The sequence below is a fragment of the Dryobates pubescens genome, chromosome 14, assembly GCF_014839835.1.
Source record: "Dryobates pubescens isolate bDryPub1 chromosome 14, bDryPub1.pri, whole genome shotgun sequence".
NCBI classification, from domain to species: domain Eukaryota; kingdom Metazoa; phylum Chordata; class Aves; order Piciformes; family Picidae; genus Dryobates; species Dryobates pubescens.
In genome coordinates, this window is record NC_071625.1 from 25,887,753 (window position 1) to 25,949,436 (window position 61,684).

Sequence of the window (61,684 nt, forward strand, 5' to 3'; positions counted from 1 at the left end):
GAGGCTCAGGGGAGACCTTCTTGCTCTCTCCAACTCCCTGAAGGGAGGTTGTAGCCAGGTGGGGGTTGGTCTCTTCTCCCAGGCAACCAGCAGCAGAACAAGAGGACACAGTCTCAAGCTGTGCCAGGGGAGGCTTAGGCTGGAGGTGAGGAAGAAGTTCTTCCCAGCAAGCGAGATTGGCCATTGGAATGTGCTGCCCAGGGAGGTGGTGGAGTCACTGTCCCTGGAGGTGTTTAGGAAGAGCCTGGATGCAGCACTTGGTGCCATGGTTTAGTTGATCAGATGGTGCTGGCTGATAGGTTGGACTCAATGATCTCCAAGGTCTTTCCCAGCCTGGTTCATTCTGTTCTAATGATTCTATTCTAATGGAGTTTGGGTATGGTTTTGCTTGGAAAAGCAGCAGCAGACATGATTTGCACACAGTCTTGAGGAAAGAGGCTTTTATTGAAGAGAGGTTTGTATACACAGATGGGATGTATTTACAGCCAGCTTGTCTCAAACATGGTTGTTTAAAATCCTTCACAGATCTGTCAGGAATGAAAGAAAATGAGGCTCAGAAGCCCAGCCAGCCAGCCCAACCCCCAGACTCAGAGTAATGCCTGAAGATAACTGTAATGAGATAATCACATGGGGAGGTGTTCTTAGGAAGCAAGAGGACTGTGACAGCCATCCATGGATGGGCTTCAGGGCAAAAGCTTTGTTTAGTTTCACCTCAGAGCAGATGAGCTCTAAAGGAAAATTCCAACAGGCAGATGGGGACCTGCCTTTTCCCAGGGGACAGGCAGACAGATTCTGGCCCTTCCTCCCCTGGGCTCTGCAAGGACAGGTCACAGTGGCAACCTCCATGAAAAGAAGCTGCTGGTCCTCTGCTCCCCTGGAAAGCTCTTTCCCAGCAAAAGAAAAAAAGCAGGACAAGCTCCACTCCTCTTCAGTCTGCAGAGAGGGGTCAGTGTGCTGAGGGGAAGAACAGGCATCCCCCTTAGGGAATGTGGGGACTCAGATGCCTGCCCAGTCACAGGAGACACAGCACCTTGGCTTCCCCTGGTGCCCCTCCGAGCTGTGGCTCAGCTCTGCACTGCCCTTTACGTGGCACAGGGTGCAATGGCATCAGCCTAGCTTCAGCCTGTTCTATCCCCCCCCCCAAGTGCAGAGGAGACAACACAGGGGGAAACAATGAGAGGTAGAGACACAGATTCCCTTTTCCTGTTCCCTTTCAGTTAGAAGTAGAACCTTCATCAACCACAGAGCAGTCACACGTGCAGGAGGCACTTCTCTGGGGGGGAAATGTCCACCCCACACAAGCAGTCAGGGCTGGAGGAGGCCCTTGAGACAGACTCTCAGCACAACCAGTCCAGACCTACAGTAAATCTAAACTCCCCACACTAATGTGTGGGAGAAACACTCAGAACAGGGCTGCTGATGCTGCAGGAAGTTCCATGCAGGAGTTTCCCACAGGCTGGGAACTCACCTCTTAGAACCTGCAATGGTTGAGCTCACACTCAGCAGGAGGTTGCAATATTTACAGGCACATAGCAGTGGGAGAAGAACTGCAGGTAAAGTGTGAAAGAGGCAGTAGTGTCACCATGGGACTTGAAAAGCAGGGGTTTGGGGACCTCAAAATACTCTTTGGGGGAAGTAGATGGGGAGGAAGAAAGGTGTTGGAGGCAGGACAAGGAAATGACCAGAAGTTGGGAAGAAGTCTATTTTGTATTGAGGGCTGAGATGGTTGCAGGCTGGGACAAAGTGAGCCCATGCAGACCACAGGTTCTGGCTTGATACAACATCTCAAGGTGCTTTGTCTGCTCCCCTTTCCCATACTTATTCTTCCCCATTGAATCTGTTTCCCATCAGGCAGGTTGATGAGAATCCTGCATAAGACTTGTTCTACTCTGCCCTGCTGAGGCTGCATCTGGAACATTGTGTCCTATTCTGGGCCCCTCAGGTCAAGAAGGACCTCAGGGAACTGCTTGAGGGAGTCCAGCACAGAGCCACAAAGCTGCTGCAGGCAGTGGAACATCTCCCTGTGAGGACAGGCTGAGGGAGCTGGGGCTTGGAGCAGAGGAGCCTGAGGGTGACCTCATGGCTGGGGATAAAGATGTGCAGGGCAGTGTGGGGAGGATGGAGCCAGGCTCTGCTCAGGGATGTCCAAGGACAGCACAAGGGGCACTGGGGGCAAGCTGGAGCAGAGGAGGTGCCACAGGAACAGAAGGGGAAACTTTTTCCCTGTGAGGGTGGCAGAGCCCTGGAGCAGGCTGCCCAGAGAGGTTGTGGAGTCTCCTGCTCTGGAGACCTTCCAACCCCACCTGGATGTGTTCCTGGGTGACCTGCCCTGGGTGACCCTGCTCTGGCAGGGGGGGTTGGCCTGGGTGATCTCTGGAGGTCCCTTCCAACCCCTCACATTCTGTGATTCTTATTGCAGTCATCATCCTTTGCAGCATAATGACTTAATAAACTCTTGCAGAACAGGGATGAAGTGGAATATCATATTATTTGAGGGGATGGGGGGGGGGAGGGGAGGACTTGATCTGTATTCTGAAGGCGAAAGTGGGCATCTGAGAAACACATTTGCAATGCTTTGGGATGTTCCAAAGTTACACTCTGAACCTGACTGAGAATGCAAAGTTCTACCTTCCCTAACATTGCCTGTCAGACGTGGTGGCAAAATAAAAGCTCTCCAAGTGACTACTGTAACCTGAATGCTACCCAGGAATGCTCTGAAAGTAGGGCACTAGGCTCTGAAACACTACTGCAGGTGCAGCCAATTATTAAAACTATCTACAGGGTTCAAATTGTACAATTCAGGTTTCCTTGTGTCAGCAAAACAGCAAAGAATAAACCCCAGAGGTCATCTCCTGGAAGTGAACTTATCAAACTATAGCTCCAGTGTCTGCACAGAGTAAAGCTATCCTCCTCCCTAGGTACACAGCACTCTCTTCACTTAGGCTGACACATAAGGGGGGGGTGGATCTTTAGCAGCAGCTCCATTCACAGGATCATCATATGGTGGCAGCAGGACCTGCAGGAAAAGAGGAAAATAAGTAAGAAAGGGTTCTTTTTAAGGAGAAGCCAGCTGGAGTGATTTAGAGACAAGAAAAGCCTCTAGGCTTTGTCCTCAGGAAAAAAAGAACAAAAGGGTAAATTAGTAGAGCAGAAGCAGAGCAGTTAGAAAAGTAAACAGTGCTAGCTTGGAGTTCACAGCATCACTGAATGCTTTGGGCTGGAAGGGACCTCCAAAGCTCACCCAGTCCAACCCCCTCTGCAGTCAGCAGGGACATCCCCAACTGGATCAGGTTGCCCAGAGCCCTGCCCAGCCTCACCTTGAATACCTCCAGGGATGGAGTCTCAACCACCTCCCTGGGCAACCTGTTCCAGTGTTCCACCACCCTCATGGAGCAGAACTTGCTCCTCACCTCCAATCTAAATTTGCTCTTCTTTAATTTCAAGCCATTGTCCCTCATCCTGTCCCTGCAGGCCTTTGCAAACAGTCCCTCTGCAGCCTTCTTGTAGCCCCTTCGGGTACTGGGAGGCTGCTATTGGGTCTCCCCTGATGGCTTGTTCCAAGCCACCAGCTCTGCAAGACACTTTAAGAAACTTCATGGATTTCTGCAGTGAAGCAGCACAACGTTGTCAGCCCTCCAGGCAGAGGGATACAGGTGTGCATTGCAGAGGTGAATGCATCTGTTGTGGAGGGGTGAGTGTGTCATTGCTGAGGGATAGATGCATCTGTTGCAGAGGGATACATGGATCTGTTGTGGAGGGATAAATGGATCTATAGCAGAGGGATAAATGGATCCCTTGCAGAGGGATAAGTGGATGTACTGCAGAGGTATAAATGGATCTCCTGTAGAGGAATAAATGGATCTATAGCAGAGGGATGAATGGATCTATAGCAGAAGGATAAATTGATCAGTTGCAGAGAATAAATGGATCTATAGCAGAGGGATGAATGGATCTATTGCAGAGGGATAAATGGATCTATAGCAGAGGGATAAATGGATCCCTTGCAGAGGGATAAGTGGATGTACTGCAGAGGTATAAATGGATCTCCTGTAGAGGAATAAATGGATCTATAGCAGAGGGATGAATGGATCTATAGCAGAAGGATAAATTGATCAGTTGCAGAGAATAAATGGATCTATAGCAGAAGGATGAATGGATCTGGTGCAGAGGGATAAATGGATCTGTTGCAGAGGGATAAATGGATCTGTTGCAGAGGGATAAATGGATCTATAGCAGAGGGATGAATGGATCTGTTGCAGAGGGATAAATGGATCTGTTGCAGAGGGATAAATGGATCTGTTGCAGAGGGATGAATGGATCTATAGCAGAGGGATAAATGGATCTATAGCAGAGGGATAAATGGATCTATAGCAGAGGGATGAATGGATCTGTTGCAGAGGGATAAATGGATCTGTTGCAGAGGGATAAATGGATCTGTTGCAGAGGGATGAATGGATCTATAGCAGAGGGATAAATGGATCTATAGCAGAGGGATAAATGGATCTATAGCAGAGGGATGAATGGATCTGTTGCAGAGGGATAAATGGATCTATAGCAGAGGGATGAATGGATCTGGTGCAGAGGGATAAATGGATCCCTTGCAGAGGGATAAATAGATCTATAGCAGAGGGATAAATGGATCTGTTGCAGAGGGATAAATGGATCTAATGTAGAGGAATAAATGGATCTATATCAGAGGGATAAATGGATATACTGCAGAGGAATAAATGGATCTATATCAGAGGGATAAATGGATATACTGCAGAGGGATAAATGGATGTACTGCAGAGGGATAAATGGATCTACTGTAGAGGGATAAATGGATCTGTAGCAGAGGGATGAATGGATCTGTAGCAGAGGGATGAATGGATCTGTTGCAGAGGGATGAATGGATCTATAGCAGAGGGATGAATGGATCTGTTGCAGAGGGATAAATGGATCTATAGCAGAGGGATGAATGGATCTGTAGCAGAGGGATGAATGGATCTGTAGCAGAGGGATGAATGGATCTATAGCAGAGGGATGAATGGATCTATAGCAGAGGGATAAATGGATCTGTAGCAGAGGGATGAATGGATCTATAGCAGAGGGATGAATGGATCTGTTGCAGAGGGATAAATGGATCTGTAGCAGAGGGATAAATGGATCTGTTGCGGGGGGATAAATGGATCTGTTGCAGAGAGATCAATGTGTCTCTTGCAAGGACAGCAATATCTATGGCCAGACTGTGCCTACCCTTGGGTGGGAAGATAATGGCATTCAGGAAGCTGTTGTCTGTTTCCTTCGTGTGCAGCCTCACAGCAGTCCTCAAGAGCGCTGGTGCCATTAGCTTCTGCTTCCAAAGGCACGAAGGGGTAACCCACCTCAGGCCACAGACATCCTGGCCAGGCCTCTCCTGCTGCCTCTCTCATTGTGCATGGTGGGTTTGTGTGGACAGGACATGTCTATCTCTGCAAGTTTGCCTTCATGCTTTTCAAAGCCAGCCCTTGCTAGATGAGCTCAGGCTCTCTCGGGGGGGTCCTTGCCTGCACATCACCAGCACTGCAGACCTGCGTTGTGCTTGGGCTCTGTGTAACAAATGGTTGATGTGTTGAAGGGAGCCCAGAGACTGTGACAGAGTAAGAATATTTTGATGGCTTTGTTAATTGCTAAGTCACATCTCTTTGAGACATTGCCTCCTCTGATGATTACACCATGTATCCCACTCATCAAGGCAGCTGGGGTGGTTGATCAGTCTGAAAGGCAGGATGGGTGCCACCCAGAGGGAGCTGGAGAGGCTTGGCATTGAGCTGAGGAGAATCTCATGAGGGTCAATAAGGCAAAATGCAAGGTCCTGCACCTAGGTCAGGGCAACCCTCAATATCTGCCCAGGCTGGGGGATGATGAAATTGAGAGCAGGCCTGCAGAGAAGGACTTGGGGGTGCTGGTGGAGGAGAAGCTGGACAGGAGTCAGCAATGGGCACTGGCAGCCCAGAAGGCCAATGGCAGCCTGGGCTGCATCCAAAGCAGAGGGCCAGCAATAAAGAGAGTGGACTCTGCTCTGGGGAGACCTCACCTGCAGTGCTGTTCCAGCTCTGGGGCTCCCAGCACAACAGAGACATGGACCTGCTGGACCAGGTCCAGAGCTGGATGCTCAGAGGGCTGGAGCACCTCTGCTGTGGGGACAGGGTGACACTTTGGGTGTTCAGCCTGGAGAAGAGAAGGCTCTGGGCAGACCTTAGAGCTGCATTTCAGTATCTGAAGGGGACCTACAGGCAGGCTGGGGAGAGACTGCTCAGAAGGGCTGTGGGGATAGGACAAGGGGCAATAGTTTGAAACTGGAGCAGGGCAGATTTAGGTTGGGCATCAGGAGGGAGTTCTGCACAGTGAGAGTGGTGAAATACTGGAAGTGGCTGCCCAGGGATGTGGTTGAGGCCCTGACCCTGGAGACATTCAAAATGAGACTTGCAGTGGCCCTGGGCATCCTGCTGTAGCTGGAGGTGTCCCTGCTGAGTGCAGGGGGGTTGGACAAGCTGCCCTTTGAGGCTCCCTTCCAACCCAATGCACTCTGTGAAGTTGTGACCAAGATGGGAAGGTTATTTTATACATATATATATATACACACACAATCTGTTTGCTAAGATTAAAGGACAAGTGCCAAGGAACATGACTTCACTGCAGGTAGAATATGAGAAGCTGGAGCAGCTGAGCAGCTGTTTGTTGGCAGAAGCAGACTGTCATGACACTTTTCTGCAGCTGAGACTCAAACAGACTGAAGCTCACATGCTGGACATGCACATTAGCAAGAGGTGGATGCTGGTGTGCACGTGGAGCCCTCAGCCCTTGGAAGGTTCTCTGATTGAAGACATTGCTCTGGGAATGTTTATAACTGCAGTTCTGCAGCAAAGTCAATCCAGCCTTTAAGTCACCCTCTCAGGTCTCCTGTAGGCAAATGGTCACCAAACACCCCCTTTGCTTCAAGCACTGGCTGGTTTTGTTCACATGCTTTTTGCTCTTGCCCCTAATTCTTCTTCCTTGTCTCTGCCTCCTGTTTCCCTTACTTTCCCTCTTACGGGTTTTATCAGACACTTTCCACTAGGGAAGGTCAGAACTCCTCTGCCTGGACTCAGTTGGAGGCCCTGAGGAGGATTCAGAGTGAGTCATGCAAGGGTGCCCATTTGTGGTATTCACCCACTTTAACCTGTATTTATGGCTGCTACTCAGTGCCAAGTTCTGGGCCACTCACTTCAAGAAGGACCTCGGGGAACTGCTTGAGAGAGTCCAGCACAGAGCCACAAAGCTGCTGCAGGCAGTGGAACATCTCCCTGTGAGGCCAGGCTGAGGGAGCTGGGGCTTGGAGCAGAGGAGCCTGAGGGTGACCTCATGGCTGGGGATAAAGATGTGCAGGGCAGTGTGGGGAGGATGGAGCCAGGCTCTGCTCAGGGATGTCCAAGGACAGCACAAGGGGCACTGGGGGCAAGCTGGAGCAGAGGAGGTGCCACAGGAACAGAAGGGAAAACTATTTCCCTGTGAGGGTGGCAGAGCCCTGGAGCAGTTCCACTGCTTTCAGCAGCTTTGTGGCTCTGTGCTCAGGCAGTTCCCTGAGGTCCTTCCTGAACTGAGGGGTCCAGAACTGGACTCAATATTCCAGATGTGGCCTCAGCAGGGCAGAGTGGAGCAGGACATCCAGCAGGAATGAAAGACCTAACTCTGCACTTCTCAAGCAGTTTGCTTTGAGAAACAGAGAGCAAGCAAAAGTGTTGACAGATTAATTGGAGGCTACTCAGTCCCTGTCATGTCCACAGAAGGAATGTATCTGCATTGAAGGGACAAGGAACTTCTTAACCATTGTGGATAAATGTGTGCCAGACAGGCTCCACTGGAGCAATGTGCTAATGTACATTGGGATCTAAATCCCACTTTGAGAGGAGATTTATGGCTTTACATCTTATCCCCACTGGCAGCAGGACCAGAGATGAAACTTCCATTGATTGACTCCAGTGAGAGCTGAAAAATAAACAAACTGAAATCCTTTGGCTGTCCAAGAGCACAAAGGAGCTCCACAGAATGAAATGGCTAACTCTGGGTTATCCTTCTCCAATTGAGTGCTGCCAGTTTGATCCAGCCTGGACAAACATTTCCATGCTACCACTGTCAAGCTGAAATCAGTGTAGGAAATGAATCTTCACCCACAGTGTGCTTGAACAGTTGGCAGGGAAAAGCAATCCCAGACTGGGAAAGTAGGGAAAGTCATCTTCTGGTTACTGTGGTTCACTGTAGGGAAGTCACCCTCCTGCCATGACAAAATGTCCTGCAGATACCTCCAGAAAGTGAGAGGAGGAAAGTATTGGAAAAACACTCAAGGACTGACAGATTGCAGTGGGTTGGAAGCTGGGGGAGGGGAGATTTAAGCTGGACATCAGGAGGAAGTTCTGCACAGTGAGAGTGGTGAAATACAGGCTGCCCAGGGATGTGGTTGAGGCCCTGACCCTGGAGACATTCAAGATGAGACTTGCAGTGGCCCCGGGCAGCCTGCTGTAGTTGGAGGTGTCCCTGCTGAGTGCAGGGGCATTGGACAGGATGCCCTTCCAACCCAATGCACTCTGTGAAGCTGTCAATTTATAGCTATAGCTCACCAGTCTGCTGAATCTCAAGTTCTACCTCAACATGAGGAGAAATGTCTTTACAGTGAGGGTGGCAGAGCCCTGGAGCAGGCTGCCCAGAGAGGTTGTGGAGTCTCCTTCTCTGGAGACCTTCCAAACCCACCTGGATGCAATCCTGTGTGACCTGCCCTGGGTGATACTGCTTTGGCAGGAGTGTTGGATTGGCTGATCTCTGGAGATCCCTTCCAACCCCTAACATTCTGTGATTCTATGATTCTGTTAAGCCAATATGACCAACAGATTACAAGATCACAGGGTGATGGAAGGGACCTACAGAGACCTTCAAGTCCAACTCCCCTGCCAGAGCAGGAGCATAAAGTCTAGTGCAGGTCACACAGGAACACATCTAGACAGGGTTGGAAAGTCCCCAGAAAAGGAGACTCCATAACCTCTCTGGGCAGCATGCCCCAGGGCTCTAAATAGAATAGAATTAACCAGGTTGGAAAAGACCTTTGAGATCAAGTCCAACCCTATCACCCAACACCATCTAATCAACTAAACCATGGCACCAAGCACCCCATCCAGTCTCTTCCTAAACACCTCCAGGGATGGTGACTCCACTCCTGGGCAGCACATCCCAATGGCCAATCTCTCTTTCTGGGAAGAACTTCTTCCAAACATCCAGCCTAAACCTCCCCTGACCCTTACACTAAAGAAGTTCTTCCTCCTGTTGAGGTGGAACCTCCTGTGCTGCAGTTTCCATCCATTGCCCCTTGTCCCATCCCAGGGCGCAACTGAGCAGAGCCTGTCCCTGTCCCTTCCTTCCTGACCCCCAGCCCTCAGACATTTCTACAGATGAGGGCTGTCAAAGGAATGGCTCTGGCTGGCTGAGGAGTGCTACTGTGAAGTGGAGGGGCCGGTGGCCCGGCAGCCTTACCGCGGTGTCGTTGGTGGTGATGTAGACCAGGACGTCGGAGTTGTTCCTGCTGGTGATGTAGCGGTAACAGTTCCACACGCAGCTGATCAAGTACCCCTGCAAAGGAAAGGCACTCACTGCCCTCTGCACCAAACAAACCACGCACAAGGGCTTGGTGGTTGGGCTTTTTTTCACCCCTAGGCCACCATGGCCATCAGGAGGAAGTTCTGCACAGTGAGAGTGGTGAAAGACTGGAAGAGGCTGCCCAGGGATGTGGGTGAGGCTCTGTCCCTGGAGACATTCAAGGTGTGGCCCTGGGCAGCCTGATTTAGTTGGAGGTGCCCCTGCCAAGTGTAGCGACAAGATGCCCTCTGAGGGTCCCTTCCAACCCACTGCACTCTGTGAATCTTCTCCTTTATCAGCAGGAGAGATTCTAGTTTGGCCATCAGAGATGAGCAAAGTGACTGGAAGGAAAAGAGGACGCAGTAACAGGTGTGTAGGGGGGCAAGAATCAGATGCTCAGCATGCCAGGGACCAGGCTGGTGGGACTAAGCAGCTTCCCCTGGAGCTTTCTGCTTCCCATGCAGCCAGACCCAAGAGTGACCAGGAGAACAGTGTGTCTTGGTAGTGACCAGCTTCATCTTTTCACTTGGGAGGCTCTGCACAGCAATTCTTTGGCAAACCCAGCGCACAGGAACGGAGCTGCCAGCGCTGCCTGGATTTGCATCTGTGTCTCACTGGGTGACTCACAGCTTTGTGACTCACTTGCACTGGTGACCTTCCAAAAGCCTCTTATCCTTCTGAGCTGCCCTGTGCTTCCTCTCCAGCCAGAGCTGCCACACACTGTGTGCTTTCCAGGATGCCACATGACTCACTGATGGCTCTCTTGCAGATTAAGAGGAGGTTTTTTCCCCCCCACCAGGGCCAAGCTGGCTGAAATCCAGTCAGCCTGCTCCTTCTTCCTTATGGCATCATATAGCCCATGGATGAATTGAAGTTGCTACACACTTTGACAATGCTTTAGACTATCAAATGCAGAGAGCAAAAGGCTTCTGGAGCCAGCTGAAGCCCAAAGGAGGGTTGGGTTGGCTCTGCAGCCCGAGCTGTGCATTGTGCAGCTGTGCCAGAGGCTGCTGGAAGGAGGGGAGTAAAGGCACAGCCATGGGGAGCTGCATGCCTTCCAGAGGTCCAGAAGCTGCCACTAATAATTAGGAGCAAGAATAAGTGGTTCAGTAGCTTTCAACAGCCAGGTACTGTGCCCTGGGAAATGCATAGGAGCTAGGAAAGGACAGAGCCTGAGTACAGCACATTTCTGAGGGGCACAGCCCATCTCTTTAGGAAACCTTTTACATTAGCCTTATCTATTTGAAACTCCATTGCTATAGCCCTTCTGTGGAAACCCACTGGGAGGGAAGCCCTGTTTCAGAGAAGAATCTTATCTGGGGGAAGCCAGTGGGAGCCATGTGCTCCATTCACCCCGTTCCATGCGGTGACTACAACACATTTAACACTACAATGAGCTCCTACAGCCCTTGCAGCTCTAATCAGCCTTGTTCCTGCATGCACCAGCTTTTTCTCAGTGGGTGAGATCTGTTCCAGCCCTGCAATTAAAGAGGTCATCAGCCCAGCACACACCAAATAATTGGCCCCGAGATACTGACCCACATAAGGCCCAGAGTGGGAGCAGCTCCAAACGTGTCCTTGCCCAAGTGCTTTGGACATGTGCTGCTGGCCTGGGTGTTGTGAGTCATGGAAACTTCTCTTCCTCAACTTGGAACTTCTTTAAGCTTGCTTCTTTTGCTGCTGCTGCTGCACCATTACATGGGCTGGCTGATTCGGTTACCAATTCTCTTCCTGAAAGACCTGGCTGAGGTTTCAAGTCCTGCTTTAAAATGTGTGGCTGGACACACAGGGTATAAATGCATTGCTTTATGGTTTTTTCCCTCAGGAGACCCAAGTCCAGACTTGGAACAGGCCCTGCACAAGAGGCATTAAGTGACTTCATCCCTTATCCACCCTAAGAGGTATTCCTGCACACCAGGCTGCTGACAGACACCTCTGTAGGGGCAAGGGAAAGCCCCAGGTAGCCATCATGGAATCATAGAACTGTTAAGGTTGGAAGGGACCCCAAGGATCAGCCAGCTCCAACCCCCCTGCCATGGGCAGGGACACCTCACACTGCAGCAGGTTGCTCACAGCCACATCCAGCCTGGCTGCAAACACCTCCAGGCAGGAGGCTGCCACCACCTCCCTGGGCAACCTGTGCCAGGCTCTCACCACCCTCATGGGGAACAACTTCTTCCTAACATCCAAGCTCAATCTCCCCATTTCTAGTTTTGCTCCATCCCCCCCAGTCCTATCACTCCCTGGCACCCTCAAAAGTCCCTCCCCAGCTTCCTTGGAGCCCCCTTCAGATACTGCAAGGCCACAAGAAGGTCTCCTCAGAGCCTTCTCCTCTCCAGACTGCACAACCCTGCTCCAACCCTCTCAGTCTGTCTCCACAGCAGAGCAGCTCCAGCCCTCTGCTCATCTTCATGGCCCTTCTCTGGACACCTTCCAGCACCTCCAGACCCTTCCTGTCCTAGGGGCTCCAGAACTGGACACAGAGCTCCAGCTGTGGTCTCAGCAGAGTGGAGCAGAGGGGCAGAATCCCCTCCCTGTCCCTGCTGGCCACACTTCTCTTGCTGCAGCCCAGGCTCTGCTTGGCTCTCTGGGCTGCAAGTGCTCACTGCTGGCTCCTGTTGACCTTCTCATCCCCCAGCACCCCCAAGCCCTGTCCTCCAGGGCTGCTCTCAAGCCAATCCCTGCCCAGCCTATATCAGTGCTTGGGATTGCCCTTCCCCAGATGCAGGACCTTGCCCTTGGTCTTGTTGAACCTCCTGAGGTTGTCTTGGGCCCAGCTCTGCAGCCTGTCCAGCTCCCTCTGGATGGATCCCTGCCCTCCAGCCTGCCAGCTGCACCACACAGCTCGGTGCTGAGGGAGCCTCACAGCCACTGTCCCTGTCACTGATGAGGATGTTAAACAAGAGAGGCAGCTGACAGGGCAGGAATGGCAGCTGTGCAAGAAGGGCTGAATGCACTGTGCCTACTTCTACAAGCTTTCAGCCTTCCCCATTGAACAGTGGGAGATTGCTCAGGCCCCTGAGGAGCTGCAAGGCACAAAAGCTGAGCGCCCTGCCTGTTGCTGGTGGTGCTGCTGGTGGTGCATCTGTGGAGCAGCACAATGTGCTGCCTGACTCCTGCTCCTCACACACGTGCCTGGCCAGCTGACTGCCCAGCATCTCCGTGGCAGTCAGAGGCTGCTGGGCCCTGCTCTCTCTTCTAACAGCAAGGAAAAAAAGTCTCTGCCAATTTGGGTCACAAATTGCTGGAAGCAAGCAGAGGGTGAATGCCACAGAGCCCCCTCTGTCCCAGTTTATTCCCCAGCTGCCTGGAGTTTTCTATTTATGGAGCTGGGCTGGACTCCAGGAGCTGGTGAAAATGGGCTAAAGATTTCAACACAAACTGAAAAGTACAGGAAGGTTTCAGAGGGAGGGCAATGGCAGAGCAGTTGGCCACTTGTATTTCACAGAACCACAGAGTGTTAGGGGCTGGAAAGGACCTCCAGAGATCATCCAGCCCAACCCCCCCTGCCAGAGCAGGGTCACCTATACCATGCTGGTGCTGCAGAAGGAGAAACAATGGGTTGCTGTGCTGATGAAATCTGCAATCAAACCCATCTCCTCAGCACCCTACAGTGTGTGCCAGAGCCCACTCCTTACAACTGCAAAGAAATGCTGTGAGTGAAAAGAATTAACAATGTCAAACCCAGCCACTGGCCTGCAACACTTAGGTGGTGTCTTAGAATCATAGAATCAACCAGGTTGGAAAAGACCTCAGAGATCAGCAAGTCCAACCTAGCACCCAACACTATCTAATCAACTCAACCATGGCACCAAGTGCCTCATCCAGGCTCCTCTTAAACACCTCCAGGGATGATGACTCCACCACCTCCCTGGGCAGCACATCCCAATGGCCAATCTCTCTTGCTGGGAGGAATTTCTTCCCAACATCCAGCCTAAACCTCCCCTGGCTCAGTTTGAGACTGTGTCCTCTTGTTCTGGTGCTGGCTGGTTACCTAGGAGAAGAGACCAACCCCCACCTGGCTACAACCTCCCTTCAGGGAGCTGTAGACAGCAAGAAGGTCTCCCCTGAGCCTCCTCTTCTCCAGGCTAATCAACCCCAGCTCCCTCAGCCTCTCCTCACAGGGCTGTGCTCCAGACCCCTCCCCAGCTTTGTTGCCCTTCTCTGGACACCTTCCAGCAACTCAACATCTTTCCTAAACTGAGGGGCCCAGAACTGGACACAGGACTCAAGGTGTGGCCTAACCAGTGCTGAGCACAGGGCACAATGACTTCCCTGCTCCTGCTGGCCACACTCTTCTTGATGCAGGCCAGGATGCCATTGGCCCTCTTGGCTACCTGGGCACACTGATGGCTGCTGTTCAGCTGCTGTCAACCAGTCCCCCCAGGTCCCTCTCTGTTTGGCTGCTCTCAGCCACTCTGACCCCAGCCTGTAGCACTGCATGGGGTTGCTGTGGCCAATGTGTAGCACCTGGCACTTAGATGTGTTCAGTCTCCTGCCCTTGGACTCTGCCTACCTGTCCAGCCTCTCAAGGTCCCTCTGCAGAGCCTCTCTACCCTCTAACAGATCAACTCCTGCCCCCAGCTTGGTGTCATCTGCAAACTTACTGATGATGGACTCAATGCCCTCATCCAGATGGGCCAGGACACCATCTGTTGGATCACAGTCAGGCACACTGTGGGGTGCAAGCTAAATCAAAAAAACCCTACTTCTCCTATCCTAGAATCACAGAATGTTAGGGGTTGGAAGGGACCTCCAGAGCTCAGCCAGTCCAGCCCCCCTGCCACAGCAGCATCACCCAGGGCAGTCTGCACAGCAATGCATCCAGGTGGGGTTGGAAGGGCTCCAGAGAAAGAGACTCCACAACCTCTCTGGGCAGCCTCTCAGTAAACAAGTGTTGAGGTGGAAGCTCCTGTGTTCTAGCTTGGCTTGATTATTCCTTGTCCTATTACTGTGCACCACCCAAAAGAGCTTGGCCCCCTCCACTTGACCCCCACCCCTCATATATTGATAGACATTGATCAGATCCCTCTCAGCCTTCTCCTCTCCAGACTAAACAGCCCCAGGGCTCTCAGCTTCACTTCACAGCAGAGCTGTTCAAGACCCTTAATCATCCTCATAGCTCTTTGTTGGGCCCTCTCCAGTAGATGTCTGTCTCTCTGGAACTGAAGAGCCCAAGACTGGGTACAGTACCCAATAAATGCCCTGTCACCAGCAAGCCCAGTGCTGGGACCTGTCCCAGGCTTTTGTGGAACAGGTGGCACCCTCCTGGCTCTCTGTTGGCCGTTCCTGGAAGCAAGGATCAGAGCCTGGCTGTTTGGGCTATATTCATGGTCCCCAGCTGCTGGACCACTGCCCCTGTGGAAAGGAGGCAGACACCAGAGCCCTGTGCACCCAGGCCAGGAGGCATCCCCTTGGAAAGAGCCACAAAATCCCTCAGGGTGAACACAGAACTGCATTCTGCAGCACCCCTTCCCACCTGCTGAGGACACCAGGATAGGCAGAGAGCTCTCATCTTCAGGCTCCACACCTTGGCCATGCAGGCAACAGCCTCTTTATGGAGACGAGGGTTAATGTTCAGCTTGCCGAAGCCATGTCTGTCTCTTTCCTCTGCCCCACTGGCAGCTGTCTCTTCCTACCTCCTTTCCAGAAACTAAAACCAAAACCTAACCAACCACAAACAAAACAAACTCCCCAAAACACAACAACAACAAGCAGCAAACAAATCAATCAAAACCAAACCTAACAAACAAAAACCCCAAAGCAAAACAAACAAAGCAGAGCAAAGCAAAGCAAACAAAGCAGAGCAGAGCAGAGCAGAGCAAAGCAAAGCAAAGCAGAGCAAAGCAAAGCAGAGCAAAGCAGAGCAGAGCAAAGCAGAGCAGAGCAAAGCAAAGCAAAGCAGAGCAAAGCAAAGCAGAGCAAAGCAGAGCAGAGCAAAGCAGAGCAGAGCAAAGCAGAGCGAAGCAGAGCAAAGCAGAGCAGAGCAAAGCAGAGCAAAGCAGAGCAAAGCAGAGCAGAGCAAAGCAAAGCAGAGCAGAGCAGAGCAGAGCAGAGCAAACAAAGCAGAGCAGAGCAAAGCAAAGCAGAGCAGAGCAAAGCAGAGCAGAGCAGAGCAGAGCAGAGCAGAGCAGAGCAAACAAAGCAGAGCAGAGCAGAGCAGAGCAGAGCAGAGCAAAGCAGAGCAAAGCAAAGCAGAGCAAAGCAGAGCAGAGCAGAGCAAAGCAGAGCAGAGCAGAGCAAAGCAAAGCAGAGCAAAGCAGAGCAGGGCAAAGCAAAGCAGGGCAGAGCAGAGCAGAGCAGAGCAAAGCAGAGCAAAGCAGAGCAGAGCAGAGCAAAGCAGAGCAAAGCAGAGCAAAGCAGAGCAGAGCAGAGCAAAGCAAACAAAGCAGAGCAGAGCAGAGCAAAGCAAAGCAAAGCAGAGCAGAGCAGAGCAAAGCAAAGCAAACAAAGCAGAGCAAAGCAAAGCAAACAGAGCAGAGCAGAGCAGAGCAAAGCAAAGCAAAGCAGAGCAAAGCAGAGCAAAGCAAAGCAAAGCAAAGCAGAGCAAAGCAAAGCAGAGCAAAGCAAACAAAGCAGAGCAGAGCAGAGCAGAGCAAAGCAAAGCAGAGCAGAGCAGAGCAGAGCAGAGCGAAGCAAACAAAGCAGAGCAGAGCAAAAAGGCAAAACTCCGCAGCTGCAGAGTGCTCAGGGCAGTCTGGGGAATAGATTTATCCTGTTTGTGCTCACCTGAGCCTACTTTCTCTGGGCCTGAGGGCTACACGCATAGTGGAGAGCATAAAGTCCAAGCCTCAGCAAAACCAAGGCCCTGTCCCCCAGGGCAGCTGCAGAGGAGGGCATGATTCAAAAGCCACCACACTATGTATCTTCTGGAGCCTTGTGCACATGGACGTGTGCTGCTGGCTGTCCTTCCTCACAGACCACCCGTGTTTCAGGTTTGTAGTTCAATTTACAGACACCAGGGAGTAGTACAAAACGTTTTGGTACTGCTCTGACCAAGGCTCTGCAAGAAACTGCCTGAAATATCCATTAGCTGCTTCAAATCCAAGGAAATCCTAAGTGCTAAACAGCCAAATGCTTTTGTGTGGTTTGTTGGCTTCCTTCCTTACTACTCTGCTGTCTCTGCTCCCCTCCTCACAAACCCACTCTCCAGTACCACTGTATCTTGGTTGCTGCTCAGCAGCATTTTCCTTTGCTTGTAGCTTCACCCAAACCAGGAGTGTTGCAGTGCCAAAGGTTTCTGAGGAATTCTGTGATCCTCTTTCATATTTCCCACCAGCTGAATGCAGCTTTCCCTGCTGCAGCCATTCCTAGTTTACAGTGCTTGGGTTTCTCTTCCCATTTCACGTGGCAGAGGGAGCTCAGGCAGATTTTTATGCCTGGTACCTTTCCAGTGTCAGTAGAGAAACATGGCCCCAGCAAGGTCCTGCAGCTGGGACAGGCCAACCCCAGGCACAAACCCAGGCTGGGTGCAGAGTGGGTTGAGAGCAGCCCTAAAGAAAGAGACTTGGGGGTGTTGGTTGCTGAGCAGCTCCCCAGGAGCCAGCAGTGCCCTCATGCAGCCCAGCAGGCAGCTGTGTGCTGGGCTGCAGCCAGAGGAGTGTGGGCAGCAGGGCAAGAGAGGGGATTCTGCCCCTTGGCTCTGCTCTGCTGAGACCTCACCTCCAATCCTGCCTCCAGTTCTGGTGTCCCCAGCAGAAGAAGGACACAGAGCTGCTGGAGTGAGGCCAGAGGAGGCCACAAGGATGATCCAAGGGCTGGAGCAGCTCTGCTGTGAGGATAGGCTGAAGGAGCTGGGGGTGTTCAGCCTGGAGAAGAGAAGACTCTGGGGGGACCTTAGAGCTGCCTTCCAATAGCTGAAGGGATCCTCCAGGAAGGCTGCAGAGAGACTTTTCCTGAGGGTGTCTAGAGACAGGACAAGGGGGAAAGGTTTGAAGCTGAGGGAGAACAGGGTTAGGCTGGAGCTGAGGAAGAAGTTCTTCAGTGTGAGAGTGGTGAGACTCTGGAACAGGCTGCCCAGGGAGGCTGTGGCTGCCTCCTCCCTTCAGGTACTGGAAAGTTCCCCTGGAGTCTTCTCTCCTCTAGAATGAACAACTCCAGCTCCCTCAGCCTGTCTTCTTAGCTGAGGTGTTTCAGCCATACCTCTCCACTGTGGCCTCTATGTCTCTGCATTTAGCTGTGGCAGTTTATGCTTCCCCCCTCCCCACAGTGTGTCTATCACTTTGCTTTGTGCAGAGCTGTCATGCTGCCTGCTGTGGAGGTCCCTGGATCTTGAAAGCCAGGCCTCCCAGCAGAGGACATTCCAGCCACGACCTGAAATGGACTTTCCACACAGTAATGCACTTACCTTGAAAGCCAAAATGATGCTTATGAAGAGGAGGATAATCACAACCAGGCAGGTAGGGTTCACAGACATAATCTCTTCCTTGTAGGGAAAATTGCTGGGCTGCATAAACAAAAAGAAGCAAACCACTCTGAGTTAATCCCAGGAGTCACTGAAGAGCCACTCAATCAGTGCCCTGGGTAATGAACAGCTTACAGAACTTGCTGTGAGCTGCTAAAGGAGGAGCTCTCTGTGCCACTGCCCAGCTTCAGAACGTGTGGCTGGAACAGGCATTGTGAGAGCGAGCTGCCCAAGCTTCCCTGGAGGCCTGAGGGATCCCTGCTTTGAAGCACAGAATCAACCAGGTTGGAAAAGACCTTAAGGATCACCCAGTCCAACACCTCCTGACAACTAAACCATGGCTGCAAGTGCCACATCCAGTCCCCTCTTGAACACCTCCAGGGATGGGGACTCCACCACCTCCCTGGGCAGCACATTCCAATGGCTAACAACTCTCTCTGGGAAGAACTTTCTCCTCACCTCCAGCCTAAACTTCCCCTGGCTTTGCATATGGTGTGTGCTCTCCTTTCCTCTGTGCACACATCTGCCACAAACCAGCAAAGGACACCCCTCTGGGAGCTCTGCAGCAGGAAACCTGCTGTCTGCAGCAGCAGCAGCCAAGTCCTGTACTTATTAACTGAGCCTTACACTGGCACTGGCTGCCAAAGACCAGTGGCAGCTCCTTCCAGAGAGCCAAAGCAGGAAAACATCCCTGGAGAGGGACTTTCTAGGGTGTCAGGGAGTGATAGGACTGGGGGGAATGGAGCAAGACTAGAAGTGGGTAGATTGAGCTTGGATGTTAGGAAGAAGTTGTTCCCCATGAGGGTGGTGAGAGCCTGACACAGGTTGCCCAGGGAGGTGGTGGAAGCCTCCTGCCTGGATGTTTTTGCAGCCAGGCTGGATGTGGCTGTGAGCAACCTGCTGTAGTGTGAGGTGTCCCTGGCCATGGCAGGGGGGTTGGAACTGGCTGATGCTTGAGGTCCCTTCCAACCCTGACAGTTCTGTGACTCTGTGACACACAGGCTGAATTTATGGGCTGAGACCAATGGGCTGAGGTTCAACAACTCCAAGGGCATTCTCTCCCTGCACTTTGGCCACACTAACCCCATGCAGCACTACAGACAGGGGGGCAGTGGCTGGAGAGCACCTGGCAGAGAGGGACCTGGCAGTGCTGGGGGACAGCAGCTGGACATGAGCCAGCAGTGTGCCCAGGGGGCATGGCAGGCCAATGGCATCCTGGCCTGGATCAGGAGCAGTGTGGCCAGCAGGAGCAGGGACAGAATTCTGCCCTGTCCTGGGCACTGGTGAGGCCTCACCTCCAGCACTGTGTGCAGCTCTCACTGCAGGAAGGATCTGGAGGTGCTGGAGCAGGTCCAGAGGAGAGTGACCAGCTGATCCATGAGGTCCCTTCCAACCCTGACAATTCTATGATGGTATGAAAACTGGACAGCACGAGCCTTTGACCTAAACATCTGATCCAAAGGCACAGGATCCATTCTGCCCCAGCCCATTCTGGGTGAATTTGGACTGTTTCTCCAGGAGCACCTGGTAATGCTGCTGCTGGAGTGCACAGCCCATGGTGGCAAGGGTCCTACAGGGAGGCAATATCATCATTTCAAACAGAAATGTGCTTTAGGTCCTTCTGTTACCTCTTACATGAGATAACAGGTCACAATCTTTCTGCTCAGGGTAGGCTCTAGGGACTTACAATCACACAGAATCCCAGGGTGGAGGGGACCCCAAGGATCATCTGCTCCAACCTTTCCAGGTGAGGGTGCAGCTGGAATGAGCTGGCCCAGCACCCTGCCAAGCTGAGTCTTCAATCTGTCCAATGGAAAGGAATCCACTGCTTCCCTTGGGAGGTGATTCCAACAGTAACATGAAACACCTCCAAAAAAAGCAATTCCCCCACTTGCCTTTTCCCCTGCTGCTTTAATTATGCAGCACAAGTCTGCTCTCTCTGAGGGCAAAAAAGCAAACCCTACTTAAACTTCAGGTGGGAAGTAAGATTACACACACCCCCCCAGCTTTCCATTCCCTCCTGCAGATGCTGCTGAAACACTTTAGGATCACTGGCTGAAGAATCACAGAATCAGCCAGGTTGGGAAAGACCTCAGAGACCATCAAGCCCAACCTATCACCCAGCACCAGTAATCAACTAAGCCATGGCACCAAGTGCCTCATCCAGGCTCTTCTTAAACACTTCCAGGGGCAGTGACTCCACCACCTCCCCATCCAGCCCATTCCAATTTCTCTTTCAGTGAAGAATTTCTTCCTCACATCCAGCCCAGACCTCACCTGGTACAGCTTGAGGCTATGTCCTCTGCCTCTGTCACAGGCTGCCTGGGAGAAGAGCCCAACCCCCACCTGGCCACAACCTCCCTCCAGGCAGTTGTAGATGGCAGTAAGGTCTCCCCTGAGCCTCCTCCTGTCTTCCTTTGTCCTTGCAGCCAGCTCTGCTGGGGCAGGCAGGACCCGAGTGGGCTGCTCAGCTGGCACCAGTCCATCCATGCTGCTCTTTGGGACTGACAAAGCCTCTTGGTGAGGTCAAGCCCAACGAGGCAGTGCCCTCCCTTGGGCAGTAACTTCAGGATGATGTCTAAAGGCAGCTGTGTCCTGGCACCTAGCCCAAGATCCCTCCCCAGTGCAAGAGGAGAGGCCAGGATCAGGAATAGCGCGGCCAGCAGGAGCAGGGAAGTCATTGTGCCCTGTGCTCAGCACTGGTTATGCCATACCTTGAGTCCTGTGTCCAGTTCTGCACTCCTCAATTTAAGAAGGACATTGAGACACTTGAATGTGTCCAGAGAAGGGCAACAAAGCTGGGGAGGGGTCTGGAGCACAGCCCTGTGAGGAGAGGCTGAGGGAGCTGGGGTTGCTTAGCCTGGAGAAGAGGAGGCTCAGGGGAGACCTCCTTGCTGTCTGCAACTAACTGAAGGGAGGTTGCAGCCAGGTGGAGGTTGGTCTCTTCTCCCAGGCACCCAGCACCAGAACAAGAGGACACAGTCTCAAGCTGTGCCAGGGAAGGTTTTGGCTGGATGTTAGGGAGAAGTTCTTCCTAGCAAGAGATAGTGGCCACTGGAATGTGCTGCCCAGGGAGGTGGTGGAGTCCCTGTCCCTGGAGGTGTTCAAGAGGGGATTGGATGTGGCATTTGGTGCCATGGTCTAGTAGTCAGGAGGTGTTGGGTGACAGGTTGGACTTGATGATCTCTGAGGTCTTTTCCCACCTTATTGATTCTATGATTCTCTCTGTGAGCTTTGCCTCAGCTTGCAAGCTTCACTCTGCCCTCAGGCAGGGGAAAGGGATGAGAGCAGTGAGCAGGCTGCACCCCAAGCTGAGCAAGGGCTCTGGGGGGCCCACCACTGCCTCCTTGAGTACTCTCCAACCTGCCACAGGTAGGAGTGGGCCCTGCCATTACAGTCAGCAACTGGAAGCCACTGGTGGGTCTCACCAGGGGAATCCAGCTTGGATAAAGAACCACCTCTAAAAGATGTTTGGCTGAGCTTGTGCCTGCTGGAAGAAAACACAGCCCTTGAAAACGAATGTTGCAGATGATTGTTCTGCAAGACTGCAAGGCACAAGCTCCTGTTTCAGCTAGAAGAGAGCTTTGTTCACAGACAGAGCTGTGCTCTGCTGCAACAGTGCCTCATTAGAGCTGAATGCAGCAGCTTCTTCCACTCACCATCCCCTTTTCCCCTTACAGGTCTAATTACTTACCCAGGCCAGATCTGCATCATTGTCAGGGTGATTAAGCAGCCCCAGCTATCACTGTGCTCTTGGCCATGAGGGTGTAAATCCAGAGGAACCCTTTCAGTGCCCCTTGCACCAGCACTCAGCCCTCTGCATCAGGAAATGATCTCTTTTTTTTGGGGGGGGGGGGGCAGCTGCTAGTCAGAACAGCTCTTTAGTGCTTCCATGAACTGTTCAGAGTGGTTAACATCAACAGCAGCTGTAACCCTCTGCAGAGAAATGTTGCATAAGCACATTTTCCACTTCTTCTTTCTGTTCCTGAACTGAATTTAAGGGCTGGAGGTTTTATCACATTGTCCTTATTGAGGTACAGCTTTGGTAGGCATCTGCCTCATGCAGCCCAGGGGGGAAATCGTAGCCTGGGCTGCAGCCAGAGGAGTGTGGGCAGCAGGGCAGGAGAGGGGATTCTGCCCCTTGGCTCTGCTCTGCTGAGACCCCACCTCCAATCCTGCCTCCAGTTCTGGTGGCCCCAGCAGAAGAAGGACACAGAGCTGCTGGAGTGAGGCCAGAGGAGGCCACAAAGATGATCCAAGGGTTGGAGTAGCTCTGCTGTCAGGACAGGCTGAGGGAGCTGGGGGTGTTCAGCCTGGAGAGGAAAAGACTCCAGGGACACCTTAGAGCTGCCTTCCAATAGCTGAAGGGATCCTGCAGGAAGGCTGCAAAGAGACTTTTCCTGAGGGTGTCTAGAGACAGGCCAAGGGGGAATGGGTTGGAGCTAAGGGAGAGCAGGGTGAGACTGGAGCTGAGGAAGAAGTTCTTCAGTGTGAGGGTGGTGAGACTCTGGAATAGGCTGCCCAGGGGGGCTGTGGCTGCCTCCTGCCTGGGGTGTTCAAGGCCAGGCTGGATGAGGTCTTGAGCAGCTGAGTCCAGTTGAGAGGTGTCCCTGGGTGTGGTGGGGAGGTTGCAGTAGGTGATCTCTGAGGTCCCTTCCAACCTGAGCCATTCTGTATTTACTTGGTTGGGTTTGTATTTAGCAATGCAGCACACAGTAATGACTGAGCTTGGCTTCTCAATCAGACCATCCTCAGTGTTATTTACCTCTTCACTGGGCTTTATTAGAAGTGGTTTTCCTGGGAAATATCATAAGTACTGCCCCTGGCAGTGCAGATGTGATCATCTGGAGCAATGCAGAGGATGACATAGAAACACAGAATGGTTTGGGCTGAAAGGGACCTCCAAAGCTCATCCCTTCCAACCCCCTTGCACTCAGCAGGGACATTCTCCACTAGATCAGGTTGCTCAGAGCTCTGTTGAGCCTCACCTTGAACATCTCCAGGGATGGAGTGTCAACTACACTGCACAACCTGTTGCAGTGTTCCACCACCCTCATGGTACAGAACTTGTTCCTGACATTCAATGTCAGTCTGCTCTTCTCTCATTTCAAGCCATTGTCCCTCATCCTATCCCTGCAGGCCTTTGCACACAGTCTCTCTGCAGCCTTCCTGTAGCCCCCTTCAGGTACTGGCAGGCTGCTATTAGGTCTCCCTGGAGCCTTCTCTTCTCCAGGCTGAACACCCCCAGCTCCCTCAGCCTGTCCTCACAGCAGAGGTGCTCCAACCCCCCTGATCATTGTTGTGGCCTCCTCTGGACCCTCTCCATCAGGCCCATGTCCTTCCTTGGTTGAGGGCTCAGCAATCTTAGCCTCCTGTTTGCAACCTCCTGCTAGAAGGCTCAGTCCTCCTACTCAGTGAACCTGAGGAAGCTCTCCCAGGGCTGATGTTGGCCTTTGTGAATGGCCTCTTGGGTACCCAGGTTATTAATGGAAGTCAGGAAGAGAGTGAAATCTACTGCTGATGCCTGGAGACCTTTCTCTGCCCAAAATAGAAACTCCCTGGCAGATGGTCAGCTTAGCCAGGACCCTTTGCAGTCTGCTAGCTAACCTCTCCCAATCCATCTGATACATCCTTTATTGATCTGCTGCTTTATTGTTGCTCTGAGCATCTTGCTGTGGAGTCAGATGTCTCACACAAGTCCATTATGCCTCTGCCTATCTGCTGATGAAGCCAGGAATCCTGTCAGGGACAGCAGAGGAGTTTGCCTTGCTGCACAACTGACTTGCCATAACACTGGGCTGCCATTAATCACAGCCCTCTGCTCCAATCCTTTATCAACTGACCCTCCTCTCAGCCCTGCTGGTGTAATTCTGCTTGGTAGCAATGTCAGGCTAAGCAGCCTATAATTAGCCTGGAAATCCCCCTGGCTCCTCTGAGCTCTCCTGAAGGGCTGCAGCATTTCATCATCAGTCCAGAGGATGATTTACACCAGCAAGGCAGAGATGAGTGCCACCAAAGGGCTCTGCTGCACCATTCCCAACACCTTCCAAAGCTCCTTCTATTTCTGCTATGGCAGGGCCTATTATATTTATGTCTTTACCATGAGGGTAGTGGAACACAGCAACAGTTTTCCCAGGGAGGTGGTTGGGGCTCCATCCCTGGAGATATTCAAGGTGAAGCTCAACAGGGCTCTGGGCAACCTGATCTAGTTGGGGTTGTCCCTGCTGACTGCAGAGGGGGTTGGACTGGATGCCCTTTGGAGGTCCCTTCCAACCCATTCTATGATTCTCTGAGTCACAGTGATCTTCTAGCAGGCATTTTGAGAGAATGAGCTGCTCTTTACCCTTCCAGTGAGCTGGCTCCACATGTGGCACCAGGCTTCCAGCACAAGAGCAGAGGCTTTCAGAGGTGAAGCTTCAGGCCTGCTCCTATCCCACTCACACTCTGACACAGCAATCCTGGTTACAACGAATCCAGGGAGGTTCTCCTCCCCCTCTACTCTGCCCTGCTGAGACCTCACCTGGAGTATTGCACCCAGCTCTGGGCTCCCCAGTTCAGGAGGGACAGGGACCTGCTGGAGAGAGCCCGAGGGACGGCTGCAAGGATGCTGAAGGGACTGCAGCACTGCCTGGTGAGGAGAGGCTGAGAGCCCTGGGGCTGTTTAGTCTGGAGAGGAGAAGACTGAGAGGGGATCTGATCAATGTCTATCAATAGCTGAGGGCTGGGGGTCAGGAGGGAGGGGACAGGATCTGCTCACTTGCAGCCTGGGATAGGATAAGAAGCAATGGATATAATAACAGGAGGTTCCAGCTCAATGTGAGAAGGAACTTTTCACCCTCTGTGAGGGTCCCAGAGTCCTGGAGCAGGCTGCCCAGAGACGTTGTGGAGTCTCCTTCTCTGGAGCCTTTCCAGCCCTGTCTGGATGTGTTCCTGTGTGACCTGTGCTGGATTCTCTGCTCCTGCTCTGGCAGAGGTTTGAACTCAAAGATCTCTGGAGGTCCTTTCCAATCCCTAACATCCTGGAATCCTGTGAACTCCTGGCCTGGGAGCACTGAGAGTTGCTGCAGCCACATGGACACTTGTTCTGCTACCAGAGCTGGGCTGGCAGACATGCAGAAGGGAGGGACTGCAGGTGATGGATAGGGAGGGAGGGCAGGTGAAGGATAGGGAGGGATGGCAGGTGAAGGATAGGGAGGGATGGCAGATGAAGGATAGGGAGGGACGGCAGGTGAAGGATAGGAAGGGACTGCAGGTGATGGATAGGGAGGAGAGTTCCAGCCAGTGGCAGTGCCAGCTTCAAACCCTCACCAAGCTGTGGATATAATTTGCTCTTTCCCATTTGTATCCCTGAGGAGCTTGTGAATTCTTCCTCTGCCTCTCTCCCAGTGCACCACCAGCTGTGGATGCAGGAGGATCTTAAATAAAGCAAAGGATAACAGGCTCCTGATGCACCCCAGCTCCTGATGATTTGACACATTACCCTTCCCCACAGCTTTCTGTGGCTACTTCTCAGGCTGCTGTTTTTCATTACCTGTTACTGGTACTGCCCTACCTAGTTTTCCATCCACATAACAAAGCTCACAGCCAAGCTAATCTGTATTCAAGCCCTCAAGGCAGACTTTCAGCACTGGCTTCTGCAGAGCTCTGCAGCTCCACCTGAAGCCTGCCAGACGTGGCATGTGATCCTGTGAGGAGACAGAGGCTGGTGGGGATCTCCTCTGTACCCTCTGGTTGTAAGCTTACAGCATCCTGCTGATGGATGCTTGGGCAGAGCAGACCATGGCAAGAAGGGAGCCTCTCATTGTCCCTGGGAATCCAAAGCCATTTCCCAGCACAGCCAAGCTCCTGCCTAATGAAATCTGTGGCCAGCCCAGCAAATAAATGAAAAAGGAGCAGCAAAACACCCTGGCAATAGCACCAAGAATAAGCCACTGGGCAGGCACATCATAGCCCTGAACAGCAATTACTTATGATCTGTGCCTTGCAACATGAGGCTCATTCTGAAGAAAGTGGTGCTGAGAGCTTCCACCAGACAGCAAAGCTCCAGAGCTGGGCACAAATATTGGCATAAGAGTTAGAAATGCAACCTTGCAAGGGTGCTGAGCAAGGACTGAGAGGACACTGTCGGTCACTGGAGGCCAGTGGCAAGTGGAGTCCCTCAGGGATCAGTACTGGGACCAGTCTTGTTTAACATCTTCATCAGTGACATGGCCAGTGGCTGTGAGGCTCCCTCAGCACCAAGCTGTGTGGTGCAGGAGACAGGCTGGAAGGAAGGGATCCATCCAGAGGGACCTGGACAGGCTGCAGAGCTGGACCTAAGCCAATCCCATGAGGTTCAACGAGACCAAGTGCAAGGTCCTGCAGCTAGGTCAGAAAAGTCCTTGGGGGTGCTGGTGGATGAGAAGCTCAACAGGAGCCAGCAGTGAGCACTTGCAGCCCAGAGAGCCAAGCAGAGCCTGGGCTGCAGCAAGAGAAGTGTGGCCAGCAGGGCCAGGGAGGGGATTCTGCCCCTCTGCTCCACTCTGCTGAGACCACAGCTGGAGCTCTGGGTCCAGTTCTGGAGCCCCTAGGACAGGAAGCTCTGTGCAGCTCTGGGCACTCACTGCAGGAAGGATCTGGAGGTGCTGGAGCAGGTCCAGAGGAGAGCAACCACACTGGGGAGGGGGCTGGAGGGGAAGGCTGATGAGGAGAGGCTGAGGCAGCTGGGGGTGTTCAGCCTGGAGAAGAGGAGGCTCAGAGGGGACCTTATCGCTCTCCACAACTACCTGAAGGGAAGCTGTAGTCAGGTGGGGGTCAGGCTCTGCTCCCAGGCAACTTGTGACAGGACAAGAGGGCATGGCCTGAAGCTGTGCCAGGGGAGGTTTAGGTTGGATGTTAGGAAGCACTTCCTTATGGAAGGGGAAATGAGACACTGGAATGTGCACCCCAGGGAGGTGGTGGAGTCACCATCACTGGAGGTGTTTAAGGACAGATTGGATGTGGCACTCAGTGCCATGGTCTGGTTGAGGTGGTGTGGGTCACAGGCTGGACTGGATGGTCTCTGTGGTGTTTTCCAGCCTCAATAATTCTGTGACCTTGCAAGGCCTGCATAGGAAGTCAACAGGAAGCTGCTGGCTACAAACAGAGGACCAGCAGTGCACCTTGCCCTGGGGTTTGGCCCTAAAGCCCTCCAAGGCTTGTGCACACCAAGGGATTTACCAGCTGGCGGAGGTAGTCCTGGATGGTGCTGGGATAGACGAGCACACTGATGGCAACCAAGGTGTTGAGAGCAAAGTCGAAGATCTGGTAGCAGAAGAAAGGGATGATCCAAGCTGCATGTTGCTGAGGAAGGAAAGAACACAAAAAGCCCTCAGCCATGGGTGACCACAGAAGGATATTTGTCTTTCTGCACGAAAACCTAAGGAATATTGGACACAATGCAGGGAGAAACCATCTGGAATGAATATGACACTCCACCAACAGGCTTGGGCAAGCCAAGCCTCATCCCTGCTGAACCACAGTGATGTGTGTGGTGTATGTCCCAAAACTAGGCCCCCATGATATTTTCCCCTCCCCATAATTAATAGGATTAATAGAGGGACAAAACACACTGACACAATGAGGTGTTAAATCATCTGAAATGAATATGACACTCCACCAAAAGGGCTGACCAAGCCAAGCCTCAGCCCTGCTGAACCACAGTGATGTGTGTCCCCCAGCTAGGACCCCATGATATTTTCCCCTCCCCATAATTAGTAGGATTAATAGTGGGACAAAACACACTGACACAATGAGGTGTTAAATCATCTGAAATGAATATGACACTCAACCAAAAGGGCTGACCAAGCCAAGCCTCAGCCCTGCTGAACCACAGTGATGTGTGTGGTGTATGTCCCCCAGCTAGGACCCCATGATGCTTTCCCCTCCCCTTAATTAATAGGATTAATAGTGGGACAAAACACACTGACACAATGGAGTGAGAAATCATCTGAAATGAATATGACACTCCACCAAAAGGCTTGGGCAAGCCAAGCCTCATCCCTGCTGAACCACAGTGATGTGTGTGGTGCATGTCCCCCCACTAGGACCCCATGATGCTTTCCCCTCCCTTAATTAATAGGATTAATAGTGGGACAAAACACACTGACACAATGAGGTGTTAAATCACCTGAAATGAATATGACACTCCACCAAAAGGGCTGACCAAGCCAGGCCTCAGCCCTGCTGAACCACAGTGATGTGCGTGCTGTGTCCCACAACTGATTTTACTAGGACCACCATGATGCTTTCCCCTCCCTTAATTAATAGTGGGACAAAACACACTGACACAATGAGGTGTTAAATCACCTGAAATGAATATGACACTCCACCAAAAGGGCTGACCAAGCCAGGCCTCAGCCCTGCTGAACCACAGTGATGTGCGTGCTGTGTCCCACAACTGATTTTACTAGGACCACCATGATGCTTTCCCCTCCCCCTAATCAACAGTGGGACAAAACACAGACCTGGGAAGTGAATGGGACCAAAAAACCCTCCCATTTGGAGGGATTTGCACCCAGCTGTGGCAGGTATAAGGTTCAGCTCTCTGGAGGCACAGTGTGCTGAGAGCTTGTTCGTATCTGGACCTACAGGCAGTCGCCACCACTGAACCTTTTTCCTGGCTGCAGATCAGGTCTGCAGCCCCTTTGACCCTTTGTGTTGCTTTGAGTTTTGGTTTTTTCCTCTCAGTTTTCAGCTAAACCAGGAATTGTTAGAGAGAAATGTCCTTCATTTTGCTTCTCTAGAGCTGTGTAGCCCACCTGATTCCCAGCTTGACTGATCATAAATGAATTACCTTGTACGCTCCGTACGTGGCCATGGCACAGATGAGAATCATGAGCAGAGAAATGGCTGTGGCAATGCACATATCTGGAAGAGAAACACACCACAATGATTGCAGAGAAGTCTGGAGCTTGGTTCAGCTCTTTTGCCACCTGCCTCAGGCAGAGCATCTCAAAGGGCAGGGTGGAGGTGGGGACAGGAGCATCCTTCAGCTAGAGGAGATCTCAGGGCCCTGTGGGAAACCTCCTAAATATGAGAAGCACAGAAAGTGCTGGAGCAGGTCTGGAGCAGGGCCACTAAGATGATCAGAGGGCTGGAGAACCTCTGCTGTTAAAAACAGGCTGAAAGAACTGGAGCTGTTCAGCCTTGGAGAAGAGAAGGCTCCAGGGAGACCTTGGAGCTGCATGTCAGTATCTGAAGAGGACCTACAGGAGGGCTGGGGAGGGACTGCTCAGAAGGGCTGTGGGGATAGGATGAGGGGCCAGGGTTTGAAACTGGAACAGGGCAGATTCAGGTTGGCCATCAGGAGAAAGTTCTGCACAGTGAGAGTGGTGAAATACTGGAAGAGGCTGCCCAGGGATATGGTTGAAGCTCTGTCCCTGGAGACATTCAAGCTCAGACTGGATGTGGTCCTGGGCAGCCTGCTGTAGTTGGAGGTGTCCCTGCTGAGTGCAGGGGGGTTGGCCAAGGTGTCCTTTGAGGGTCCCTTCCAAGCCCACACAAGCTGTGAAGCTGTGATTACACTGTGTGAAAGCAAGGTTGTTCTGAACAGACCAGGTGTAACTGAGGTAATGAAAGAGAAGAGGTGGAGATGGCTGCCTGCAGCCACTATCCTCAGTCAAACCCTTTTGTAAAAGAGGCTCTTTGATCACTGTCTCTATTTCAACCACCAGTTTGAAGGCACTGCTCATGTGTTTCTCCTGTCCATTCTTAACCCCAGTCACCTCCCAGCCAAGGGGAGTCTGCTGCTCCTGTCACTGGCAGCAGGTGCAGCAGTTACAGGCTTTGCTTTGCTCCTGTCCACAGCAGTGCTGGTTCAGAGCCAGAGCCTCACAGACTGTGCTAAACGTGACACTGAAGCTCTGCTCTGACACTCTCATGCTCCCCACCCCTCCCTAGCTGTGCTCCACTATGCCAAGTCCCAGTTGGCTCAAGCTGCTGCTTCCTCATTTAAGGCTTCACAGGGTGTTGGGTTGTGGTTTGTTTGGGGTTTTTTTGGTTGGTTTTTAGCTGTGTCAGCTTCACTTAATCAGATGAAACCAGATATGAAGCACATTCATTGAGAAACTAACAGGGCAGTGGGGTTTTTTCCCAGCCATGCTGTACTTCCTATGGCATTCATGGCTGGAAGGGCTGTGCCTGGATCACTGCAGGGGTTTTACACCCTATTGTCCTAGGCAGCTTGCTGGGGTTTCTGCTTGGCTTTAAAGAAACCAATTGGTCAGGGTGTTTTTCCCCTCTTATACCTTGCAGTGAGATCTTGCCTTGCAGTGAGATCTTGCCACATGGGAGAGAAGATGCTGGCATCACGGCTGGGCAAAGCTCCTGCCATGGGGTGCTTGCATGCATGGCCACCTCTGCAGCTGGAACTCTCCTGAACCCATTCCCAAAGCATTTCCTTGCTTTCCCTTCTCCTCTTGTAGAGGAGGATGGTGGCAGGTGCTGCAGGGACAGGGAGGAGCAGCCAGCACGGACAGTCCCTGAGCCAGGATCTGTGTGAACTGATGGAGTCCCTGAGCCAGGATCTGTGTGAACTGATGGAGTCCCTGAGCCAGGACCTGTGTGAAGTGATTCAGACCCTGAGCCAGGACCTGTGTGAAGCGATGGAGACCTCAGATCCTTCTGACCTTCTGCCTCCACCCTGGGGTTAATGTCTGTCTCACAGCTCAGACAGCAACTGACACAATTTACCTGGACCTGAGCAAAGCCTTTGACATTGTCCCCCCCATGACATCGTGGTCTCCAAGCTGGTGCAGTATGGGTTTGATGGACGGACAACTCACTGGATAAAGGACTGCTGCACCCAAAGAGTGGCTGTCAATGGATCCAAGTCCAAGTGGACTCCCTCAGGGATCAGTACTGGGACCAGTCTTGTTTAACATCTTCATCAGTGACAGGGTCAGTGGCTGTGAGGCTCCCTCAGCACCAAGCTGGGTGGTGCAGCTGACAGGCTGGAGGGAAGGGATCCATCCAGAGGGACCTGGACAGGCTGCAGAGCTGGGCCCAAGACAACCTCACGAGGTTCAACAAGACCAAGGGCAAGGTCCTGCAGCTGGGGCAGGGCAATCCCAGGCACTGATACAGGCTGGGCAGGGACTGGCTTGAGAGCAGCCCTGAAGAAAAGTACGTGGGGGTGCTGGTGGTTGCATTTGATGATCTCTGAGGTCTTTTCCAACCTGGTTAATTCAATTCAATTCAATTCTATTCTATTCTATTCTATGCTATGCTCCCATCCCATCCCATCCCATCCTATCCTATCCTTCTCTAACTGATGCTGCATTGGCATTTCCAAGCAGTCTGCACCAGAGCGGCTCTGGCTCTGCATGTGGCAGGAATTTTTCCCACTGCTGGAACAGAATACTGACAATTTGCCACAAGCAAGCCCTGAGCACAGCCAGAAATAAACAGCAGTACAAACACTGGGGGAATCCTGGTCCCTTGGAAGCCGAGGGGAATCTGTCATTAACTTCAGGCTAGTCATAATTCCACTACTGTGACTCGGCTGATAGGTTTGTTTCCAGCTATCCCACCTATTTTCAGATGTTCTTATGAAGGAGCCTGTGTGAGGAGGAAGGGAGGGAGGGAGGGAAAAGGAGGGACACTTCTCATGCAAATTCTGCCTGCCTGCTTTGCTTCATAGCAATAGGGATATCAAAAATGGTAATGAGAATAACAGCTGCTGGTATTTAATATAATTATTATCATCAGTGATCAACACAAGCACACCTAGGTGACAGCTCTGGCACCTTCCTTAGCATAAAAGCTGATGTACCTTCCTGCAGTTCAGCAATTCCACATCTAAGAATTTTAGTACATGCAGCTGACCTTCATAAAAGGCAAATACAAGAAGGACAAGGGAAGAGCATGGGGAGTCATGGAATTATGGAATGGCTCAGGTTGGAAAGGACCTCAGAGATCATCTACTCCAACACCCCTGCCATGGGCAGGGACACCTCTCAACTAGACTCAGCTGCTCAAGGTCTCATTCAACCTGGCCTTTGACATTATCAGGGAAGAGGCAGCCACAGCCTCCCTGGGCAGCCTGTTCCAGAGTCTCACCACCCTCACACTGAAGAACTTCTTCCTCAGCTCCAATCTCACCCTGCTCTCCCTCAGCTTCATATCATTCCCCCTTGGCCTGTCTCTAGACATCCTCATGGAAAGTCCCTCTGCAGCCTTCCTGGAGGATCTCCTCAGGTACTGGAAGGCAGCTCTAAGGTCCCCCTGGAGTCCTCTCTTCTCCATGCTGAACACCCCCAGCTCCCTCAGCCTGTCCTCACAGCAGAGCTGCTGCAGCCCTTGGATCATCCTTGTGGAAGTTTGTCTGATGTTTTATCTCAGAAGCAAACATTTCCTCAGACTTGAGCAAATATAGTCACACTTACAGAGAAGAAGAAGAAGAAGATAAAATCCCTGATCTCCTGCCAGCTATTTCCAGTAAAATCTATGAGCATTATTCAGCTGCCATTACTCAGTGAGGCATTAAACCAGAGGGAGCCAAAGAATAAAAGGAGACATTAATTCAGATGTCCACTCCTCATTTAACTGCCTGTGAAATGCTCCCTTTGGCCCAACAGTAATGAGGTCTCTTGGCCCACGAGCCATCCTTTTCAGTCTCGCAGGGTTCACTTCAGGAGCCTCAATGCACAGTCTCAAGCTGTGCCAGGGGAGGTTTAGGCTGGAGGTGAGGAAGAAGTTCTTTATAGAAAGAGAGATTGGCCATTGGGATGTGCTGCCCAGGGAGGTGGTGGAGTCCCCATCCCTGGAGGTGTTTAGGAAGAGACTGGATGGGGTGCTTGGTGCCATGGTTTAGTTGATTAGATGGTGTTGGGTGATAGGTTGGACTTGATGATCTCAAAGGTCTTTTCCAACCTGGATTATTCTATTCTATTCTATTCTATTCTATTCTATTCTATTCTATTCTATTCTATTCTATTCTATTCTATTCTATTCTATTCTATTCTATTCTATTCTATTCTATTCTATTCCATTCCATTCCATTCCATTCCACTCCACTCCATTCCACTCCACTCCATTCCATTACACTCCACTCCATTCCATTCCACTCCACTCCATTCCATTCCACCAAAATAAAGTGTAATGAAATAAATAAAATAGAAAAATAAAACAAACCAAAATAAACTAGAATAAAATAAAATAATAATATAAAATAGAAAAATAAAATAAAATTAATAGAATATATAATATAAAATAAAATGATAGACTGAAATAGAAAAATAAAATAAACCAAAGCAAAATACAGTAAAATAAAATAAATAAAATAGAAAAAAAAATAAAATGAAGAAAATAGATAAAATAATAGACTAAAATAGGAAAATAAAGCAAAATAAAATAAAGTAAAACAAAATGAATAAAATAGAAAAATAAAATAAAAGGAATAAAATATATAAAATAAAACAGAAAAATAAAATAAACCACACCTCAATAAATTAAAGTAAAATAAAATAAATAAAATAGAAAAATAAAATAAAAGGAATAAAATGTATAAAAGAAAATAATAGACTAAAAGAGGAAAATAAAATAAACCAAACCTCAATAATTTGAAGCAAAATAAAACATAACAAAATTCAAATAATAGACTAAAAGAGAAAAATAAAATAAACCAAACCTCAATAAATTGAAGTAAAATAAAACATAACAAAATTCAAATAAAATATAAAATGAAAATGAATGGAAGATATAAAATAAAATAATAGACTAAAATAGAAAAATTAAATAAACCAAACTTCAGTAAAGTAAAATAAAATAAACTAGAAAAATAAAATGAAAGGAATAAAATGTATAAAACAAAATAATAGACTAAATAATAGACTAAAATAGAAAAACAAAATAAACCAAACCATAATAAATTAAAATAAAATAAATAAACTAGAAAAATAAAATCAAATAAAATGAATAAAATATATAAAGTAATAGGCTAAAATAGAAAAATAAAGTAAAATAAAATGAATAAAATATATAAAGTAATAGAATAAACCAGAAAAATAAAATAAACCAAACCTGAATAAATTAAAGTAACAGAAAATATAGCAAAGTTAAAATAAAATATAAAATGAAAATGAATTAAATATCTAAAATAAAATAATAGAATAAACCAGAAAAATAAAATAAACCAAACCTCAATAAATTAAAGTAAAAGAAAATAGACAAAAATTAAAATATAAAAATAAACTGAATAAAGTTTTTTTAAAAAAAAAGAGACTAAAAGAGAAAAATAAAATAACCCAAACCTCAATAAAAGAAAGTAAAATAAAATATATAAAATAAAGTAAAATAAAATATATAAAATAAAGTTAAAAAAAGTAAAGTAAAATGAAATATATAATAAAATAAAAATAAAATAACCCAAACCTCAATAAAAGAAAGTAAAATAAAATATATAAAAGAAAGTAAAATAAAATATATACAATAAAGTAAAAAAAAGTAAAGTAAAATAAAATATATAATAAAATAAAAATAAAATAACCCAAACCTCAATAAAAGAAAGTAAATTAAAATATATAAAATAAAGTAAAATAAAATAAAGTAAAAAAAAGTAAAAAAAAGTAAAGTAAAATAAAATATATAATAAAATAAAATATAACAATAAAAGGAATAAAATATATTTTTAAAAATAACAGAATAAACTATAAAAATAAAATAAACCAACCCTAATAAAATGAAGTAAAATAGAATAGAAAATCAAATATAATATCAAATATAAAAATGAAATAAATTTAAAGTAAAATAAAATAAAAATAAATTTAAATAAATATAATATAAAATAAAATAAAATAAAATAAAATATAACAATAAAATGAATAAAATATGTTTTAAAAAATAACAGAATAAACTGTTATAAAATAAACCAACCCTAAATAAAATGAAGTGAAATAGACTAGAAAATCAAATATAAAATCAAATATAAAAATGAAATAAATTTAAATTTAAATAAAATAAACATAAATTTAAATAAATATAATATAAAATAAAATATAACAATAAAATGAATAAAACATATTTTAAAAAATAACAGAATAAACTGTTATAAAATAAACCAACCCTAAATAAAATGAAGTGAAATAGACTAGAAAATCAAATATAAAATCAAATATAAAAATGAAATAAGTTTAAGTTTAAATAAAATAAAAATAAATTTAAATAAATATAATATAAAATAAAATATAACAATAAAATGAATAAAATATCTTTTAAAAAATAACAGAATAAACTGTTATAAAATAAAGCAACCCTAAATAAAATGAACTGAAATAGACTAGAAAAATCAAATATAAAATCAAATATTAAAATAAAATAAAATAAAAATAAAATAAAATAAAAATAAAATAAAATAAAAATAAAATAAAATAAAAATAAAAATAAAATAAATTTAAAATAAAATAAAATAAAATAAAATTTAAATAAAATAAAATAAAATAAAATAAAATTTAAAATAAAATAAAATAAAATAAAATATATTTAAATAACTATAATACAAAAGAAAAGAAAATACAACAATAAAATGAATAAAATATGTCAAATCAAATCAATAAACGAATGAAATGAGATATAAAAATAAAAGAACCCAAAGCAAAATGAAATCAAGGAATAACATAAAGCATTACAATAAAAGAATAACCTCAACCAATCACATAACATCATAACCTCCAATCACACAACCAACCCAACCCAACCCAACCCAACCAACAGAGAAGAAAACAAGGGAACCCCTTCCCAATCCAATAAAAGATGAAGAAAAGCCACTCCAGCGCTTCCGGTGGCGATGGAAACCCTCCCTGTGCGGCTGAGCCCACAGCTACCGCATTACAAAACAGAATTACTCCTCTAAAGCCTTGGGCGCTGCCAGGGCTCTGATGTCAGCTCTCTAAGCCCCCGCCGCCAGGCAGTCCTTAGCAAGGTTAATCTCGGAGAATTAGGACAAGGCGGTCGGTGGGGATCCGTCAGGCCCGCCTAGGAGCCCAGCTGCACTTGCTGCGGGCCTGACTTTCTTCAATCCCGTTACATAAGGAGATCGTGCAGCCAGGCGGAAGTTGGAGGTGGTTTGATTGGAACCATAAAATAGCAACTGTGCCTTATTAGTAATTAAAACCACAGAGCCCTCAAGGCACAGCTGTTACTAAAGGCCTCCTGGAAATAAGGAGCCCTTAGAGCCAGCAGCTCTAACGCACCATGGCTTGCAATTATGGTTTTTTCCCCTCTCTGGGGCTATTCCTTTTCCTGCTGCTACTTTTAGTGATTTCAGGATGAATGAGGAACCTCCTAGAAGCCTTTTGCTGTGATTCTGAGCAGCAAGGCATGAGCAGGAGACCCTGGTTCCATAGAATCACACAATCACAGAAGCAACCAGGTGGGAAAAGACCTCAGAGATCATCAAGTCCAACCTATTAACTAGTACCCAACACCTCCTGACTACTAAACCATGACAGCAAGTGCCACATCCAATCCCCTCTTAAACACCTCCAGGGATGGTGATTCCACCACCCCCTTGGGCAGCACAATTACTCTCTCAGTGAAAAACTTTCTCCTCACCTCCAGCCTAAACTTCCCCTGACACAGCTTGAGACTGTGTCCTCTTGTTCTGGTGCTGGTTGCCTGGGAGAAGAGACCAACCCCCACCTGGCTACAACCTCCCTTCAGGGAGTTGGAGAGAGCAAGAAGGTCTCCCCTGAGCCTCCTCTTCTCCAGGCTAAGCAACCCCAGCTCCCTCAGCCTCTCCTCACAGGGCTGTGCTCCAGACCTCTCCCCAGCCTCATCTCGAGCCTAAACTTCCCCTTTCAGATTGCTGTGGGAAAAAAAAAGTTGAATGCAACAAACTTGTCAGCAGAAATAAGAAAAAAATAGCAAAGACAAAAAGGAAGACATTTTAATCAAAATTAGATTGAGGGGAAAAGTATTCTAGGCACGAATCAAATGGTTAAAGCAGCTCAACAAACTAAATGCCACCAAATAACTTCACAGAACTGTCAGGGTTGGAAGGGACCTCAAGGCTCAGCCATCTCCAACCCCCCTGCCATGGCCAGGGACACCTCACACTACAGCAGGTTGCTCACAGCCACATCCAGCCTGGCTGCAAACACCTCCAGGCAGGAGGCTTCCACCACCTCCCTGAGCAACCTGTGCCAGGCTCTCACCACCCTCATGGGGAACAACTTCTTCCTAACAGCCAATCTCAATCTACCCATTTCTAGTTTTGCTCCATCCCCCCCAGTCCTATCACTCCCTGACACCCTCAAAAGTCCCTCCCCAGCTTCCTTGGAGCCCCCTTCAGATACTGGAAGGCTACAAGAAAGTCTCCTCAGAGCCTTCTCTTCTCCAGACTGAACAGCCCCAACTCTCTCAGTCTGTCTCCATAGCAGAGCAGCTCCAGCCCTCTGCTCATCCTCATGGCCCTTCTCTGGACACAGTTGGAACAGTCATGGACAAAAGAAACATTTGCAAAGGACAGGAGGATTTTGCAGGTGACACAGATGCCCTGGCTCATGCTTCCTTGAAAGGGTGTTGGAAGATCTGCTATGAGAAAAGCCCTTTTGTGAGAGAAGGAAGCAGCCCTTTGTTATCACTAATCCCCCCAGGCTGTACAACTGCTGACTGCAGGGGGTTTGGATGAGAAGACCTTGGAGGGTCCTTTCCAACCCAATGCAATCTACAAATCTCTTACAACAGGTTTGTGTAGATCATGCTGTGTACAATGAGGGTCAGGAAGGAAGGGACAGGGGCAGCCTCTGCTCAGTTGCACCCTGGGACAGGACAAGGGGCAATGGATATAAGCTACAGCACAGGAGGTTCCACCTCAAGATGAGGAGGAACTTCTTGACTGTGAGGGTCACAGAGCCCTGGAGCAGGCTGCCCAGAGAGGTTGTGGAGTCTCCTTCTCTGGAGCCTTTCCAGCCCTGTCTGGATGTGTTCCTGTGTGACCTGTGCTGGATTCTCTGCTCCTGCTATGGCAGGGGGGTTGGACTGGAAGATCTCCAGAGGTCCCTTCCAACCCCTAACATCCTGTGAGCCTGTGAACATGGAGGAACACATTCAGCCAGCTACATCAAGAGCAATTTGGGTTCTTGTGCAGCTGCAGGCAGGTGCTAGGAGGTACAGGGACTCTGTATCTCCTTGTGTCTTGCAAAATCCCACTGGGGCTTTCAGCATCATTCTCAGGGATAACATCACCATGGGAAGGGTTTGCTCTGCCCCTGCCAAGCCAGGGTGCAGCAGAGGAAATGCAGTCCTGGCAGACAGCAGATAGGACTGCTACTGGGTAACCAGTTTGCCCTTTGCCTTGTATACACCTTCCACAATAGAAGTGCACCTGTAAGACACCAAGGGGGAGCAGTAAAGGGAAAGGAAAGGTCAGTTGGATAAATGCTAGAGCAATGAGTGCTAGCCTTTAGGCAGTTTGTACTTACTGGCATCATCCATGAACTCAAACTCCCCCCCTAGCTCAGCACTGGTTAGGTGGTACTGGTCAGGGTCAGTCAGGGCACTCAGCAGAATCATCAGGACCACTGAATTGATAATCTGCAGAGAAGGGAAAAGGAAAAAGGTTCAGGCTGTGAAAGCAATACATGAAAAAACCTCTGGGCAGCACGTGCTGACCACAGCCTCTGGCAGAGGCTATTCTCCAACTCTGCAACTAACACTGCAATTCATCTCCCTGGGTGTGTGTAAACTGGACCAATTTCTCCTCCCAGGGGCAGCAGGGAAAGGAAACAAAACTTGCAGCACCCCTTTCTGTTCTGAGATTGTCCCACACCACCAGAAACATTGCCACTGCTCTTTCTAGGCTGTAAAACACTTCAGCACACCCAGTTCAGTTTGTTCTGCTGCAGAAAGCTTAAGTCACTTAAAAGCAATCATTTGGAGAGCGTTACAAGCCAGTGCTGTAGTCAAGGGTTCTTAGCATGGCAGACCTGGAACTGGCCAACTGGCAGATGATCAAAGAGGAGCTGGTTTGCTGGAGAGGTGGAATTGTAAGAGGCCACAAGTGATGGAACTGATTCACATGAGCTGCTAAATCAGGAGGCTTGAGGGGATATGGGAGTGGGTGGCAGTCTGAGCCCAGGGCCTGATGTGCTCTTTCCCGTGGCACAGAGACACTTCCACATGCACTGAGGCTTTGGCTATGAAATGCAGCAAGTGGATTAAACAGGAGAATGTGGTAAAAAGTGATTCAGCAGAAGAGGACTGTCAAGTGTCAGCTAGGAGAGGAATACAGGGATGGTAGAACAGGAGGGAATGGCCTCAAGCTGCACCAGGGTAGGTTTAAACTGGACAGTAGGAAATTTTTTTCCCATCAAGAGTGGTCAGGCACTGGAATGAGCTGCTCAGGGGGGTGGTGGAGTCCCCAAGCCTGGATGTGTTTAAAGGTGGCTTAGATGTGATGCTTGGGGCTATGGTTTAGGGGTGACCCTTGTAGAGCAGGGTTAATGGTTGGACTTGGTGATCCTGAGGGTCTTTCCCAACCTGAATGATTCTGTGATTCTATGATTCTGTTTCTCAGAGAGTATGTTTCTGGCTGCTACCTTAAACACTGTACTGTACTGTACTGTACTGTACTGTACTAGAATAGAATAGAATAGAATAGAATAGAATAGAATAGACCAGACCAGATCAGGTTGGAAGAGACCTTCAAGATCATTGTGTCCAACCCATCATCCAACACCACCTAATCAACTAAACCATGGCACCAAGCACCCCAGGGGGATCATTAGTCAGGTCAGAAGGGGCAATGAATGTTTTCTGTTCCTTTGATCTAGGGAAGAGAGGGTAGAGCCTACAATTCCCACTGCTTAATTTTTCCATGGTACTTATGATGAGAAGTCAAAGAATGCTGCAGGCAGGCTCAGGCTGGCATGATCCAGAGTGCATGTTGTAGAAAGCAGAGACTAGAAAGCTGCATCAAATGTTTTTAATCAGGTTTTCCAGGCAATTCCAGCTTTGATTACTCTAATGATGCTAAGCATTGAACTCCAAAGGCTCTGCTGATTAAATTGATATAGGAAGTCCAGCATCATCTATCAGCACTCTTCTACACAAATGACTCAACTGCAGCCTACTGCCAGCCATTTAACAGCCATAAAACCCAAACCACAAGAGCTCTCTTATTAATGAAATATGATAATGGCTAAATTTAGTTGGGGGAGGGGGGAGAAAATAAATTAATAATCAGATAGACTCTGCAGGATGCACACCAGAGGGTTCTTCCTCCCCAGAGACAGAGTTTGATTTGTTATATGCTTAAGGATGAAGGAAATGGGATATTTGTATGCAAATTGAGCAGTGGGCTCTTTGGTGCTTTTCTGCTCTGCTTAAAGAAAGTGGAGGCTGGACCCTGAGCAAAGCCCTCTGCAAGTGATTGCTGAGCTCTTCTCCTCAGCCCTGGGGAGATGCACTCACACCCCCACCTTCAAGGGGCCACCCTGGCAGAGCGACTCACAGCTGCTGCCAAAGCACAGCTCGGTTCAGGATGCTGCAGAGAGCTGGCAAAGGCTGGGTGCCCAGGAAAACCTCATCAGAAGCAGAGGTGTTTGACTGGGACTGCTGGGATTTGTTTGGTTTCTGCCTTTGTCCTTCGCTTCCAGAAATGGATTTCTGAGCCTTGCAGGGGACTGTGAAAGGCTGAGGGCAAAGAAAGGCTGTGAAAGGTTGAGGGCAGACCTGATGGGCTGTTGTTGTTTGCTGTGAGCTGTGGCAGCCCCCACGGGCCTGAAGCTCAGTGTGGATTGGAATGTGCTGCCCAGGGAGGTGGTGGAGTCACCGTCCCTGGAGGTGCTCAAGAGGGGATTGGATGTGGCACTTGGAGCCATGAGGTCTGTGGTGACAGGTTGGACTTGCTGATCTTTGAGGTCTCTTCCAACCTTGGTGATTCTGTGACTCGTGGCAGGGGATGGGTCAGTCAGTGAAGCTGTAACTGAATACCTGGGCTGGCTTGCCCAGGGCAGCCCACAAGGCTCTCTGTGCTCAGACTCACCTCTGCCCTCTCTGGACCTGCTAATGCGCTGGCGGGAGGACTGTGCCCAAACTTCTGAGAGCAGCCACACATGCCCACTTGATTAGAAAAAAGCCCTCCAAACCATCCCAAACCTTGGCTCTGTTTGGTAGTCACCAGAAGCAATATCCATGCAAGGGACCAGGGCTGTCAGTGCCAAACTGCATCCTTCTATCACTCTGCCACCCGAGGCAGGGATTCAGTTATGCAAGGAAGAAGCAGGCACACCACTGAGAATGACTGAAACACTGAACAACATCAGCACATGCATCCAACCCCAGGGCAGCTCTCCCACAGACAGGAAATGCACCTCCACAAGGTGAAAACCTCCCACAAACTTCTGCTTCTGCCAAAAGCATCTGGCCTGCCTGTTTTAAGCAGCTTAATATATCTCCTGACAGAACAAGAGCTGGCTCAGCACAAGCCAGCAAGGAAATGACAAACACCCACAGCACTCTTCAAAGGCAGAGGACTGGGGTGAGGATAGGCAGAGGATTAAAATGAGGCTAGTCAGAGGACTAAGAAGAGGGTAGGCAGAGGACTGGGATGAGGGTAGGCAGAGGACTGGGATGAGGGTGGGCAGAGGATTGGGATCAAAGTAGGCAGAGGACTGGGATGAGGGTAGGCAGAGGACTGGGATGAGGGTAGGCAGAGGACTGGGATGAGGGTAGGCAGAGGACTGGGATGTGGGTAGGCAGAGGATTGGGATGTGGGTAGGCAGGGGATTGGGATGAGGGTAGGCAGGGGATTGGGATGAGGGTAGGCAGAGGATTGGGATGAGGGTAGGCAGAGGATTGGGATGAGGGTAGGCAGGGGATTGGGATGAGGGTAGGCAGAGGATTGGGATGTGGGTAGGCAGAGCTGACTGCAGACATCCAAAAGAGGAGGGCCATAGGAGGCCCAGGAACAATACAGTGGGCTCAAGTTCTATTATTTCTTCACTGATACCTTCCTGCCAGATTCACTGCCTCAGATCAAGCAGAAGTTCATGCTCTTGCACCTTCAGCAGGGAGCATGGCTTTTCTCTACTCTGCTGTTTGGAGCTCTGGGGCTTCAAACCTCCAGCCCAGGTGCAGAAGAGCAGAGAAACTCCTGTGCACGTTTTCAGACCTCAGGCACTTTAAGCTTGCAGAGTTTTAGAGTGAAAGCATCATCCTCATGATAAAAGCAGAGACAAAAAAGAAAGCAATCAAGGAAATGAATTCCTGGCTGTTCTGCAGCATCCATTCCATATGTCCAGGAATATATAAGCCTAATTGCATTTCCACTGACGTCACTCTAATCAACCAGCAGTTTACCCAGCTTAATGTGTTCTCCTCTGGCTCACTAGGAGATGCACATTAACCTTCAACAGGACTTCTAAACACATTTCAATTGATTAATGCAATACCTCCTCTCCTTCCTATAAAGACATTCATGGTTTGGCTATAAAGACTGAATGTAATCACAGCACAGAATCACACAACTGTCAGGGTTGGAAGGGGCCTCAAGGATCAGCCAGTTCCAACCCCCCTGCCATGGCCAGGGACACCTCACACTGCAGCAGGTTGCTCACAGCCACAGCCAGCCTGGCTGCAAACACCTCCAGGCAGGAGGCTTCCACCACCTCCCTGGGCAACCTGTGCCAGGCTCTCACCACCCTCATGGGGAACAACTTCTTCCTAACATCCAATCTCAGTCTACCCATTTCTAGTTTTGCTCCATTCCCCCCAGTCCTATCACTCCCTGGCACCCTCAAAAGTTCCTCCCCAGCTTTCTTGGAGCCCCCTTCAGATACTGCAAGGCCACAAGAAGGTCTCCTCAGAGCCTTCTCTTCTCCAGACTGAACAACCCCAACTCTCTCAGTCTCCATGGCAGAGCAGCTCCAGCCCTCTGCTCATCCTCGTGGCCCTTCTCTGGACACCTTCCAGCACCTCCAGATCCTTCCTGTGCTAGAATGAATAAGTTTGGAAAAGACCTCAAAGATCATCAAGTCCAACCTATCACCCAACACCTCATGACTAAACCATGGCACCAATGTGCTGCCCAAGGGGGTGGTGGAGTCTCCATCCCTGGAGGTATTCAAGAGGGGACTGGATGTGGCACTTGGTGCCATGGTTTAGTAGTCAGGAGGTGTTGGGTGACAGGTTGGACTTGATGATCTTTGAGGTCTTTTCCAATCTTGTTGATTCTATGATTCTCTATAGTGGAAGGTATCCCTCCTAGTGCCAGGGGGCTGGAAGTAGATGATAGGATGAGGAGCAAAATGGTTTGAAATGAAAGAGGAGCAGATTTAGATGTGAGGAACAAGTTCTGCACCATGAGGGTGCTGGAACACTGCAACAGGTTGCCCAGGGAGGAACATGCTCCATCCCTGGAGACACAGAAGGTTTGGCTGGACAAGGCTCTGAGCAACCTGATCTAGCAGAGGATGTCCCTGCTGACTGCAGAGGGGCTTGGGCTGGATGACCTTTGATGTCCCTTCCAACCCAAACCATTCTGTGATGTCCCAGAGAGTGTCAAAGGTTGCAGGAGTGCAGACAGAGCCTGGTGTAGGTGCATGTTGTTTACATGAGCAGTCAGTGCTGAGCTCTGCTCCCTGCTGAGTAAGCCAAGCTTCCAGTAATCTTCTAACTGCTGGTTAAGCACATTGCCAGACATGATCTTTTGCACAGAGCTTGAAAGAGGCAAGGAAATCACTGTGACCCAGTTGCAATATATATATATATATATATATATATATATATACACACACCTTGATTCTCTTTTTTGCCATCAGGTCAAGTGCACTCTCCTGAGCTCAGTGGGGTGTTCAACCTGGAAATCAAAGAGGCTGCGGCAAAAGTGCTTTGCTTGTGCCTCACAGCAGAAATGGGCCTCCCCCAGAACATCTTCTCACCCAGTAGGATGCAATCCTTTTACTAAAAATCGACTGGGATGCAGAGTTCTGCAGGGTTTGGACTCTATATTCAGAACAGCCCAGCAGCAGGAGGTCACAACCAGCAGCTCAGGCTCAGCTTACCACAGATCACAGAATCACAGAAGACAGAGCTTGGAAGGGACCTCCAGAGATCAGCCAGTCCAACCCCCCTGCCAGAGCAGCATCACCCAGGGCAGGTCATGCCAGGAATGCATCCAGGTGGGGCTGGAAAGGCTCCAGAGAAGGAGACTCCACAACCTCTCTGGGCAGCCTGCTCCAGGGCTCTGCCACCCTCACTGCAAAGAAGTTTCTCCTCATGTTGAGCTGAAACCTTCTCTGTTCCAGTTTGTCTCCATCGTTCCTTGGCTCATTCCTGTGCACCACCCAAAGGAGCTTGGCCCCCTCCACTTGACCCCCACCCCTCACATATGGATAGACATTGATCAGATCCCCTCTCAGCCTTCTCCCCTCCAGACTGAACAGCCCCAGGGCTCAGTCTCTCTTCACAGGGGAGAAGCTCAAGTGTATAGAGCTCAGAGCCACCCTGGCTGACAAGCCGGGGCCGCTCCATTTACCTCCTTGCCGCACGTCCTCAGAGGAGCTGCCACAACTCGGCAGCGCAGCTATTAAAGGTTCGCAGCTATAAAAGGTTCTCAGCCTTCCATTAGCTTTTATTTTTAGCCCGCGGCTGCGGGCAGCTGAGCTCGGGCAGCTCGGGGGCGGCTGGACAGCTCCTGCCGCGCTCCGGGCCCGGGGCTCCAGGGGCCCGCGGCACGGCCAGCCCGGGAGCCCAGGGCGATGCTGGTGCGAGGTGGCTAGCAGGTGGCACAGGGCACACGGAGCTCAGAAATGAAAGCTCCTTAGAGCTTGTCAGGGCTGGAAGGAACCACAAAGATCATCCAGTTCCAACCCCCCTGCCAAGGGCAGGGACACCTCACACTAGAGCAGGCTGCTCACACCCCCCCTTTTTGTAATGCTTCTAGTGTGGAACTGATGCCTTCAAGATTCATCTCCCAAGCCGGTGTTAAGTACTTCCCGTCGTCCCAGATGGTGCTGGTGGAGCCTCAGGGGTGTGCATAAATCCACTGCCACGCGTGGGGAGCGTGGGGAATCCTTCCACAACACTGTCAGCACATCTGGTGGTGTTCCTCCTTTGTGGCTTAGGTAAAGGAAGGGGATTCCCTTTACTCAGGAGGAAGCCACGGTGTGTTCAGAGCTGCTGTTACTGACAGGGCTGCTTCCAGCACTAGCTGGACCTGACCAGAATCACAGAATGGTCTGGGAGGGAAGGGACCTCAAAAGCTCATCCAGTCCAACCCCCTCTGAGTCAGCAGGGACATTCCCAACTAGAGCAGGTTGCCCAGAGCCCTGTTGAGCCTCACCTTGAATATCTCCAGGGATGGGACCCCAACCACCTCCCTGGGCAACCTGTTGCAGTGTTCCACTACCCCCATGGGAAAATGCTGGTTGTGCCCTGAATTCCAGCACCCAGGGGACACTGGAACCTAACTTGGCTCATTTCAGTGCTATCACAGCCTCAAACATCACACTGACACAGCTGGCTAACAAAACCAAGCTACTGAAAGTGACTTTCTAATTTGCCTTTATTTTTCCCCCCCATCCCCTTCAGGATATGACACCTGTAAGACTTCTGTGCCCAAAGGAGCTCCTGCTTTATTGCTTCTGACCTTTAATTTCATGTTATAATACAGAGAAGCATAGAGTCCATGTCCAGTGGGGTAAAAACCTGAGATTAACATGCAGCTCAACCAAACCACTCAGGTTTTGAGACTAAGATTAGCCTCCAGCCAGCCATATCAAGGCCCTTTTAATCTTCAGCATAATCACAGAATGTTAGAGGTTGGAAGAGACCTCCAGAGATCATCCAGTCCAACCCCCCCTGCCACAGCAGCATCACCCAGGGCAGTCTGCACAGGAATGCATCCAGGTGGGGTTGGAAAGGCTCCAGAGAAGGAGACTCCACAACCTCTCTGGGCAGCCTGCTCCAGGGCTCTGCCACCCTCACTGCAAAGAAGTTTCTCCTCATGTTGAGCTGAAACCTTCTCTGGGTTTGTCTCCATTGTTCCTTGGCTTATTCCTGTGCACCACCCAAAAGAGCTTGGCCCCCTCCACTTGCCCCCCACCCCTCAGATATTGATAGACATTGATCAGACCCCCTCTCAGCCTTCTCTTCTCCAGACTGAACAGCCCCAACTCTCTCAGCTTGTCTTCCTAGGGGAGGTTCTGCAGCCCTCTGATCATCTCTGCGGCCTCCTCTGGGCCCACTCCATCAGCTCCATGTCCCTCATGCTGGGGGCACCAGAACTGGAGGCAGTGCTGCAGGTGGGGTCTCAGCAGAGCACAGCAGAGGGGCAGAATCCCCTTCCTCACCCTGCTGGTCACACTTCCATGCATCTAGGACACGGTACCAAGCCATGTGGTATTATTCTAGATGCACACCTATGGCTTTTGAGGGAAGAAACTACAGACACACAATGACTGGAGACACATTAGCATTCTGAGATCCATTATGCTCTAAAATGGAGAGAAGTTAAATATTTATTTCCCAGCTGCTGATGGTTTATGAAACTAATGTAAGCATCCATGGCTGTTGGCCCTGCACACAACCTTCCTTCCCCTCACCTGTGTGGCAAAGTGCTCCCAGCATGCAGCCCTCATGGCTCCAGCTGCACTCCTGCCCCCATTCTCTCCTCTGTTTTTTGCAGGATCTCAAACATTCAGTTAAAGCATTGAAACCAAAGAGCTAAAACTTCATCCCAGAGAAATGCACTCTTTATTTCCACATTAATTCAGACATGAAACCACAGAATCACACAACTGTCAGGGTTGGAAGGGACCTCAAGGCTCAGCCAGTTCCAACCCACTCTGCCATGGCCAGGGACACCTCACACTGCAGCAGGTTGCTCACAGCCACCTCCAGCCTGGCTGCAAACACCTCCAGGCAGGAGGCTTCCACCACCTCCCTGGGCAGCCTGTGCCAGGCTCTCACCACTCTCATGGGCAACAACTTCTTCCTGACATCCAAGCTGAATCTACTCATTTCTAGTTTTGCTCCATTCCCCCCAGTCCTATCACTCCCTGACACCCTCAAAAGTCCCTCCCCAGCTTTCTTGGAGCCCCCTTCAGATACTGCAAGGCCACAAGAAGGTCTCCTCAGAGCCTTCTCTTCTCCAGATTGAACAACCCCAACTCTCTCAGTCTGTCTCCACAGCAGAGCAGCTCCAGCCCTCTGCTCATCCTCATGGCCCTTCTCTGGACACCTTCCAGCACCTCCAGACCCTTCCTGTCCTAGGGGCTCCAGAACTGGACACAGTGCTCCAGCTGTGGTCTCAGCAGAGTGGAGCAGAGGGGCAGAATCCCCTCCCTGGCCCTGCTGGCCACACTTCTCTTGCTGCAGCCCAGGCTCTGCTTGGCTCTCTGGGCTGCAAGTGCTGACTGCTGGCTCCTGTTGAGCTTCTCCTCCCCCAGCACCCCCAAGGCCTTTTCTCCAGGGCTGCTCTCAAGCCAGTCCCTGCCCAGCCTATATCAGTGCCTGGGATTGCCCTGCCCCAGCTGCAGGACCTTGCACTTGGTCTTGTTGAACTTCATGAGGTTGCCTTGGGCACAGCTCTGCAGCCTGTCCAGGTCCCTCTGGATGGATCCCTTCCCTCCAGCCTGTCAGCTGCACCACACAGCTTGGTGTGGTTGGCTTAGCATTTATTACCCACACGCATCTAAACTTCTATTCCTCACATTTAGCCCTTACAAATCTAAATAGGGGAGAAAGAGCAGAGAGCTATGTGCACCTCCACATGTTCTGAGCCAGCTTAACACCAGCCACTCAGAAACCTGCCCTGGAAAAAAATCCATGACAGCAAAAGAGGCAAAGTAGGAAAAGCTGTGAATCAGGAAAGAGAAAAGCAGGAAAGAGTTAACCATATGAAAATTCAAACCCAGATTTTGCAGAAAGAAAGGGGGGGGGGGGGGGAAGAAAACTGTGTGAAATGGGGGCTCTGGGATTTAAAGGCAGAGAGGTCTGAGAAGCTGTCAGGCTTCTCTTTGAATCCAGGCCCAGCTGATGCACTCCCTTCCCTCTTCCCCCAATGTCTTTAGGTTCACTGAACAGCTAAAATATCTGCAGCCCTGCCTTTGTGGAGCCAGTGTGAAAAGGCTGCATTCAGCTGAAGGCAAAAGAAATAATCAGCATCCTGGAAGAAAAGAAAAGAGGGGAAAGACCAAAAATGTTCAAAAAGCTTTCAGGTCACATTAAAACTAAGTGGAACTTCCTGGCAGGCAGGCAAGGAGGGACATCATCTTCAGTGCTGTCACCATTCCAGGTACTGCAGGCCATGCACATTGCAGTCAACTGTGGTTTATTTGAGGGTGTCAGGAAGGGACAGGACTTGGGGGGATGGAGCAAAACCTAGACGTGGGGAGATTCAGATTGGATGTTAGGAAGAAGTTCTCCACCCTGAGGAGGGTGAGACACCAGCACAGGTTGCTCAGGGAGGCTTTTGCAGCCAGGCTGGATGTGGCTGTGAGCAACCTGCTGCAGTGTGAGGTGTCCCTGCCCATGGCAGGGGGGTTGGAACTGGCTGATCCTTGAGGTCCCTTCCAACCCTAACAATTCTATGATCAAACCAGCAGCAAGAGATGAGGAGGTTGGAACTGGCTGATCCCTGAGGTCCCTTCCAACCCTAACAATTCTATGATCAAACCAGCAGCAAGAGATGAGGAGGTTGGAACTGGCTGATCCCTGAGGTCCCTTCCAACCCTAACAATTCTATGATCAAACCAGAAGCAAGAGATGGGCGGGTTGGAACTGGCTGATCCTTGAGGTCCCTTCCAACCCTAACAATTCTATGATCAAACCAGCAGCAAGAGATGAGGAGGTTGGAACTGGCTGATCCCTGAGGTCCCTTCCAACCCTAACAATTCTATGATCAAACCAGCAGCAAGAGATGGGGGGGTTGGAACTGGCTGATCCCTGAGGTCCCTTCCAACCCTAACAATTCTATGATCAAATCAGCAGCAAGAGATGGGGGGGTTGGAACTGGCTGATCCCTGAGGTCCCTTCCAGCCCTAACAATCCTATGATTCTATGATTAAACCAGGAGCAAGAGACAGTTCAACCAATGCAGCCTTTTCTCAGTGGTGAAATGTGTATTTTATAGGACATGGAGCATTTTAGACACCATTTCTAGGACACAAATGCCAGCCCAGCCTTTTTTATTACACTGATTGCATTTATTTAATGAGCTGCCTTACGACAGGGGCCACCCCTGCATCTTCCCCTGCCTTGTGGAGGGAATTTCAGTAGTTAGCAAAGAAGCCTGGGTCTGATCTGCTTCCATCTGCAATAGCTTGAAAAATGATGCTTGGCAAGCAGCTCTGCACGGCCTTGCCGTCAGGCAGAGACTGATTTCTCACACCAAGAAGGGCTGAGGAGGCTGAGAATTACCTCTACATAAGCCCAAGCGAGGGACCAGTTCTTTTTATTCCTGTGACACGTTTGCAAACCCTGTGACCGTGGCAAGGGCGGCTCTGGAAAAGCCTCTTTCCCTGCAATGCCACCCAAGGGATTGAGAAAAGACTGTCAAAGGCAGGAGAGGAACTAAGGGCTTAATATGCCTCCAGCTCACCCAGCCTTTCCCCTGGCTGAATAGTTGGGTATGGAGCCACCTCCGGGGCTGGTGGTAACCCACTAAGGCTGTGCCCCGAGGGTCAATGCCTCACTCTAACCCTCACAGAAGGAAAGAAGTCTTTCTAGTACCTGATAGCAGCTGTCTGAAAGGCTCCAGCTCTCTGCCAGGCAGACCAAGGCACCACTGACAAACAATTATCTAACCAAGAAGGAGCAGCAGTGGCAAGAACAGCTGACTCCTTCATCAAGCAGCAGCCAGCTATGATGAAAAAAGATTTCCAGTGCAGCATGGGCAGGGGCCAGGAGGCCTTGCTGGAGCAAACCATTCAGGGCTGCAGGCAACCCTGGCCTCAGACACACTGCTCTGAAGTTTGAAGGACCCCCCCCTCCCCTCACTCTAAGCATCTTCACTCATCACATTTTCAGCCCTCAAACTGCTTTTTTGCTGAAGACCCTGCTGCCTCTCCCCTGTGTTTCCTACCCCCACGCTCACCTACCCTTTAATCACAGACACGAATCATTCCCCACTTTAGGCAGAGGCTAAACCGCAGCCTTCTCTCGCCGGGGGGGAAACCTGCTGCGGGTTGGCAGCGGGGAAGGCTGGAGCCGCTGAGCATTAGGCTGCTGCTAACATGACTCCTCGGAGTAGCAGCTCCGAAACATGCCTCGGCTGCTGCTGCGGGCACCCCATCCGCGGAGCACCACCATCCCAGCCTGCCCCTGCAGCCCAGCTTGCCCATGCAGCCCGTTCCGATCGCCGCGGTGGGGGTCGGGGACAGCCGAGGGGAGCTTACCAGGTACCAAACGCCGAGGATGATGGTGCCGGTGCGGACATGGCAGCAGAGGCAGCAGCTGTTGGAGTAGAATCGCGCCCAGGGAGAGCTCAGCATCTCCCAAGCTTCTCCGCGCTCCGCGCCGCTCCGCGCTTCTGGCCGCGGCGCTCGGCGGAGGCGGGGCCGGGGCCGGGGCCGCCCCCGCTGGCGGGCGGGACCGAGAGCGCAGGGACGCAGCCCAGGCGGCGGCGGCCGGCGGGTGGGGGTGAAGCGGCCGCCGCTTCCCCCGGCGGCAGCTGGACGGCTGCGGACCGCGGCGCTCTCCTCACCCCGTCGCGGCCAGGGGGCCCCGGCAGCCAGCAACCGCCTGCAGGACCCCGGAGGTCGCTGGCAAAATGCGAAACTGAGGGAATGCAGCGAGCTGCCAGCCTGGCCTTGCCTGGTTTAGGCTTGATCTCAGGCAGAAGTGCTTCCCCGAAAGAGAGACTGGCCATCGGGATGTGCTGCCCGGGGAGGGGGTGGGGCCGACGTCCCTGGAGGTGTTCAAGAAGAGCCTGGATGAGGCACTTAGTGCCATGGTCTGCTTGATTAGTTAGGGTCGGGTGAGAGCCTCTCCTCACAGGGCTGTGTTCCAAGCCCCTCACCAGCTTCGTTGCCCTTCTCTGGACGTGTTCAAGAGTCTCAACATCTTTCCTAAACTGAGGGCCCCAGAACTGGACACAGGACTCGAGGGGTGACCTAACCAGTGCAGTGTACAGGGGCAGAATGACCTCCCTGCTCCTGCTGGCCACACTGTTCCTGATGCAGGCCAGGATGCCACTGGCCCTCTTGGCTGCCTGGGCACACTGCAGGCTCATGTTCAGCCTACCATCGACCAGTACCCCCTGGTCCCTCTCTGCCTGGCCCCTCTCCAGCCACTCTGACCCCAGCCTGTAGCTCTGCATGGGGTTGCTGTGGCCAATGTGCAGAACCTCGCACTTGGATGTGTTCAATCTCCTGCCCTTGGACTCTGCCCATCTGCCCAGCCTCGGCAGGAAGGATCCAACGCTGCGTTTTCAAGCACTGAGGCAAACAGTAGCTAAGTTTTGTACCAAGCATGTTTAATTATCTGATGCTTGTATCACTCTCTAGGGGAAACAATGAAGAAAACTCTACCAGGAGGTCCCTGTGCCTAGCCTGACCTTAAGAACAGTTTATTTGGTACCATCTAACTTGGCTTCCTACCAAACCCCTCAATTTATATAATGCTGAAAAGAAGTTGAACGTTTGCCTCTATGGCTGCTTTGGGGCTCTTCTTTATTGCATACAAGCATCTGCACAGGACAGGAACTCCAAGATAAAAGCCAGCTTGGCAAGGAGGAACACAGCCAGCAATGCTTTATCCCTACTTGTAAAGCTGTACCTGGGGAGGAAGAATCAACTGCAGCAGCACAGGCTGGGAGGGGATCTGCTGGAGAGCAGCCCTGGGGAGGAGGACCTGGGAGTGCTGGTGGACAGCAAGTTCTGCATGGGACAGCAATGTGCCCTGGGGGCCAAGAAGGCCAATGGGATCCTGGGCTGCATTCAGAGGAGTGTGTTCAGCAGAGCCAGGGAGGTTCTCCTCCCCCTCTACTCTGCCCTGAGGAGACCTCACCTGGAATACTGCATCCAGCTCTGGGTTCCCCAGTTCAAGAGGAACAGGGATCTGCTGGAGAGAGTCCAAGGGAGGGTTACAAGGATGCTGAAGGGGCTGCAGCACTGCCTGGTGAGGAGAGGCTGAGAGCCCTGGGGCTGTTTAGTCTGGAGAGGAGAAGACTGAGAGGGGATCTGATCAATGTCTGTCAATAGCTGAGGGGTGGGGGTTAGGAAGGAAGGGACAGGGACAGCCTCTGCTCACTTGTGCCCTGGGATAGGACAAGGAGCAATAGATATAAACTACAGCACAGGAGGTTCCACCTCAACATAAGGAGGGTCACAGAGCACTGGAGCAGGCTGCCCAGAGAGGTTGTGGAGTCTCCTTCTCTGGAGCCTTTCCATCCCTGCCTGGATGTGTTCCTGTGTGACCTGTGCTGGATTCTCTGGTCCTGCTCTGCAGGGGGGTTGGACTCGATGATCTTCGGAGGTCCCTTCCAACCCCTAACATCCTGGGATGCTGTGACTCTCAATGACATCTTGTGTTTTCCAGATTGATGTTCAGGAATGACACTGACATTCTAGTAAAAGGAACTATCCCTATTGCCAAAACAAGTAGTAGGGAGACCAAAGGTCTGGACTCTCTCACTGATATCCTCAACAAACCTTCTCCTGTAAGACCTGAAAGTCAGCAAGTTAGAAACTAACTCCTTGCACATACACCTTGTGTCTGTGGCAGATTAGGAGCATCTGCCTCATCAGGGTTATCTGCCCAAGGACCTGAGTGTTTCAAAGCAAAATGGATAATAGATAGAGGGGGACACAGAGTTAAAAAATGGCAGACAAGGGACAACGGAGACAATGCCAAAGACCCAGAGTCTGTGGCTATTGATTGAAGAGCTCCAGGCCCTGCTTTGCAGGTGATCAGCTGGCCTATGCAACTGATAAAACAGACAAACAGGAGGAACAGGGGAACTGAGGATATTTGAGGGGGACTCTGCAAACCTGAGGAAGGAATGACTGCAGGACTGGGCTCAAGAAGGAAAAAAAGTGGGGATCAGACAGAAAGGGTTATGAGAAGGGTCAGCTACATAGCTACATAGTCTGACCCTACCTCATCTCAGCCTCATTCCTCATCCCCCTCTCTTCTTGTGCAGTCTTTTATCTGTCTCTTTGGGCAGACTCACTCTCCACACTGTGTGTGGGCTGCAAGGAATAAGTGGCAGCTAGGTGGGGGGGGGATCAGCATGGCTTAGGCAAGAGAGAGGCTCAGCCCTGGCAGCTGGGATGGGACACGGGGCACAGCCTGAGTGCCTGGGGCTGGCTGCTGCGAGGGTGAAAGCTAATATCTGCCCAAACTATGCCTGTGTGTTATCCACTTGCAAACTTCATGCTGGACCATCCCATCTAGCCTTGGGGCTCCTGTGAGTCCCACACACAGGAGACAGAGCTGAAGGGAACACCTCTTGTTGGCATCTCCATCAGCATCCTGTGTCTGAAGAAAGCAATGCAGCAGCAGCAACCATCAGCCTGTGCTGGGCACAAGCTGGGCTCCAGCATCCAGGCAGGAGGAGATCCAGGCTCTGGAGCTGCTACAGGCAGCATGTAGCTGCTTAGAACGTCCTGCAGCACAGGGAGACTGCATGTCTCCTTTCTGCTTATGGTTTCCCATCAATGGCTTTAACCTGGATGTCCTCAGAAGAGAAAGGCAGGCAGAATGAGAAGGTGAATGCTAATTACCTCAGAGCAGTTTCCTGTGTAATTATTAATTCCACTCAGAAAGCTTGATGGGAAAGATCAGGAAACTTAAAGCTTCATATCACAGTCTCACAGTATCACCAAGGTTGGAAGAGACCTCAAAGATCATCTAAGTCCAACCTGTCACCACAGACCTCATGACTAGACCATGGCACCAAGTGCCACATCCAATCCCCTCTTGAACACCTCCAGGGATGGGGACTCCACCACCTCCCTGGGCAGCACATTCCAATGACGAACAACTCTCTCAGTGAAGAACTTTCTCCTCACCTCCAGCCTAAACTTCCCCTGGCACAGCTTGAGACTGTGTCCTCTTGTTCTGGTGCTGGTTGCCTGGGAGAAGAGACCAACCCCCACCTGGCTACAACCTGCTTTTCACCCAAGTCTAGAAGTCCAGAGTTTAGAGAAATGATGAAGTCTGCAGAAAGAGACACCTGAAGGGAGGTTGTGGTGAGGTGAAGTTCCTTGCTAGCAGCAGGCTGCACAACTTGGATGACTTTGAATCACATCCCTGTGGCACATGAATAGGAAACAGCACAGTATTGATTTGCCAGCTCAGGTCTACCAAGTGCTGAGCCCACTCCAGAAAAGCACTTAAAGACATTTCACTTCCCTTACTGTTCCAAAGTGTTCAATCCCCAGGTCAGATCTCGGGAACATTATTTTTGCTTATTAAGAACACAGGCTGCTTGGGCTTCCTTTGCTTCACTTGCAGGCACAGCTCAAGGCACAGCTTTGCATCCTAGCTACAGGGTCAAGGAAACAGCACAGAGTGAACCAAGCTGTGGCAGGAAAACACTGAAAAGTGCCCTCAGTGTCACAGAATCACAGAACATTAGGGGTTGGAAGGGACCTCCAGAGATCAGCCAGGCCAACCCCCCCTGCCAGAGCAGCATCACCCAGGGCAGGTCACACAGGAACATATCCAGGTGGGGTTGGAATGTGTCCAGAGCAGGAGACTCCACAACCTCTCTGGGCAGCCTGCTCCAGGGCTCTGTGACCCTCACAGGCAAAAACTTTTCCCTTCTGTTCCTGTGGCACCTCCTCTGCTCCAGCTTGCCCCCAGTGCCCCTTGTGCTGTCTTTGGACATCCCTGAGCAGAGCCTGGCTCCATCCTCCCCACACTGCCCTGCACATCTTTATCATCAGCAGTGAGGTCACCCTCAGGCTCCTCTGCTCCAAGCTCCAAGCCCCAGCTCCCTCAGCCTGTCCTCACAGGGAGATGTTCCACTGCCTGCAGCAGCTTTGTGGCTCTGTGCTGGACTCTCTCAAGCAGTTCTCTGAGGTCCTTCTTGACCTGAGGAGCCCGGAACTGGACACAATATTCCAGATGTGGCCTCAGCAGGGCAGAGTAGAGGGGCAGGAGAATCTCTCTGGACCTACTAACCACAGCCCTTCTAATGCACCTGAGGAAGCCCTTGGCCTTCTTGGCCACAATGGCACATTGCTGGCTCATGGGCATCCTGTTGTGCATCAGGACCCCCAGATACCTTTCCCCTTTGCTGCTCTCCAACTGGTCAGTCCCCAACCTATCCTGAACCCTGGGGTTGTTCTTTCCCAGTTGCCAGACTCTACCCTTCTCCTTGTTGGATTTCATCCAGTTCCTCCCTGCCCAACTCTTCAGCCTGTCCAGAGATTTGAAAGAAGCAATCACTTAAGCCCAAGTCAGAGCCTGTTGAAAATCCAGTGGAAACTGTGTGGGGAATTTGCTGTCCCTGAGCAAGCAGGAAACAGTCTTCACAACTCTGCTTTAGGAGTTGATAGTGGTGAGGCCTTTCTGGGAGGTCCATGACTTACCTTCTGCCATGGACTGGATTACAGATCCCCAGCCAAGTTAAGAGGCAGCCCCTTGATGCCAGAACTAGGGCAGAAAATGTGCTTGTTGTGGCCTGTAGATGTTCCTAACCACACTTTTTTCTTCCCCCCCTGCATGAAACCCTTCAAGGTAAGGGTTTTCAATTCCATTTTCCTTTCCAGAACACACCAAAACTGAAGGCATCATTGTCTCACTAAAGAAAGCCTTCAACTTGGGACAACTGAGCAGTTCAAAGAAGAGAAGTTCACCAGTTTCATAAGTGGAGGGGACTGACTATGGAGACCACACAACTTCAGTGATTCAACCGAGCTTCCACAGCCTCAGCCTGTCAACCATGGGCTACAGGCAACACCACCCCCCCACCCCCTCCCCACTGCTGCCCATCTGACAAAGCAAGTTCTCCTCCTTTGTTCTCCACACCCAGCCCAGCTGGCAGCAGCAGCTCTGGTAGTCCTGCAGGGCACAGAACCTGTGGGAATGCTGCACTAGTATCAGGGTAAGAATCAATAAGGTTGGAAAAGACCTCAGAGATCATCAAGTCCAACCTGTCACCTGAGACCTCCTGACAACTAAACCATGACTCCAAGTGCCACGTCCAATCCCCTCTTGAACACCTCCAGGGACAGGGACTCCACCACCTCCCTGGGCAGCACATTCCAATGGCAAATCTCTCTTGCTGGGAAGAACTTTCTCCTCACCTCCAGCCTAAACCTCCCCTGGCACAGCTTGAGACTGTGTCCTCTTGTTCTGGTGCTGGTTGCCTGGGAGAAGAGACCAACCCCCACCTGGCTACAACCTCCCTTCAGAGAGTTGTACAGAGCAAGGAGGGCTCCCCTGAGCCTCCTCCTCTCCAGGCTAAGCAACCCCAGCTCCCTCAGCCTCTCCTCACAGGGCTGTGCTCCAGACCCCTACCCAGCTTTGTTGCCCTTCTCTGGACACCTTCAAGTGTGTCAATGTCCTTCTTAAACTGAGGGGCCCAGAACTGAACAAGGGACACAAGGTATGGCCTAAAATCCTTGGCTGCACAGCCCGGCCCCCCACCCCAGTTCACCCAGTTGATGCTCTTAGCTCTTAAATGAGTCAGAATGGCACAGGTCAGACAGGACCTCAGAGATCATCTCTGCACTTGTACTTATCACAGATCCCAGGGTGTTAGGGGTTGGAAAAGACCTCTGGAAATCTTCAAGTCCACCCAGAGCAGGACCACAGAATCCAGCACAGGTCACACAGGAACACATCCAGACAGGGCTGGAAAAGCTCCAGAGAAGGAAACTCCACAACCTCTCTGGGCAGCCTGCTCCAGTGCTCTAAGACCCTCAGGGTAAAGAAGTTCTTCCTCAAGTTGAGGTGGAACTTCCTGTGCTGTGCTTTCCATCCATTGCCCCTTGTCCTGTCACAGGGTGCAAGCGAGCAGAGCCTGTTCCTGTCCCTTCCTTCCTGACCCCCAGCCCTCAGATATTTATAGACATTGATCAGATCCCCTCTCAGTCTTCTCTCCAGACTAAACAGCTTATGGATCTGGAGCCTGTGAAAACCATGCCCTCTGCCCTTCTCCAAAGCCTTGCCCAGAGGACAATCCCCCAGCTGGGAGCAGTTTCTGATGAGACACGAATTCCCAGGTACAACACAAGAGCACCAGAAGGATTGCTATAAAGTTTGACATGTTTTTAATATGTACATTCTTTCTTAGTAAATGCTGAAGGAGTGCTTTCCTCTTGCACTTTTGTTTGCTTCCTTTGGACTTCCAAAAGGGCATCAGGAACATCTCACCCCCCCTCCAAAGCAGTGCACAGCTGTTAGCTTTGTAACAAGTACATCAGAGCTCTGTACACCTCTCCCTCCCCACACAAGGAAGAAAAATATGCCATGACTGCCCCATTACACATCATCACAACCAGCTTAAATTAGGCATACAAAGAATTCCAGAGTATTCAGGGGAAAACAAAACCAAAACAACAACAAAACAACCCAACAGATTGGATTAGGAAACCATTCCAAGCATTCAAGAGAACAGCAAAGACCAAAAGGGAAAACCCCCCACAAAGGAAAAGGGAAAAACCCCCCACAAAGGAAAAGGGAAAAACCCCCCACAAAGGAAAAGGGAAAAACCCCCCACAAAGGAAAAGGGAAAAACCCCCAACAAAGGAAAAGGGAAAAACCCCCAACAAAGGAAAAGGGAAAAACCCCCAACAAAGGAAAAGGCAAAACCCCCCAACAAAGGAAAAGGCAAAACCCCCCAACAAGAAACCTCCAACAAAGGAAAAAAAATCCCCAAAAGGGAAAAACCCCCAACAAAGGAAAAGGGAAAAACCACCAAATAGGAAACCCCCAACAAAGGAAAAGGAAACCCCCAACAAAGGAAAAGGAAAAACCCCAAAGAAGAAACCTTCAACAAAGGAAAAAAAAATCCCAAAAAGGAAAAGGAAAACCCCCAACAAAGGAAAAGGAAAACCAAACCAAATAGGAAACCCTCAACAAAGGAAAAGGAAAACCAAACCAAATAGGAAACCCTCAACAAAGGAAAAGGAAAACCAAACCAAATAGGAAACCCTCAACAAAGGAAAAGGAAAACCAAACCAAATAGGAAACCCCCAACAAAGGAAAACAAACCAAATAGGAAATACCCCAACAAAGGAAAAGGAAATACCCCAACAAAGGAAAAGGAAAAACAAACCAAATGGGAAACCCCCAACAAAGGAAAAACCCCAATAGCAAAACCCCAAATAAGAAAGGAAAAGGAAAAATCCCAAAAAGGAAAACTCCAAAAAAGGAAAAGGAAAAAGCCCTATAGGAAAAAACCCCAAAGGGAAAAGGAAAACCAGGAGTAAAAAAGAAAGGGGAAAAAAGGAAAAGGGGAAAAAAACTCAAAGGAAAAGGGGACACACCCCCCCCCCAACCAAACAGGAAAAAGAAAAAGGAAAAAGCCAAGCCAAATGCAGGAAGAAGGTTCAAATGCCAAAGTTTCTGTCCCTGCTGTTCTTCCATTTCCCCCCAAGCAGCAAAGTGTGGCTTCGGTGTCTCGTCAAGACTAGGCATTGCTGGGGCCCTAGAAACATGACACAGAGCAGCACGCTTCTATTTCTGGACAGCTACTAGACAGTTGCTAGACAGTTGCAAAGCTCTCCAAGGATGCCAAATGAAGCAAGCTTCGCTTCCTCAGACGTTGCAAGTGCACAGGAAGGGAAGAGGAGCTGCTGAACAGGAGGCTCCGCATTGGCGCCCCCCTGCTAAGTGGGAGCAGTTAATGAGCAGGGCTCCCGTGTTGTTAGCTAGCTGGTTTCTTCTTCCCCACTCCCTCCCCCCACAGTGAGAAGCTATTCAAGAGTTAGAGCTTTACTAACCCAGAAACATCACCAATTTGATCTCCAGGAGAGGAACTTGTGCAGTGAACACCCCCGGTGTGGGGGCGCTCTGCTGCCATCAAAACCTTCCTGCGGTTCCCTCGAGCGGAGGCTTGCGGCACGACACACGGACTGGCAACACGGTTTGGACACACAGAGACATCACAGACCTGAATTCAAAGGGTGCTCTGGCAACCCCACTGAAGACAAGCACAACGAGAATATTATTTACAGGCAAAGGACTCTGCATGATTGATCGTGGTTTGGTTTTCTTTCTTCCTAACACCTTGTTTGTTTACTCCTTGCAAAGCCGGACTTCAGGTCTCAAGCTTCTGGGCTTTTCGGTCTGGGTTTAGTTGACAGGACAGATCTCAGGCATTCCCCCCTTCCCAGCGACCCAATCAACACTGGCAATGTGCTCAATTCCTTTCAACCAACCCACTGAGTGTCACATCTTCCTGCTACACAAGGGGCCAAAACTGAGCCAGTTAGTACTCAGTTACTAGGAGATCTCTCCAGTAGCAAGCTGCACTCTCAGCACAATTAAAGCCAGCTCCTCGCATTCATTAATCACAGAATTGTTAGGGTTGGAAGGGCCCTCAAGGCTCAGCCAGTTCCAACCCCCCTGCCATGGCCAGGGACACCTCACACTGCAGCAGGTTGCTCACAGCCACAGCCAGCCTGGCTGCAAACACCTCCAGGCAGGAGGCTGCCACCACCTCCCTGGGCAACCTGTGCCAGTCTCTCACCACCCTCATGGGGAACAACTTCTTCCTAACATCCAATCTCAATCTACCCATTTCTAGTTTTGCTCCATCCCCCCAGTCCCATCACTCCCTGACACCCTCAAAAGTCCCTCCCCCAGCTTTCTTGTAGCCCCCTTCAGATACTGCAAGGCCACAAGAAGGTCTCCTTGGAACCTGGCTGCAAAAACCTCAGGGCTGAGGCTTCCACCACCTCCCTGGGCAACCTGTGCCAGTGTCTCACCACCCTCATGGGTGCAAGCTCGCAGCCAAGTACGTTAAGACCAAGAGGCTGTTGATCAGGACCACGAGTTACAGCTGTTAACAATTCTGCTTGTGCCACAAAAAAAACCCAACCAAACCCCCCCAAAACCAAAAGTCAATTCTTTAAGGGAAAAGGATCAAAAATAATCTTGGCTCTTGTTGAACTGAATTCACTTCCATCCTGGGTCACCAGAAGCTTGGGAAGGCTATTTACAGTGTCCATGGCTGAGCAAGCACCTTCCAGACACAACCTGCCAGGCCTGAAAACCACAAGAAACCTTCAACACCGTTTTTCATCACCAGTTTCCAAGCAGGAAATGGTCTTTATTTTACAGCTGCTATGCTTGCATGGGGTTTTTATTGTCCTTTTAATATATATATATATATAAAAAACACTAATTCCTGTCCAGAACTCTAGACACATTCTACATACTACAGGTTAAGGCAGTAAAAAAATGTGTTCCTGATAACTGGTCTTGACAATGTCAATTAAAGCTGTCTGAAGCCACTTTTAGCTCTCCAACAGACCTTTGAAATTCAAAGTGATTTGTGTGAGAGAACACCACACACACAAAATTAATATTAATCACTTGGCTTCCTTCAGAGCTTTAGGAATGGAGAACAGGACTGGGGATGAGGGGGGAAAAAAACCACCCCACTTTGCTTTCTTCTGCTCTCTTCAGAGAACAGAGTGGGGGATAAGAAAAATAGTAATTCACTTTGCTTTCTTGAGAGTTTTAGGAGCAGAGAACAGAATTGGGGATGAGGAAAAAAAAGAAATCACTTTCATTTCTTCAGGGTTTTAGGAAGAGAGAACAGAATTGGGGATGAGAAAAAAGAAACACTTGGATTTCTTCTGCTCTCTTCAGAGAACAGAACAGAACTGGGGATGAGAAAAATAGTAATTCACTTTCATTTCTTCAGGGTTTTAGGAGCAGAGAACAGAATTGGGGATGAGGGAAAAAAATAATTCACTTTGCTCCTAAAACTCTTGAAGAAAGCAAAGATTGGAGATGAGAAAAAAGAAACACTTGGATTTCTTCTGCTCTCTTCAGAGAACAGAACAGAACTGGGGATGAGAAAAAAATAGTGATTCACTTTCATTTCTTCAGGGTTTTAGGAGCAGAGAACAGAATACAATTGGGGATGAGGAAAAAACAATTCACTTTGCTTTCTTTAGGAGTTTTAGGAGCAAAGAACAGAATTGGGGATGAGGAAAAAATAGTAATTCACTTTCATTTCTTCAGGGTTTTAGGAAGAGAGAACAGAATTAGGGATGAGGAAAAAAAACCACTTTGCTTTCTTCTGCTCTCTTCAGAGAACAGAACAGAACTGGGGATGAGGAAAAGAATAATTCACTTTCATTTCTTCAGGGTTTTAGGAAGAGAGAACAGAATTGGGGATGAGAAAAAGAACAATTCACTTTGCTTTCTTGAGAGTTTTAGGAGCAGAGAACAGAACAGAATTGGGGAGGAGACCAAAAAAACCCCACTTAACTTTCTTCTGCTCTCTTCTGAGAGCAGAAATGGGGACAAGAATAATTCACTTTGCTTCAGAGTTTTAGGAGCAGAGAACAGAATTGGGGATGAGGAAAAAAAAACCACTTTGCTTTCTTCTGCTCTCTTCAGAGAAGAGAACAGAATCAGGGATGAGGGAAAAATAATTCACTTTCATTTCTTCAGGGTTTTAGGAAGAGAGAACAGAATTAGGGATGAGGAAAAAAAACCACTTTGCTTTCTTCTGCTCTCTTCAGAGAACAGAACAGAACTGGGGATGAGGAAAAGAAT

General features: G+C 49.9%; 1 protein-coding gene across 1 annotated transcript; it reads right to left on the reverse strand.

The window, feature by feature from the left end:
- Positions 1-2,506: 2,506 nt before the first annotated feature.
- On the reverse strand, positions 2,507-50,520 carry LAPTM4B (lysosomal protein transmembrane 4 beta). Its single transcript, XM_054167439.1, has 7 exons — positions 50,386-50,520; positions 38,467-38,578; positions 28,839-28,912; positions 27,224-27,346; positions 17,969-18,067; positions 9,520-9,615; positions 2,507-3,016 (listed from the first exon to the last, which is right to left on the reverse strand). The coding sequence occupies exons 1-7, from the start codon at positions 50,479-50,481 to the stop codon at positions 2,939-2,941; spliced, it is 678 nt and encodes a 225-aa protein (XP_054023414.1). The 5' UTR covers positions 50,482-50,520; the 3' UTR covers positions 2,507-2,938.
- Positions 50,521-61,684: the final 11,164 nt, after the last annotated feature.

Excerpts from the sequence above, each read along its gene's own strand:
- LAPTM4B (XM_054167439.1), bottom strand. The coding sequence starts at position 50,481 with ATGCTGAGCTCTCCCTGGGCGCGATTCTACTCCAACAGCTGCTGCCTC. Across the intron at positions 18,068-27,223 it reads AGGACTACCTCCGCCAGCTG|CCCAGCAATTTTCCCTACAA; the intron begins GTAAATCCCTTG and ends TTGTTTATGCAG. Across the intron at positions 9,616-17,968 it reads GCATCATTTTGGCTTTCAAG|GGGTACTTGATCAGCTGCGT; the intron begins GTAAGTGCATTA and ends TTTCCTTTGCAG.